At 46.7% G+C, this 65,000-nt stretch overlaps 2 protein-coding genes across 2 annotated transcripts in view; one reads left to right on the top strand and one right to left on the bottom strand.

Annotated features, from left to right (window-relative positions):
• drosha (drosha ribonuclease III) overlaps nucleotides 1–22,591 on the top strand; it is a 74,614-nt gene extending 52,023 nt beyond the window's left edge. Inside the window, exons 25-32 of the mRNA XM_034560204.1 lie at nucleotides 2,156–2,313; nucleotides 7,031–7,136; nucleotides 8,442–8,583; nucleotides 10,641–10,723; nucleotides 12,248–12,351; nucleotides 16,578–16,670; nucleotides 17,656–17,702; nucleotides 21,911–22,591. Coding sequence (XP_034416095.1) covers nucleotides 2,156–2,313; nucleotides 7,031–7,136; nucleotides 8,442–8,583; nucleotides 10,641–10,723; nucleotides 12,248–12,351; nucleotides 16,578–16,670; nucleotides 17,656–17,702; nucleotides 21,911–22,041 — 864 coding nt within the window. The 3' untranslated portion in view covers nucleotides 22,042–22,591. The remainder of the gene's footprint in view (nucleotides 1–2,155; nucleotides 2,314–7,030; nucleotides 7,137–8,441; nucleotides 8,584–10,640; nucleotides 10,724–12,247; nucleotides 12,352–16,577; nucleotides 16,671–17,655; nucleotides 17,703–21,910) is intronic.
• A 3,029-nt stretch (nucleotides 22,592–25,620) lies between these two features.
• On the bottom strand, nucleotides 25,621–52,647 carry LOC117749424 (cadherin-6-like). The gene is made up of 11 exons (XM_034559951.1): nucleotides 52,411–52,647; nucleotides 43,759–44,053; nucleotides 41,554–41,673; nucleotides 38,103–38,270; nucleotides 36,290–36,477; nucleotides 33,620–33,873; nucleotides 30,372–30,508; nucleotides 29,313–29,434; nucleotides 28,496–28,613; nucleotides 27,514–27,765; nucleotides 25,621–26,126 (listed from the first exon to the last, which is right to left on the bottom strand). Exons 1-11 carry the CDS (start codon nucleotides 52,645–52,647, stop codon nucleotides 25,621–25,623), a joined length of 2,397 nt encoding a protein of 798 aa, XP_034415842.1.
• Between the last annotated feature and the right edge of the window lie 12,353 nt (nucleotides 52,648–65,000).

Genomic DNA, 65,000 nt, shown 5'->3' with positions numbered 1-65,000 from the left:
TATATATATATATATATATATATATATTTTTAGTCCACGTGAATCTGTGGGTCGATGTCTCTGTTTCATGTCTTTTGGTCCAGCTTACAGTTGTTCCACGCAGAGGTCAATTAGCTGCGTCTAGCAGTTTTTAATTAATGCGCCCATAAGGAATATCTCTTGATTCAACAAAACACGCGCATGCACATATTCTAACGGCGTCTCATTTCTTTGGCTAATGAGCGCAGACGTGAGCGAGCGCGGGAGCATTCAAAGGCGAGCGTCATTTTATTTTATGTATTTTCTTTTTCTTTTGCCGAAGCCGTCTACCTCCTTAACTCGCCGAGCCGTGACGCTAACGTTAAAGACGTGACCTAAAGGGGGGTAAAAAAAACAACAACAACAACCAGATTCTTTCAAGACTCATCATCGTCACGTGGGGGCCTCCGGGAGTCTGCGATGCGGCCGGCTTTACACCAAACCCGGCTTACAGTACGACTGAGTCACCAGAGATATTAATTGACCGTTTGAATCATCAGATTTCGAGGGGAAGGGGGGGGGGGGGAAGCGAGCTGTTTGACTTACAACTTAATGACTAAGAGATTCCATCTGCCGCGCATCATTCTGAGGTTGTTTTTCTTAGGCGGAGTAAAAACATGCACTCTAAACAGGCCCTGGAGCGGCATGCGCTGCAGTCCAGGTTCATCCCATTGAAGGGATTCGTGCAGTATGTGCACAGCTTCTTATTCAAGGGTCCCTGAAGTGGTCACGCTGGTTTTCTGCTGGATACATATTTGCTCGGTTTCTTCTTTTGTTTGTCGTGGATTAATACATATACTTGCAAAAATATAGAAACAGCTCCTTCAGTAAAGTATCAGACATTGAGACTACGAGTGTTATATTACAGACTTAACTGCATTCATATGTATATATTTATATATATATATTTATTTATTTATATATATATATATAAATATGTTTTTATATATATATTTATACACACACATGTATAAATATATATAAAAATAAATATATATAAATAAATATATATATATATTTGAATTTTTATGTATTTATATATATATCACAAATAATGCATAAAAAAACAAACTATTATCTCATCTCTCCACAATATATTTATGAGCTCCCTCAACAGTCATGATCTAGAACTGCAAATGTATGCAGATGATGCTGTTTTCTACACGCATTAAAAAACAGCCAATGTTGCTCACGATATATATATATATATATATATATATATATATATATATATATAAAACATAAAACATATGCAGGTGGACCTCATGATTACCTCATTTAAGATCGTTTGACTGATTTTCACTACAAATAATGTTTTCTTAAAAGAGATGCGATAGACATGATTTATTTTCATGATATTTAGATGATTATCAGGGTATTATAACGGTATAATGGTTGTCGACATTTTAAGTTTGGATTATGTTCTCACTGCACCGTGCTTGCGAAGACGTGCTGAGAAACATGAAGAGAAGAAGAAGAAAAAACACACGAAAAAAAAAAGGTCGAAACAATAATTCACAAGTTGGCAAATATTTTTAAAAAAAACGTCTTTCTCTGGCCAATATAGTCCTCCATGCCCGGCTCCTTTCCCCGTGTGTCTCACCGCGTTACATGTCATAACAGCTGTGAGACCTCTTGCAAACAAACTCTGGGCAAAAAATAAATAAATCATTTAAATTGCTGTAAGGTCCTGGAGAAATACAATTGTCTGACCTTTTTTGAGAATTTTTTAGCCGAGTGTATACTCGCTCAGTAAGTTATTTTATAACCTTATGAATATCATTTTGACGCGCAGCATTCAGGCGATCGGCTTTCTTTTTACGCCTGTTCGTCGTACACACACGGTCCATTCTCGTGAACGCAATATACATCAGGAAGGACCTGAGATTTAAGTGGTTCAAGGGTCACTGTCACTGATGTCTCAGGAAGGCCTTTTTCAAGGACTTTCTTCCATTATGGCGCAAACGTCCACCTGGATTCAAGGATGAACCAATCAGATTTAAGTGGTCCAAAGATCTCTGTGACCTCCTAACCCCAGGATCCAAATGCTAATATCTTGAACGTCTAAGAGGACGAAGTGATCGTAAACCGGTCGGTGGAGGCGCTAATCCGACCTCACTTGTCTCCTCGTCCAAAGGTCCAGGAGCCTCAGACGGACCGGCAGCTCATCGAGACGTCTCCCGTCCTCCAGAAGCTGACCGGCTTCGAGGACTCCATCGGGACTCTGTTCACACATGTGCGTCTTCTGGCCAGAGCCTTCACCTTGAGGACCGTGGGCTTCAACCACCTCACCCTGTGAGTACGCTCGCTGTTTTATATATGTGTGTGTGTGTGTGTGTGTAATGGAGTTACGGCCAATTAAAATGCAAAGTGAGGCACAGAGAGTCGGGCCGGATTTAATTTGCGAGGGTGCTGCAGAAGTAGCCCCCGACTCTGTTTGTTCCCTTCAGAAGCTGATGAGGCATGATGCATTATAATATATAATGCGATCGGAGATGCGGGGAGCTTCATCATACGTCGAGCATTTTAAAATTTGAAGTCTGTCGCGAACGCGGCGGCCTCCACCTCCTCCTCCTCCTCCTCCTACATCATCATCATCATTATATTTGCCCCCCTGCCGCGCGCACATCTCCTTGCAGTCGCCCGCGGACCGCCCGTATAATAAAAGCGATGTCTTGAACGTCACGTTCAAAGCACCTCGGTGAAAGACGGGCCTCAGTTCCTAATCCGAGGGCTTCACGGGAGAGGAAGGAGGTGGGGAGGGGGGGTGGTATCGGTGGTCTGCTTCTACCTGGGAGGCCGTGACCTCAGTGCATCATGGGAAATGGGGTTTAGAAGTTAAAAAAAGGAAAACTAAAATGTCTCTTTCTCATTCATTGCAGCCACATTTTACACTTTTTAAAGCTTCAGTCCACCTTGTGGATTACTGGACTCTCACTCCAATTATTTAAATGTACTTCACATGTACTACTGCAGTAAACTTGTATGTTATTTTTTATTTGGAGGCTCGGGAGGGGGGGGGGTTGTTTTTCTCTGTTAATTGCAACGTTTCACCGAGATGCCGCACACCGACATTGGAAATGTTTTTTCTTCTTCTGCTGCTTCCCTTCTCAACCTTGACATTTGTTCAATAGCCAGCGAAGTTAAGAGACGTCTTGAAATTGATTGGACGACCCGGCCCGGCTCGTTACAAAACACGTCGTCATTGTGTAGCCGCCGCGGCTGAAATACTGCAAAAAAAATAAATAATTGTATTTAATGAGACCTCTCACTCCAATCCGAGGTGTTTCAGATTGTGAGTAAGCGACGGAAGCCGGCCTCCCCTCCGCGCTTTACAACGCAGCACAATGGGGAGTTTGACAGCTGAAGTAAATCAGCCTCGGCAAGCACACCTCTGATGTCTCATTGGCCGGCCGCGCTCTGCAATTGCTTGCCTAGGTTTCACCACAAAGACATCACACACACACACACACACACACACACACACACATCCCACGCGTACAGCACACTGCCGTTCTAATCCATCACTTAGATGTCAAATCTCTCCGCGCTCACGGTCAGCAAAGTCGATTTGAGGTCCAGAAGTCCGTCTCCCGCCGAGCTTTTCCCCGTTGACGACTTTCCAACTCGCGGTTGATGTTTTCATTCTGACTCGTAACCTTTTTTTTTTTTTACTCACAAGATGGGAAAATAAAATAAAAATCTTTTACCTTTTTTTTTTCTTCCTGGAGCCAAAAAAACCCCGAAATAATTAGTATATTTTCAGTCGCCCCATGTTCATTAGCTCGTTTTGTGCCCCGGCCAAAGGCAGGTCGACCTAAATAGAGCCGAGCAACGAAACGCTGAACCGAAACTAGGTCGCGTGCGGACGGGAGAACGAGGTCACGTAGCGGGGGGGGGGGGGGGGGGGCAGGTCAAGGCAACAAGGTAGGCAGCAGATTGAGGGAGACAGGACCCGGGGTTGGCCTTCCCCTTCATGCGCAAATATAGAGGACGGAGCGACCCGGAAGGAAAGCGAGGGCAGCGTGTTGACCCTGTTTAGAGGCGGTGGAGACCGGAGGCGACCATCAGACTGCAGGAATGGAGAGCCGGGGGCCCCGGGGGGTGCTGAGCTTCCTATCTCCTCTCACAGCGGAGGAGCAGGGTGTTGCAAGAATTTCACCAGTGGTAGAGGAGGGGGGGGGGGGGAGATCCATCCCATTTCAAGTTGGCTATCTGTGAAATGAAAGTGTGTGTTGCTGTGCAGCTTTGAGAGTCGCTCTTTGAAACATGTGCACACGTGTTGATATATTTTGCCCATAAACTGAATATAAGAAGAGGACGCAGTCGTCTGGAGGTCACAACTGTTGGTTTGTGAACCGATGGTTCGAACTTGGATTACGGCCGTTGCCATGTTGTTGTTGTTGTTTCGGTTTTTTTTGCAACCAATGGACATATGGTGCCATATTTTGGATGCGGAGGAGCGACCTAGAGACGCCGTATAGGGCTCTGGTGTCGATCTGTCAATCACCTTGTAGCCCCGCCCTAAAGATACCCATGGTTGAAACTAGAGATCGATGTTTACTGAGGGAATAAATCAAGAGAAGTAGAGTCATTTATATAGACTTCTATACAACCAGAGGAGTCGCCCCCTGGTGGTCAGGAGAGAGAATGCAGCTTTAACACATGAAGCATAGACTTCTATACAACCAGAGGAGTCGCCCCCTGGTGGTCAGGAGAGAGAATGCAGCTTTAACACATGAAGCATAGACTTCTATACAACCAGAGGAGTCGCCCCCTGGTGGTCAGGAGAGAGAATGCAGCTTTAACACATGAAGCATAGACTTCTATACAAGCAGAGGAGTCGACCCCCTGGTGGTCAGGAGAGAGAATGCAGCTTTAACACATGAAGCATAGACTTCTATACAACCAGAGGAGTCGCCCTCTGGTGGTCAGGAGAGAGAATGCAGCTTTAACACATGAAGCATGGACTTCTATACAACCAGAGGCTTCACTCGGCAGAACCGTTTCTGGTATATTGTGTTTTTTCTCCCACAATTACATAAAGATTGTTGCTGCTTTATTATCAAACATGATTGCAGACCGTTTCACATTATCTGCGACCAGTTTCAGGTGGAAAATAATGTTTGATGGTGATGATGAATTCCCGTTGGGTAGATGGATCGTTTTACTTTACAGTATTTAAACAAGAAAGCTTCTACGAAGCCTTCTCAATTGACAGTTGTGCTATTACAATGAAAAACGATGTGAACACATTTCATCTAATTTGAAAGAAAAGATTTGACCTTAAGATTTCGTGAGTCCGTTAAATGGCTTGTCTTTAAAAATGTGTCTCCCATCGGTGCCGTGACTTTAGAGCCGAGGAGACGTCGGTCCTCTGCAGAGAAAACACACCGTTTATTTTTTTTTGGTCAAAAGAGGCTCGTGAGATTTCATTACATTGAAGTGCCATTTTGAAGTTGATCTTTCGATGTATTTTATCTCTTTTCTTTCCCCTGTTGCCTTTTTTTGTTTTTTTTAAGCCCCAATAGAATGACCCCGAATGTCCCACAGTTGCTGCAGATTACACATTTGAACCTTCCACAAGCGTATGAAACAAAACAAAAAAAAACACCCTCGTTTCCCTCAGAGCCGAGAGAAGAGAGAGAGGGGGGGGGGGAATAGTTAAAAAGGTGGAGTGAGGCCCGCCGCCCTCTCAGAGCGACCGTTAAAGGTATTTTAGATCAAAGTCAAAGGCGAATAAAGACCTCGGCTGCACACTTTACTTCAATTTCCCCCGCCTTACTGGAGCATTGTGCCTCCGCTGTTGAAGTGAATAAGGGATGGCTCTTTGTGCCGCCTCACACTGCGACGCATTCCTCTTTGACCCCCCCCCCAAATCTATCTCTTCTCCTCTCCTTACCTTTCGTCTCTCCACTATTCCCCCTCCTGCTATGGATCTTGAGAGGAAGAGAAAGAACCTGTTGCCACACATGTACAGTACTGAAGAGCAGCAGGAATGGGGAGATCTCTCTGCCTCCAGCTGGCCACCACCCCTCCTCCTCCTCCTCATCATCATCATCATCATGCCAGCTCAAAAACACACTTTCCTATTACGCAACCGGCCGGCTCTCTCCCCTCCCCCTTTTCGAGACGCCACGGTCCATCGAGAGTTAAAAAAAAAAAAGTTTTCTTTGCGTAAACAATAAGATAATATACATACAGTTACAGTTGCAGCGCTGCTAAAGGTGCTGCTGTTTCAGGCCTTCGGCTCAGATCTCTGTGCCTCAGAAATCGGACAATAAACTTTGACCTTTTATTCCTCTTTGATGTCGGCCTCCTCCTCCTCGTCTTCTACCTCTGCATCTTTCTCTCTCATCTTCCAACATTCCCCTCCTGCGAGGAGCTCATATATATATATATATATAGATGGATATGTGTGCTGAGAGATATATATATATATATATATATATATATACCACCCTGCTTGTAGGGAGGTAAATATACTCTCCCCCCCCCGCCCCCCACCCAATGCTTCCTGCCTGCCTGGCACAGCACCAGCCCCACATCTGCAATGCTAATCTATGCTTCTGTTTAATTAATGAGCTGCCTCTCAGTGATGGGTAGAAAGGCAGAGAGCTGATGTACAGTATCACAGCGCTCGCGCCTTTTTTTTAACTTTATTTTTTTACGTGGAATAGTTAGAAGGCTGAAAGTTGTGTGCACAATTGCTGCTTTTATGACAGGCACAACTCCTGCAGGTGTACCAGAGGCGGCGGCTGCTTCTTCTTCTTCTTCTTCTTCTTCTTCTTCTTCTTCTTCATAGCCGACTTCACCGCTAAGAAAGTCAAAAAGCCCGGTAGAGCCTTTTCATGCCACACTGAGTGGCTGTATAACGCCACATAAGAGGGGTGAGCAGGGAGGGCAGGGCGAGCGCCACGTATCACTCCCCCAATATCCCTTTTCTAACCGATGTGTTTATTTGTCTCCTTCCCTCGCTCCCTCCATCCTCGCTCCCTCTCGTCTCGTCCAGGGGCCACAACCAGAGGATGGAGTTCCTGGGAGACTCGATCATGCAGCTGGTGGCCACAGAGTACCTCTTCATCCACTTCCCCGACCACCACGAAGGACATCTAACGGTAAGCGTGGCACATCGCTTCAAACACACACACACACACACACACACGGTACAAGCTCCTCTCCCATCTACATCTGCATCTTTACACCTGCGTTCTGTGTGAAGCGGCTCAAAAAAAACCTTCTTCTTACACCTCCGTTACCTGGAATGAAGTCACAGCTGTGCTTTTGTTCTTCCCTTCCTTCCTTCCTTCCTTCCTTCCTTCCTTCCCTCCTTCCTGTCAATCTTTTGAATCTCCGAGTGCCAGCCAGGTACTCGCCCCCTTTCCTCCCTCGTCTGTTTTCCACAAAATAACTCCCTTCCCCTCCTCGCCCCCACACTGCGCCTGCATGTTCGCTGTACTCCTTCTGATGGGTATTTCCATGAGACAAAATTGCTCGGTGGTTTTCAGTAGCGCGTCTTTGTCGACGTCGAGCTGTCAAGAAAATAAATAAATAAATAAATGTGTGTGTGTGTGTGTGTGTGAACCCTTCCACGGCTTGTAACACAGGTACAAAGCAGAACGATCACACTTTGAACATGCAAGTCCTTTTTCTGACAGCGTCAGACGGCATTACAGCTCCCCCTTTTCATCCCGACATCAGCACTTCTCTTCAGAAGACGGAGCACTCGAGGCGGGGGGGGGGGGGGGAGAGGGATTGAACTGGGCTAAACCAGAACGAGAACCCTCCTCTGGTTAGGCATCTGTTCGCCTTTCACTCCTTCTAGACGGAGAGGCCCGTGACGTCATTTTGTTTAAAAGCTTCCAGTGGAAGAAAAAAAAAAAAAAAAAAAAAGACTGAAAGCTGAAGCGACGCCTATATGCCCAGGAGTCAAGATGGGGTACGACTGAAATGGATTTCAAATCGGGGAGAAAAGTGCTTATTCAACTAGTGTGTGTGTGTGTGTGTGTGTGTGTGTGTGTGTGTGTATCTACTGTTAAGAAGGGCACATCGCAGCAGGACAGATCCAGACAGTCATATTGCATTCTTTTTGCTTTCTCCCACATCGTGCCGGCTATATTTAACGTGTTTTTTCTTGTTTCCTTTTAGAAACTGTAAATGTACCTCAGCCAAGTCGTAACATGTCGAATGCAATATTCAAAAGGGCGACGGGCGATCTCCCTGAAACATTTACTTCCGCATTTTACCGTTTTTTTTTTTTTTTTTTCTTCTGTCACCGATGAATTATTCCATGTGTGTTTTTTTTTTTTGCCGTACTTACCGTTTTATTTCCGCGTGCGGTTGTTTTTGAGAGTACCTCCAGGGTAAACATGGAAATATTTTGTTTATTTTTTATTTATTTTTTTTACCTTCTCGTCCCGCAGCTCCTGCGCAGCTCGCTGGTGAACAACCGCACGCAGGCCAAAGTGGCGGAGGAGTTGGGCATGCAGGATTTCGCCATCACCAACGACAAAACCAAGCGGCCCGTCGCCCTGCGCACCAAGACGCTCGCCGACCTGCTGGAGTGTATGTTCACGTCTCTTTTTAAATTCGGTTTTGCAGAGAGAAAAATCCGTACGGACCCTTATCAAACCCCCCCTTCCCTAGTCAACCTTTTTTTTTATTTATTATTTGTGTCTCTCTGCGCAGTTTAAAATGGCAGCACGAAGTACCGTTTATTGATTTCTTTGTTCCCTTTGTGTTAGATGTCAAATCCCTTCTCTCGGCTGAAGCCTCTGGAAGATGCTCCCGATGTGCTTTAGTATGACTGGAGCAGTTAGTGATGATTTTGTCTTCCTTTCTATCTATTTTTTATTTATTTTGTATTCCCCCCTCGGCTAAAGCTGCCACAACTAATACTGCTGCTCCTGGTGCTCGACCACCTTGAAATATTTTCTGAGCAGAATGAGCCATAAACTGAAATATGCTTTAGTAAAATAAATGGCCTGGGAAAGACATTTGGCAGGTGGAGGAGACAAAAAAAACCGTTTGGTGTTGTCCGGTGGTCGTTTCATCCGGCCTGGCTTCGGGAGATTTAGCGTCTGGCTTTCAAGATGTTACACCAATTTAGAGCGTCAGAGAGTGTCATAGCTAATGCGTGGGGGAGTAAAAATTAAACCGAAAGACACAGTAGGTTCATCACCGGCCTCACTCCTCTTTATATGCTAAGTGGCGGGAGAGGAAAAAAAGGAAATTAATAACAATAAAATCAAGACTTGAGTGCGCTGCAGGGCAATGGCAGTGAGTAGGTAGCACTCGATGCTCATATTTCAAATACTATCGTACGTTATAATGAGTGTTAGACGTGTTTTTAAACTGGGAGCCGTGGTCCTAGCTGCACAGAGGCAATTTCCTATTTTGGCGGAATGAAAGGTAGAAAGTCAAAGCAGTGTTTATTTACATCACTCATTGCAATAACATTGCATTATTGTCATGTGTACTTATAATAACATGCAGGTGAGCCACACATTCAGGAGGGGATGAAAAGATTGGACAGATACCTGCTTATTCTCTTTTATATAAATTTATATATTTATTTATATTTATTTATATATATATTTATTTTTATTAATAAAAATCAAACAAACGTAATTGGAGACAAAATTATATAATTTTTTTTCATTTAATCTATTGGGGGGGGGGGGGAGGGGTTAAACTTTTAAAACCACAATGCTAAAGGGAGTTTTTTGGGCGGATGGGATTGAGACACACTGCAGTCCTCATTAGGCCAACAAAGAGCGCTAGCAGCGACAGGGACTGCAATACATCCAAGATAGGTGTGTGTGTGTGTGTGTGTGTGTGTGTGTGTGTGTGTGTGTGTGTGTGTGTGTGTGTGTGTGTGTGTGTGTGTGTGTGTGTGTGTGTGTGTGTGTGTGTGTGTGTGTGTGTGTGTGTGTGTGAGGGGGCCCCTTGATATGCAGGCTTGAAGTGCTTCATATCATTTGCCTTTCAAATGATCTTTTTCAAAGTTGGAGTCCTGGGCAGACTTGATGACACGGGGATACGGGGTGGTGGCGGCGCGGGGGGTCAGCGGTGGGAAATGAGTGCATATGAAGAGTCGTCCCCTGCAGCTACGGCGGACCCTCGCTGGCCTCCCGGAATATTACCTATTATTCTTCTCGGAGATGAGTTGGACGGCGCCGGCAGCCAATGGAGGAGGAAAACAAAGACGACACCCGGCCACCCACTGCTTACATTTCCAATCTTTTTTTTTTCTTCTTCTTCTTCTTTTCTTTCCCAGTTCACTTTGTCAGCCGGTTGCTCTCAATTCAGCCGGACATGCAGTTTTATCTTATATATATATATATATATTGTGTAGATGTTTCTGTGAACTCTGTGTGGCCTTCGCTGTAGCAATTTCCTGGAGAAATGGAGAAAAAAGCAGGAAAACTCGAGAGCCATCTTTTCAAAATTGTTTACATTAACATCCCATGCACCTGGACGGCCACCGCTGAGCCTCTGGTCTTTGTTATAGTTTCAACTTGTTAAGCAGAGCAGAAGAAAACGCCACGCATCAACCCATCCTTCATTGCTTCTTTTTTGTTTCTAATTGCTGTCTTTATTCCCCCCCCCCCCGTCTGCAGCTTTCATCGCCGCTCTCTACATTGACAAAGACCTGGAGTACGTGCACACCTTCATGAACGTCTGCTTTTTTCCCCGGCTGAAGGTGAGGCCCCTATTGATAGTTCGCTCGCCGCTCGCACCCGATCAATGAGCCGCCCAGTCGGGCACCCTTCGGAGAGAGAGAGAGAGAGAGAGAAAAGAAACCGGGGGAAGATGATTAGGAGGGAGCTAATGGCTGCGCCCTAATGGCGGCGGCATCGACGCGAGGCCCCCGCGGGCTGTTGAATGGCTCTCGCCGACGGCGCCTTTGATCGCTATTTTAGTGACCTCCTAATGGGAATCGCGAGAGCTGTCGTCAGCCTCTCGCTATTGGTGTCGAGAATCGGCGATGGCCGAGGGTTCTCAGGCGTCGGATAAATGGAGCAAAACTTCTCCCGCGGCACGGATGTGAGTGACGGACGAAAAAAAAAGGGGAGGGGAATCGCTTTGTTCTCGAATCGTCCGAATATAGATAGAGTAGCTCTAAGAAAGAAGGCACAAACCATCACACAGTATGCCATAACTGAACTGGGCATGCGCGCTGGCGTGCGAGTACCCAACACACAGCGCGGACCTCTTCCCTGTGAAGCCGCTGCATTGGTCTGATACGCCATGCTAATTGCTGTCTTGGTGTGCCTCTCCGGGGAGAAATCCCCGTCTCTGGAAGGAGCTGAGCTTTGCGTCACGGTCGCTGCGAAAGAGAGAGAGAGAGAGCACCTCATTTCCACTTCCAAGAGAAAAGTTGCACCAAAAAAAAAAACAGCCAGCGTGTCTCCTTACACAAGCCTTCTGGAAAACCACGGCGCCGCTTCATCCAATTTGGATGGGAATATAGGGGCGAGAAAAAAAAAAAAAACCCGGGGACGTAAATGCTGCTTTCCTTGTGTTTCGTTCCCTGTTTTGTCCTCGCGAAATAAAAACGGCGTAGCGCATAGCTAGCTCTTTTTTAAAAAAAAACAGTCTAATGCCTTCTGCTTTAGGCTAAAGGGGTAGTAGAAGCCCAACCCCCCCCCCCCCCCCCCCCCCAGAGAGAGGAAAAGTGGGAAGGAGGGAAAGCGAAAGAGTGGGAGAGCGCAAGCAGCAGAAGCAGAAGCACTCTTTGTAGAAAATTAATAGGAGCAGACAGTTCTGGATTCAAAGTCTGCCATTTTTATGACGAGACGGGCCCTCCCCGTTAATGGAAGGGCTTTTAGAAGTCCCCCTTGGATAAGAGAAATGTATCAGGGCTGCACACCTGGGAGAATCCCAGACGCTCTTTTATCTCTGGCCGGGGATTGGCTTTTGTCTTAAGTAGCCTTTGATTTGTGCTCACCGCGAAGACACAGATGGAGAGCCAGTCAGGGAGAGAGAGAGAGCAAATAAGTGAGTGCAAAAGGAGGGGAGGGAGGGGAGGGGGGGGGGGGAGGTCATGGCAAAAATGAAATAAAAGCATGAGCGGCCGAGAGAGAGAGCTGGGGCTGATTTATTTTTATTTTTGTTGTTGTTATTTCTTGCGTTTGTGATTCTTTGACAGAAGTTTTGCACAAAAAGAATAAAGAATAAGTTTGGTGACGTGTGCGTGTTCTGTTTTTGGTCTCCGCGTCGTTAGGAGTTCATCCTGAACCAGGACTGGAACGACCCCAAGTCTCAGCTGCAGCAGTGCTGTTTGACCCTGAGGACGGAGGGCAAGGAGCCCGACATCCCGCTGTACAAGTAAGAGCTATTTGAAGCTGGCGCTGACAACAACACTTTTATCTGCCGAGTCTTATACTGCGAGTTCTGTTTAGAGTTACAGTATATCTTCCTTTCTGGAAGTGAGGTTTTTATTTGATGATCTTGCTTGGTGGATGGATCTAGAAGTACTTAATATATGAAGTAGACAATATGGATAATTAAGTGGTTTCAAACCTTTTTGTTCCCCCACTTCCTTGTTGGATAAATTCAAATTGTGTACTTGAATTTCTGAAATCCTTTATCAACGCCATTAATCAATTAATCATAGCTAACTATGAATCCTTTACTTGTAAAAACTATTTCAACTATTGAACCTTTACTTTTAGCTAACTATTTAACCTTTACTTTTAGCTAACTATTTAACCTTTACTTTTAGCTAACTATTTAACCTTTACTTTTAGCTAACTATTTAACCTTTACTTTTAGCTAACTATTTAAACTATTCAACCTTTACTTTTAGCTAACTATTTAACCTTTACTTTTAGCTAACTATTTCAACTATTGAACCTATTGAACCTTTACTTTTAGCTAACTATTTCAACTATTGAACCTTTACTTTTAGCTAACTATTTCAACTATTGAACCTTTACTTTTAGCTAACTATTGAACCTTTACTTTTAGCTAACTATTGAACCTTTACTTTTAGCTAACTATTTCAACTATTGAACCTTTACTTTTAACTAACTATTGCACCTTTACTTTTAGCTAACTATTTAAACTATTCAACCTTTACTTTTAGCTAACTATTTCAACTATTGAACCTTTACTTTTAGCTAACTATTGAACCTTTACTTTTAGCTAACTATTTAACCTTTACTTTTAGCTAACTATTTAAACTATTGAACCTTTACTTTTAGCTAACTATTTAAACTATTCAACCTTTACTTTTAGCTAACTATTGAACCTTTACTTTTAGCTAACTATTTAAACTATTGAACCTTTACTTTTAGCTAACTATTTAAACTATTCAACCTTTACTTTTAGCTAACTATTTAACCTTTACTTTTAGCTAACTATTTCAACTATTGAACCTTTACTTTTAGCTAACTATTTCAACTATTCAACCTTTACTTTTAGCTAACTATTTCAACTATTGAACCTTTACTTTTAGCTAACTATTTCAACTATTCAACCTTTACTTTTAGCTAACTATTGAACCTTTACTTTTAGCTAACTATTTCAACTATTCAACCTTTACTTTTAGCTAACTATTGAACCTTTACTTTTAGCTAACTATTTCAACTATTCAACCTTTACTTTTAGCTAACTATTTAAACTATTGAACCTTTACTTTTAGCTAACTATTTAACCTTTACTTTTAGCTAACTATTCAACCTTTACTTTTAGCTAACTATTTAAACTATTGAACCTTTACTTTTAGCTAACTATTCAACCTTTACTTTTAGCTAACTATTTAAACTATTGAACCTTTACTTTTAGCTAACTATTTAACCTTTACTTTTAGCTAACTATTTCAACTATTGAACCTATTGAACCTTTACTTTTAGCTAACTATTTCAACTATTGAACCTTTACTTTTAGCTAACTATTTCAACTATTCAACCTTTACTTTTAGCTAGCTATCCAACCTTTACTTTCAACTAACTATTTCCTCAGTTAATCCTTTACTTGTCACTACCTATTTTACTATTTACAGTTAATCCATTACTTGTATCTACTGTAACTTTTATCCGTGACTTTAAGCTCGTAATTTGAACGGTTTCACTATTTCATCTTTTCATGCACTCTCAACATGAGGTGTTCAGGTACAGCTGACTCGATATGTAGACATATATATTTAAATTAGAAAAAAATATATTTTGTTATGGGGGTAATCATTGGTCTGTTACACCCATAGACATTAAAGACAGTTCACAAATGAATATTGTCTAACAGTACACATTGTCATATCTCCCAATCCTACATGTTATTTGAATTAAAAAATACATATGTTTGAAAAACATGCACGTGTGCGCCATTGAAAGCGTCTAAAAGGCCTTCTCCCTCCCTTCGAATGACCCAGTCGGGCGTCACATGGGCCTCGATGCACATTCAGAGAAAATGGGCAGGGACATAATTTACAGGACTGTTCTCTCCGCCGGTCCACAGACGTTGTGAATGGCCGTGTAAAGGTCTCTGTTGTCGTGATGTATAAACATGCCCGGAGAGACCTCTTATTTGACAAAAGGTCAAGGACCAAGTGTCATTTGACAGAATGCTTTCTGAGAGCTGTCGTGAAGGGTTGCGTTTGTCGCCATGGAAACTGACAAACAGTGTTTTCTCTGACAGAAGAGAGAAAGGAAAAAAAAAAAAATGAGGGTCAAGCCGGACGCGCAAGGGTGGTTATAGACGGAGCGTTTTTTTTTGTGTGTGTGTACCGCGAATTCCACAATCTGACATTGAAGCATCTTCCACGTCTTTTTCAGAGCTCCTCTGTTTTATTATTCCATCGACAGAATTCGAAAGGCTTTTTGCCTCGAGTGCAATTTACTTGCCGGGGTTTGTCGTGTTCGACTTATGGCGCTGCCGAATGACTCTTGAGCAACCCCCTGAAGAGATGACCCGACGGTCGATAAGCCAGAGTCATGGACCTTTTTATAGCCTTTAAAGGCGTCAAGTCTTTAAATGGACTGCGTTGTGCCTCTTTTTTTAACCTTTTTAGCGGACAGAGCACTTTAATTTTACTCTCCTTCTCTCACACACACATTCGTACACCTGCTCAAGGACACTTCGACTATGCGTACGGGGGAGCGAGTGAGAGAGAGCGAGGGATGGAACCGCCAACCTTGTGGTCAAAAGGACGAAAAACCGCTGAATCTCCCGAGTCCCAGACGCCCACTGACAGACGGACTCTGTCTCACTTCTGTTGCACAAGGAGCAGAGAAACGGAGGGTGAGACGAGAGAGTGAGTCAGAGAGAGAGAGAGAGAGAGGCTAAATGACCGAGGGAAGGTGGGGAAGGACACATAGAGAGGGGGGGGGGGGGGGGGGGTGGAGTTAATGCATTGAGCCCCTTTGCTCAATGTTCCTAGGTGAGTGTGTCTGCTTGATGACAGATTTGCACCTCAACCCCAGCACCATCGCTTTACTTTACATCTCGTCTGGGCAGGACACACACACACACACACACACACACACACACACACACACACACACACACACACACACACACTCTTACATTGTGCAGAGAGATCGGCCTGCAACTATCTGCACAGACCCTCTGAGGTGCCTCTCCTCCCTCGCGCCCTTCGGTCCCTGTGCATCCTTGACAACTTTCCTTTTCTTTTTTTTTCCCGTCCTATTTATTCTTTTGGGGGGTGTTGTTTTAATTTCCGGGGGTCAACGCATTTACCCCCCCCCCGTTTGAGATCTGTCCGTAAAAACGTCGCGCAGATGCTCTTCCTTTTCGGTTTGTAAGCGAGAAAATGGCCGCTGAATTATTGATAAAAGCGTCATAAGTGACCACATTGCATTAAAAATGGATCGCTCTCCTGAAATAAGTAAATTGTCCGTGAATAATTTAGGTGTACTCGCGAAAGCTCGGGCCATGAGATGTTTATACTAATGTTAACATTTTCAAACGTCGCCCCAAGTTTTTGTCTGGTGTCTCGTCCTCGCTGTTCCCCGCAGAACCAACTTGACAGCTCCGTTTATTTATTTATTTCCCCCGTCCCCGTCGTAAATGAAGTACATCTGTAAATGAGGAGTCGGGCGACGCGTCGGTCCCTCTTTAGCTCCGTCATTGTTCATCCTCCCAGCGCTGCGAAGGCCCCCCCCCCCCCCCCATCCTCAAAGACTATTGTTCAATCTTTGATTTCAATCCCTCTCCCGACGTGACATTCCTTTAACCAAACAGAGATCTCGGCATCTGAAGATGATGGGCGTTGGGAGCTGAGGAGGCTTTAAAAAAAAAAAAAAAAAAAGTTGTTTTTCTATGTCCCTCGGATGCTCTCAAAGCACGCCACTGATTCCCGTCCCCTCAGCCCGCCGCTTGAGAGGAATTATATTTGTTCCAATTGAAAACTTTTTCTCTCTCTCCCTCACCTCTTTTTTGTTGTTGTGTTATTTCTCCGAAGGACGAGTGTCCTTGTGCCTCTCTTTCTCTCCCCCGGGTGTTGTTGTTGTTATTATTGCTCAACTCGACCCCTCCCTCCTCCTCCTCCTCCCCTGCGTCATCCCAATAACATCTCCGTTTGAAATTCGCAGGACCCTGCAGACCGTCGGGCCCTCGCACGCCCGCACCTACACCGTGGCCGTGTACTTCAAAGGGGAGCGAATCGGCTGTGGCAAAGGCCCAAGGTGAGTGAGAGGGTGGGGTTTAATGTGCCTGCTTAAATGGGCTCAAGAATAATGGATGTGCCTTGTTGTTTTATTTATATTGATGGTGTTTATTACAGCAATTAAGCTCTCGCTAGCCTATTCTATCGGAGGGGAGGGGGGGGGGGGGGGGGGGGGGGGGGGGGGGGGACGTTATGCAGAATGAAAACCGATCGATTCGCTATCGATTTCCCGTAAATTGCGCGGTGAAATATCACTTCTGTGGCCAGGTGACACTGTATGCGTGCAACAACAACAATAACAACAACAATAATAGGCCAGCGTTGTGTTTGCCCGTGTGTGTGTGTGTGTTTGTGTCTTTCTGTTTGACTGCACACCTTTTGTGTGCGCTCGCACACTGGCGCTTTTGTAAAGCAAAGAAAGTGAATCTCCGCGCCAAGGCCCTTTTTCAGGGTTGGAGGGGTTGACAATAAAGCTGCAGCTGAGCCTGCGAGAAATGAAACGTAAATCCATCACACACACACACACACACACACACACACACACACACGCTCCACATGTGAAAGCGCTCCCTCTTGCTTTAAGCTGGCGATAACTTTGTCCCTTCCACAGGATCTTTGACAGCTTACTGTTTTTGTATTTACATGACTTAAGCTCCCAGCCACCTCCGCTGCCGGGCTATGATCACGCAGCCCATAATATACATACAGATATATGTATATGTATGTGTGTGTGTGGAGGGGACGGTGAGATGCCGGCGTAAACAGTGTGCCCGGCGCCGAGCCGCCAACAGGCTTACCTTTTGGAAATGTGTGCACCGTGCTACCTGGGATTGTTCGGCAAAAAGGGCTCTTTCAAAACAAATATAAAGCACTCCTGATAATCCTCTCAATAGTGTGTGTGTGTGTGTGTGTTTTGACAAAAAATCAAAAAAGGGACATTTTGAATATGCTAAAGACCTTTTCTCCCTCTTCCTCTGTCTCCCTCTCCGTCTCCTCTAATCTAGCATCCAACAGGCGGAAATGGGAGCTGCGATGGATGCGCTCGAGAAATGTGAGTTGTTTGGCAACGCGAACCTCTTCCGCGCGCACACACACACACACACACACACACACATTCACACTTTAAGCCTTTCACACGCTTTGCCTCAGCGTTGAATATTAGCCTTGGCTGTACAGTATGCAAGATGGCTGGCAGAGAGCTGTGGCCTGACCAGCCGGTTGGCTGCGACATGTAGGACATTAGGCTGTTTGAAGTGCTCGCCCAGAGCACAGGCAGGGGACCCAGCCAGGGATGGAGAGAACCAGTGAAAGGAGAGCGGGGGTGGGTGGGGGGGCTGAGCATCCTCAACCATGTCGATCATCCCGAGAGAGCGCGGGAAGTAAAGTGTGTGTGTGTGTGTGTGTGTGTGTGTGTGTGTGTGGGGCCCGTTTCGCCCGGCGCTCCTCTTCAGATTTAAAGTGTGTGTGCGTGCTGCTTCGCTCCTCGGCTGTTTTTCATCTCGTCATCAACCGCCTCTTAAAGGAAAAATAGACAGTGGCTTTTTTTAGGCATTTTCAAAGTCTCATTAGCTGCCAAGTCCCCCCCCCCCCCCCCCCCCCCACACACACACACACACACACACACACACACAAATACAATTATAGGGCTCTGGGAAACACATCCGCGAGGCCGTTTCCATCTTCTCCCAATTCGTATATCCAGTATACTCCATGCATATGCATGCGGATGCATAATATCGTGCATTACAGTGCTGCTTTTTTGGGACCCCCCCTCCCACCCCCCCCGTGACCGCGCCATTAATCAAATGTCCGATTTGTTCTTTACTGAACTAATTAGCTTGGGGGCGAGCTCAGCGGGAACGAGCCCGTAGAGGGCGCGAGGGTCAAAACGTTGATTTCGAGTTTTTTGTTTTTATGAAACATTAGCATTGCGGCGGCATCACGTAAAGCCCCCCCTCCCTCCCTCCCTCCTTATCAGGGGGCGTAGTTCAGTGCACACTCTCTCTCTCGTGTCTTCCCCACTCCCTTAATTCGTCCCATTTCCTCTCCCCAGTGTACACCTCTGTCACCATGATTGATAGATGCTCATTGCTAGTAAATGACCCCCCCCCCCCCCCCTCATAAATTGCTGTTTCGTGTGGCTAGATTAGCGCTGCTTTTTCTTTTTCTTTTTTTTTAAAGGTCAGTTAATTTAAAAATCAGCTTCTTTAAAGTCTTCTTTCCTTTCGGCGCTAAAATGGGCTTTTAGTTTGACTTTTCTATTTGTTAAAGCTCGGCGCACTCGTTCCCCCCCCCCCCCCCCCGAAGTGACCCTGTCAATTACGCCCAGTTAATTAATTGTCGGCGGAGGAGGCTGCGCACTTTCTTTTTTTTTTTTTTTTTTAAAGATCACCAATATTGTGATATGAGAGACTAAAATGGGAACAAAGTTCGCTGCAAACTCCTCCGCGAGTGAGTTGAGTTTCCAGGTAGCTTCTCTCAATAGAGGGTGACCTTTCAGGTCAGTCAGCGGGGTTTCCAACGCGCCTCTGCAGGGCTTTTTTTCTTTTTACATTTCATTACCTGACGGGCCCATTAAACGTTAACCAAGGGGACCGGGGAGAGGAAGATGAGTGCAAACAAATGGAGCTGAGAGCGGCCAGGTAGGTGGGTTCCTCGGGTTCCTCGGGTTCCTCGGGTTCCTCGGTCTCTTGTTTTTAAAGACTCCACACACTCCCCTTCACACAGTTTTTTAATAGCTTGTTTTCTCAAACAATGCAATAGCTGTTGAATGAGAATAAGGAGCGGCGGTCTGGATAGTCGCTGGAAGGCGGGGTGCAGGGGGGGGACTCCTTTTTTCTTCTCCCCTCAGCTTTCACTAAACCCCTTAATCTCCGGATAAAACCACTGGGTGGATATAGGCAAAGTAAAGTACAGTGTGCGGGGGATCTCCATTCACGACTTGAGCTTTTTGTGTGGCCTTTGGCACGGCGCGGAAAATCCCCTCATCAACGCCACCGCCGGCTCGCTGGCCGGTCGGGTTGTTCCCGAGCTCCAGGGGGTTGTGGGGCTGATCCGTCGTTACAGAGTCCACCATCCAGCTGCTGAGTGGGCGAGGCCGAGGCCCCTCCCACCCGAAGGCCTGACACCCCCCCGGGGGGGGTGATCGGGTGGGGTGCTTCTCTCCACATCGCCCAACTCAGCCTGAAGGGTAAAAAGCCTTGCGTATTCTTTAGCGGCCATGTTTTACTGGGCGCCTGCTCCCTTTTGTGACGCATGTTAAACAATGTAAATGGCCGAAGCCTTTTTTATATATATATATATATATATATATATATATATATATATATATATATATATATATATATTTATTTTTTTCTCCACGCCTCCTCGACTGCGTTGTTCTCAAGTCATCTTCCGGGGGAAAAAGACGGTAGTTTCCATATTTTAACTGCAATATGTAGTTTTCTCTCCAAAACGCTCACCGAAAGCATATTGAAATATAGGGTTTGTGTACACGTGTGTGTGTTTGTTTGTGTGTGTGTTTGTTCGTGTGTGTGTGTGTGTGTGTGTGTGTGTGTGTGTGTGCGCGTTCTTTCTCCAGGATTTCTTTCCCTTCTTTCATTCCTTTTTGGATAGCGTATTGCCGTTCTCTTGCACTTTTCCTCCCCGTTGCCATAATGACGATGAATCAGCATTGCAAGAAGAAGAAGAAGAAGAGCATCCTCCTCTTCTATTGAGCAGACCGGCTTATTATTTGTCGAGGTTTGCACGGTGATGGTCAGCGACCGGAAAAACTGCACAGTCAGCGGGTTTGACACGAACCCGCCGGTTTTTAAATTAAAGTGTGCTCTGGAAAAGGGACCCAGTGATGTAAACACTTAATGGGGAATTACCTGAGCTCTAAATAACAAAAACACTCGGCCGGTGGGTTGAAATCGTGCTGCCGTGTCTCTGAATGAGATGGTTTAAATGGTATCGCTGACACCGAAGGATTAAAATGTGGCTTTTTATTGGTTGTGGGAAGTATCCGACGTTCTGTAACTCGAGCTGAAACCCATTGATTGATTAGTTGATGAATTATTCTGGTCATCATTTCAAGCGAAACCAGTGGAAAAGCCCCAAATTCTCTGCTTTTCCCCGTTTGATATCATCGCAAATTGGATATCTGATAGATAAGAAGAAGAACTTGTTACAGGCACTTTATATATATATATATATATATATATATATATATATATATATATATATATATATATATATATATATATATATATATATCGCAGAGAATAAACGATGAACGGATCAATCAAAGAACTTATCAGAAGATGAATTGGTCATTAGAGAGAAAAACACTAATTTGATTCATTGATTTATAAAAATTAATTGGCATCAATTTGGATTAAAAGAATAATTGTCTGATTCCAGTTTCTCAAACGTGTATTTTGATGGTTTTCTTCCTCCTTTGTTTTGGACTCGTCGGCGTTTTAATGGGCTCGTTTCACATTTAGGAGCAAATTATTGTTTGACAGCCTTTAGATGCAGTACCAACCATGACCACCAGGGCTGTCTTTATATAGAAAGTATTGCGGCGACTCCGTTAAAGACATAGCACCTCTCTCTAGAAACACTTCTATGGCCTCGATCACTCGTTTGAGAGTTCAAAAGAGGTTTCGAGCACCTTTTTTCCCGGTTGACGGCCCTCACCTGCCAGATTCACTCGTTACCGTGGATACCTTCCTGCATCCACTTTTTGTGTTGGCCCAGAACTTGAGTTTTTGTGGCCAAGTTGGCATTTAAAATGGAGACTTCAGAACTCCCCGCCCCCCCTCCCTTTTTGGAAACTAACGGCCGATGTCGCCAACGTTCATTCTCGCCGACGGTCGTCAACAAGTCGGCGCATTCGGCATCCCTAAATGAGGCCTGGCAACCGGCGGGTTTTCTATTTAGAGCTTTTTTTCGAAAAGCAGCGCTTTCAGTGGCCGTCTTGCTTATCCGACTGCGACGGCGAACATCTCGCCGAGAAGCGCTCGCTCGTAATCTCGGATCTCTCGCCGGCCGCCGTGCCCCGAAAACCAAAACGAGGCGACCGTGTCGGTTCCTCGTCGTTATGGATGTGGTCGCAACGCGAGGAGTTCAATCGTTGGACCTCGCGGATCGACGCTCGTCCGTGCGGTTCGAGGCCCTAAATATGGAGCCCAGTTGGAGACTGACCTTGTTTCTTCACACCCTCTTTGTCTCTCTCTCTCTCTCTCTCTCTCTCTCTCTCTCCCCCCCCAGATAACTTCCCGCAGATGGCTCATCAGAAGCGCTTCATCGAGCGGAAATACAGGCAGGAGCTGAAGGAGATGAGACGAGAGCGCGAGCGGCAGGAGAAGGAGACCGACGAGCCGGATGAATCCAGGAAGTGACAGCGCCCAATTTTCAGTTGTTTTTTTTTGGGTGGTCGGCCCAATCGCGAGCCACGCATCTCACACCCCCCACCCCCGCCACCCCCCTCCTCCTGCAGATGTGGCAGCTGTCCATGCTCGATTGCAGACGTCGGGTCGTGGAGCTGTAATAGTTTACTAACTCTCCTCAAAGTTCTACAGCTGAGGGTTTTAGTCAAGTCGAGATTAGTTTGTTTTTTTCTTTGTCCTCGATTCTCCAATTCGAGAGTGCGTCAGAAGGCAGAAGTCAGAAGTGGAGCGAGAGGCCGTCGTGTTTTTATGCCGTTTAGCACTGCGGCGCCGTCAAAGGGGGCCTCGTGCCGTCTTATGTTTATGTTTGTTATGCCTCGTCTTTAAATAATGAGTTTGCCTTTTAAATCCAAAACCACAGCGGGAAGTTCACGACGTTACGCCCCAAAAATAAATAAATACAGACATGGTTTTTTTAAATTTTTTTTAAACGAAGTACGAAATGCTAATAAATAAACCATCTGATCTCATACTGTAAATAAAGTTTCACATCAACAGTCTGAAAATCCGTTTGTTTTTTTATGGGGGGGGGGGGGGGGGGGGGGGGGGGGGAGGATTTATTGTAATCTGCTCCCGCTAAGAGGCCTAAAAAAAAAAAAATGAAGGGTTGAGTCAATTATATTCAATTGCTACAATGTCACCATCTGTCTCACATCTGCCACTCATCCTCTAATAATCAAAATGTGATTTTTCTCCTCTTTTTTTAAACCTCTCTCCAAATCCGATTGGCTGTCTGACAGATCCTAATTATAGATTGTCTAATTAACAATTTCCTCAGCTCGGTAGCCTCTGGATCCAGATATTTTAACGACGGCCGGCGTATGAATTACTATCTCGACGCGTACAGTTGAGTCTTTTATCGTAGCTGACGCATAAAATACCTGTGGCTGCGCTCACCTTCCAGATATTAAAGTAACATTATCCTCCCTCCATGAAGAACAGCCCACAAAGAAGATTTTTAAAGATATTTAATTGTGTCATATAAATATTCAGTACAAAATATCACGTTTTACAAAGCAGATCGATGGGCGGCCGATGATGCGGGGTGGGGGGGGCCCCCCGTTACACTACCACAACCTCTCGGAGGGGGGGGGGGGTTCTATACGTTGACAAAACGCCACTGCTTCAATCACATTGTCACCAACATAATATACCGTAGTAGAAGTGGCGGCGAGCCCCCGAGGACGACCGCGTCTACACATCAACAACCACAGATCTACTGCATCTGGAGAACGGAGCACATCGGCGTCACCATCGAGAAGAAGAAAAAGAAGAGAGAAAGAAAAGTGAGCGTCGGTGGGCGCCGTCTTCTTCCTTCTTCACGGCGGCCATCGGCCCTCTCCACGCGGCGAGGAACTGGAGGAGGAAGTGAGTACCTTCCCCCCCCGAGGAGGGGGAAGTGAAGGGTTCCTAAAAAGCCAGTTGAACAGTCTGAAAAACGTCTGATAAACAAAACGCTCTCTCGTTGTTACCGTTTTCCCCCAAATGTCCGATAAAGGTCAAGTCTTTGAGCCTCAAACGCGCCGCCATCTTTGTTTTAAAAAGTGTGTTTTCCCAGTCGGGGGGCGGAGTCATTTGATTTCTTTCCTTCTTCCTCTCGCATTAATAAAAACTAAAAGGCGCCGTGTGTTCTTGCTGCAGGACTTGATGTGTTTGACCTTCTCTCGCAGCCGAGGACACACCTCTGGGTTTCTAAGAGCCTTATTCGACACAACGCTCAAAAAGGTCAGGTGCCCCTTGATAAGCCCCCACCCCCCCCCTCCTCCTCGTCCCTCAGGAAATCAGTTCTGTGAACACGCCGTGTTCCAACACTACGTACGGCACCAGTAATGAAGGGCAGCAGTGGACAGAAGGAAAATACTGGTGTTCTTTGCCTCTTTTTTTTTTTTTGGGCACATTTCCACCGACTGCTGTTACATTATTATACATTCGAGTGTGCAGGCCAGAGCCCAGCCCCCCCCCCCCCCCCCCCCCTCGGGACACACAGTCTCTTCATCCAACAAGTGTAAGAAAAACTTATATATTTATTTTCTTAATGCCGTGTGTAATGTGATACATTTAAATGGTTATTTAGACTTTTTTTAATTTATTTTTTCCTTTTTGTGAGAAGAATCTGCCCCCCCCCCCAAAAAAAAAATTACATTAAAATAGATCTCAAGACGTCCGGCCTTTTTTTTTTTTTTTTCTCACTGTGTAATTTGTTTGTTTTTATGATTTAAGGCAACTTTCTTTTTAATTCATACCGTAGATTTTGTCCATTTAAGCTTTTATGCGTACACGCTTACACACACACACACACACACACACACACGCGTGTAAACTCAACCGTTAACGGATCAAATTCATTTAAAAAAAAAAAATAATAAAAAAAATAGAAATTGCACAATTTTAATTTTGATGGTGATGTTTCATCCGACTCTTAATTTTGATACCAGTCGTTTTCAAGCTCCGTGGCACCGGGAGTTAATGTGAGCATCGTTTACACAGAGAAAATAATAATAATAATACATTTAAAAAAAGTCCCAACAAGACCAGTATTTTCCTCTCACTGAGCCTGGTGCACATTAGATTGGAGGATGTGTGTGTGCTTCATTGTGTGAGAAAAAATAACACTCTTTTCCTGTGTGTGTACTTAATTTTTCAGCCAGAGAGAGAGAAGAAGAAAAAAATAATAATAATAATTCTGAAGACATTCGGGCTCAACAAGGAAATATTTGGTATTTGGTGATGAAAATCAGATACAACAACATAAAATGACTAACTGGTGTGTTTTTTCCTTTTTTCCCGGCCAACGAATATTCCATATTTCTCTCCCGTGGCGTTACGTAAAGCCGCGGTTCGATATCGTCCTTAGACGACGACGTTTTCCTGGCTTCACTTCTCGACTGTGGAAGAAACGAGGGGATCATTTCGGACGATAGAAATCCCTAGAAAAAGAAAGGAAAAGGACCCCCCTCCCCCCCCCACCACCCCACTGTACAGCGTATTGTATCATGTTACCGTACGTACACAAGCAAAGATAGAAGTCACGATATGCAGCATGTTTTTTTTGTTTTTTTTGTTCCCGGAAAACACTGAAAGATACACATGTTTACAAAGCTGCTTGAACGTGTCCACCGCACGCAGCTTTGGAGAAAAACAAACCCCCCCCAAAAAAGAAAAAGAAAGATACCGGCATAGATATATTTGGGCTTCATGTACACCCCCCAAATACACACACACAAAAAAAAGAAGTCTTGACAAAAAAACGCAACTAACACTGACTGGACACACGAAGCTCTACGTCTGGTCCCCGGAGGGACGGCGTGGTGGTGAGCGTTGGCGGTGAAGGAGCACGTTGATAAGCGTGGATTGAAAGTGTTTTCAGTCCTTTTTTTTTTTTTGTTGCCCCCCCACTGCCACACGACATGCACCACAATTTCCCCCCCCCCCCCCCCCCCCCTCGAAAAAAAAATAAGTGTCTTTTCTTTTTTTTTTTTACGTGTTTCCGTTTCACTTTTTCTTCCCTGTCTGTGTGCAACCAGGCGCTCGTTAGGAGTCGCTGTCGCCGTCGTCGCCCCCGTACATGTCCGCCAGCTTCTTGAACCGCGGCCCCCACTCGCTCAGGTAGTTGTAGTCCTGCTCGCCCTCGGTGGTCGCCGACTCCAGCGAGCTGAGGGACTCGGCCGCGGAGCCGCTGCCCTCGTAGGCGTACGTGGCCAGGGAGTCGTACGGCGGCGCCGTCGGGTCGCCGTCGTTGTCCTGGAGCCGCTGGTTGATGAAGTCCCTCACGTCCCCGTTGTGGTCCCGGATCGGGGGCGGCGCGGGCCGCCGGACCGCGGCCGGGTAGAAGGCCTCGGGCACGATGTCCCGCCGCTGCTTGCTCTCCTCGATGGCCTCCGGGTTGCGCAGCGTGCCGATGTCGAAGGCCTGAGTGTCCTCCTCGCCGCCCCCCTCGTCGTTGTAGCTGACGACGTTGTCTCTGACGTCCTCTTTGGAGATGATCAGAGGCTCCTTCTTCCTCTGCCTCCTCAGGGCGGCGAACAGCACCACGATCACTGCGCACAAAACCAAATAAACAAGAAGAATAAGTCAACAAACTTTTGCTTTTGCGCCCTCTCTCCCTTTTTCTTTTTCTTTCCAGAAGGCCAGTGAGCGCCCGGCGGGGGATTTGTTGATGTGCTGACTGATGTTCAGGGACTTTGTAGAAACCGGGCTCGGCTACCACGAGGATGCATTATGGATGTTCTCTCCTCAGGGCCACCGCGGCTCACAAAGGAACGCAGTTTAAGAGAAGAAACGCCGTGCGCCAGAAACACGACTTTGTGTGCTATCGTGAAGCATGATATAAAGTTTGGGTATTCTAAAGTTATAGATAATGGATTGATTTCTACAACTGTAGTGCTCCTATAATGTGAATACTAGTCAGATTGAAGAGTTAACATCAAACCCATTGACTGCTTGAGAAGGAAGAAATATCTCCAAAAAGTCACGGTGTATTTAGTATGTTAAAAAATATCATAATTCATAGAGTTACTGTCATCATCATAGTCAAAATGTAGTATATTGAAAGAAAGTTGCAATATGATGTCGAAAACACAAAGTATTTTGAAAAAATACCCCAAAAAAGTTCAAATGTAGTGTCAAAGAAAGTGACAAGAAATCAATGCCATGTTGGAGAAGAACAAAAGTCATAATATATACATATATATGTCAAAAATGGATATTAAAAAGTTATAGTACGTCAAAAAAAAGAAGTAATTGGACAGTATGTCGAAAAGAAAAGTCATAAAATACCACGAAAAGTGTCGGAGAGTCATAAAAATGTCATAAACAAGATGTCGGAGAAAAAAAAGTCAATGGTATATCGAAAAGTGTCAAAGTATAGTTAAACAAACAAAGTCACGGAACTCTCCTGCAGTATTTTGGACGTTCATCAAGATGCAAAAAGCTTTGAAAGCATTGAAAAGACGAATAAATGGGAACGCTTTAAAAACTCTCCGGCCCTGAAGCCACTTTGGGAACGCGTTTCTTACAGGTTTTATTTTTTTATTCATCCGTAATTGAATTTAAGCCTTTACTCACAGTAGATATAAATTCCTCATAAGTGCTATTTCCATCGTGATGAGGAATCACTGAAACGTTTGAGTCTGGTTCGGGCTGAGCGACCGCAGATTTTTGAGTAAAGTGCGCACTCCTCTTCCTTTTTCCTCCTTAAGTCAAGAGCTTGGGGCCAAAAAAAGCCCAACGTGGGGGTCAATAAAGGATTTTAAGGAAGGAAACCTTAAAACGTCTTCTTTGTCAACTTTTAAAAAAGTAAGAAGCTCTCGAGTGGAGCTTTTAGGAAAAGGTCAAATCAAAAATATTGGTTTTCAAATGAAGCTCAGTTGGCCGGCCGGTCGGTTCCCCCCCCCCCCAACCCCCCCGACACGTCCCCGTACTCACTGAGCAGGATGACGACGCAGAGCAAAATGGCCACCAGGGCCCCCGTGCTGAGGCCCGCCCTCGCCGTGAGGGCCTCGGCGTTGCACAGCTTCATGTTGCCCTCGCGGTCGCAGGTGCACACCCGCACGGTGAGCGTGTTGGTGCTGCTCTGCATCGGGTACTCCCCGTCGGAGATGACCACGGGCACGTGGTACACGCTCTTCTGCAGGCTGTTGTAGCTGTTCCTGCGCGTCAGGATCCAGGCCGTGTTGTCTGGAAGGAAACGCGCACACACACACACACACACACACACACGCACACACACACACACGCACACACACACACACACGCACACGCAGCGGGGCGTCCGGTTACCACGCAAGCAATCGATAACCCACAATTCACATTTCAATAAACTCCTGTGAATGTGCTTTTAGTGCTGCGGGATGGGGGAGAAAAAAATCTAATCATGTGCATCATGAGATGTGGTTCAGTTCAACAACAGGTATAATAAATAATACATATATATATAATAATATAATATAAAATCCAATCATGTGCAGTGCATCACCAGATGTATAATAAAGAATATATATATATATATATATATAAATAATATATAGATATTATTTTATGGTGATGCACTGCACATGATTTGATTTTATATTATATTTTTATAAATATTTATATAGATATAAATATATATATAGAGAGATATAAATACATATATATATATATACATAATAAAATCTAATAATATAATATAACATCAAATCATGTGCAGTGCATCATGCATATATATATATATGTGCATACTGTTTATTATTATGTTATGTATATATATATACATACATATATATTTATTTATGTATAGATATATACATATTTATAAATATATATATATTATATATATATATATATATATATATATATATATAAATATAAGTGCCTCGTGGGAACAATCGCTACAAAAGATGGAAGTAAAGGGAATGACGGCGAGCACCTTTGTTGTCGCGGACAGAGAAGTTGGCCTTCCCAGCAGCCTCCTGTGCGAGGCTGAAGAAGAACCGGTGACCCCCGAGCGGAGTGTCGGGGTCCGTGGCGCTCACGGTTTGTATCCTCTGGAAAGAGGAGAAGCACTTCAGTACAATTCTGAGGGTCTTTTATGCCCCTTTACACGTTCACTCATTAGCTTTAGCTGCTAGCCTTTAGCTGCTAGCCTTTAGCTGCTAGCTACTTGCCGGGTTCAGATTATGGTACGTAAAGGGCTTTGGGCTTAGCAGCTGCCACTTTAAGGGGGACGCTTACATTAATGCATCGCTAGTTATAATCCGATCGTGTACAAATACATTAATACTCTGCATGATGTGTACTTTCACTTTCAGTGCTTTGAGTGTAATCTAATGCTAAAACGTGCTGCTTTTACTCCAGTCAATACAAAAGGAGTGCTCTAATATCCAAGATGTCGTTCTCTGGCTTTGAATATAACATTCATAGTCAAGAGTCTGGATCATCACACTCCCCGTGAGCACAGACAAACCTTCTGAGTCTGAGTGTGTGTGGTGCAATTTCAAACTGAAGCCTCTATAAAGTGTGTGTGTGTGTGTGTGTGTGTGTCCTGCCTTGCAGCATTGTGCGTTTCCAACTCTGAAAGGATTGGCAGCAGAACAAGTGAAACGCATCGGGATGTGTGAGCGTCTGCGGGAGCAGCTGCTTCCTCTTGAACCACGACGGGCAGATGTTGTTCGTGAAGTTTTACTCATCCGCCCGACGTGTTTGGTGAGCGTGTTGCGTAACGTGTTCGTTGCCGTGGCACCGACCTGATTGGCCTTGGCGTTCTCGCACACGAACGTCTCGTAGCCGGTGGCGAACGCCGGCGCGTTGTCGTTGACGTCCAGCACTCTGACGTAGACGGGCGCGCGGCTGATCTGGCGCGGGTTGTCTGGGAAACACAAGGGGGGGAGGGGGGGGGGGGGGGTTACACAGGTAAATATTCACCCAAACAAAGTAGCACTTAGTGTGTGTGTGTGCAACGTCAATGTCGGTGTAATTGCGATATTCTTACCATAAAATTCCAACGATATGTGACAAGTGAAGGACTATATGAGCATAAATCCCATGAAGCAGCTCAGTTATGGTGTAAACAACTCGTTCAGGCGCTACTTACGAAGCAATTTGGGAATACTGTAAACTCTAATTATGATAAAAAGCCGGTTGCTATAGAAAGTGAGCACGTAAACACCGTTGAGGCTGCGTTGACTACAGTAGAGAAGCAGCATAATGAAGCATATTCTGATTTCATCATTCAATACGCATTCAGACGCATCTCGTATTCCTATAGTTGCACATTTGTTTTTGCATAGTTGCGTTCAAGTTGTGAGGAATGTTAAATGCACTTTTATTGTGAAACTTTCCTTAACGTTGACACGTAATCTAATTCTTATTATTACGATATTAATTATTTATTTTTTTTGCACGCTGGCTTTATTGCTACTGGAAACTTAATGTCATACATGTTCCTGTGCAACAAGTGTGTCGTTGAACACAGCAATGACACTCGACACTTCCTGTACGCCTTTCACATTAAAGGTCTTCCCCAGCGGCGCAAAGGGCATAGTCCCGCCCCTAACAGGAAGTGCTGCTTAATTGATCGTGACGGTCAAGTCAAGGCAAGCGGGATTAATTAGTGACGGAGGTCAGCTGTTCTCTTAAAGGGCCGGTGATTACAACACGAGTAAAAAAAATTCAATTAGTCCCGACGCGGTGCCAGGAAACGGTGCACGCACGCACGCCACGCACGCACGCCACGCACGCCACGCACGCCACGCACGCCACGCACGCCGCCACCATGCATGCGGCCACGCCCGCGCTGCACTTACTGAACTCGGTGGCGATGACGGAGATGTTGTGCCAGGCGTTCTCCTCTCTGTCCAGCTCCCGGAGGAGGAACACGGACCCGTTGCCCGCATGCACGTTGAACATCCGGTCCATGTCCGTGCGCCGATCGATGGAGTACCTGCTCGAAAAACACACACACACACACACACACACACACACACAGATTGGCTTAAACTCGAGCACTCAGGACACAGGGTGCAGTCATATTTAGAGAGTTTCTTAAGCGTGAAGCGGAGAGAAAATAGTCCCGTTGGCCGCCTCGCTCACGTGGACGTTTTAGTGTTTTCAGACTCGAAACAAGTCTCACTAATCGTGATGGACTTGTTCCACTCGGCCATTATACCCTTTTATTTTGCTATTCACGCCACACAAGAAACTTATTAAGGGAAAAAGATTAATTTTTTTTGTATCACTCCGAGCAGCGGTTTGCCCTTTGTTGAAGAGAACAAAATTGCTTTTTTGTGTGTTTTTTTTTTAATGTTCAGACTGCTGTGGGAAGGGTCACTCTACACAAATCAGGAGAAACCTACACCGTATTTTCTCAATTACCCTTTTTGTGTTATCTAACCAGGCAGATAGTCCCAGCTTTGGACGTCTGATACGTCTGCTGCCACGCAAACCGTTATTTAGTATTTAACCGGCGCAATACGGCGAGGTTTTGAAATACGTCCGTTAAAGTTTCTCACGTAAAAACACAAATAACAACGTTAAAAAAATAAATAAAAAGAGACAGCAGACTTAAAGCCAACAGCAAATTGTGTCAACTGAAGAAGTGTCCGTCAGGGGCAGAAAAAGTACATTCAGGGCTCAAATAATCCATAAAAAAACTATTATAAATATATATATATATATATACGTATATGCATCCTGCATCCACACCTCCTGCAAGCCGCCTCTTCCCAGGTTTCCTCGAGCCTCGGATGAAGACTGACTCACTTTGTCCCACAATCGGATGCATTGTATCTTGATTCACGTGCAGGAGAAACACATGTCTTGAAACCCACGTGAAACATCTGCACGAGGAGGCGTGTGATGGATGTGTGTGTGAGAGCGTCTGCAGTCACACGAACACACACGCCGGCCAACAGGTTATCCAGTCGGGTTGTTTTTCCCCTCCGCCTCCCGTACTACTGCCATACATCAGTGTGATTAATGGGAGTATGCGGGCATCAGGAGGGCTGGCGTAAGAGGGAGGAGACCCCCGAGGGGAGACTGTGAACCCCGGCTCTCCCTCCTCCTCCTCCTCCTCCTCCCTCCTCCTCCTCCTCCCGTCCCTGCTGATCCTCCTGCATCGACCATGTTTAGTGTTTTTATCTAAACACTACCTCCTCGCCTGCCTCTTCCTCCCACCCCGACAGTAACTCTAACCTCGTTAAAGCTGCGTCGGCCGCGGGCTTTACTAATTGCTTTTCTAATATCCCCAATAATTCAGCCGGCCCGGGCCCCTCACCTTTCTTCCTCCCCGATTAACGACGGAGAGATGGCGGTCCCGATCGGGCACCCAAAGTGCTGCTCTCAGCAGGAGGGCAGGCAGAAGGACACGGAGGGTGCCAGGAATGTTAGTGATCAACGGGTTGGGACATATATACTATATATATATATATATATATATATATATATATATATATATATATATATATATATACTATATATATATATATATATATATATATATACTATATATATATATATATATATATATATATATATATATACTATATATATATATATATAGTATATATGTCCCAATATATATAAATATATATATATATATATATACTATAAATATATATATATATATATATATATATATTTATATATATGTATTTATTTATATATATATATATATTTATTTATATATATATATAAATGAATATATATATATATATATTTATATATATATAATCATGCATTTATATATATATATATTTATATAAATACATATATATAATATATATATATATATTTATTTATATAATATATATATACATATATTTTTATTTATATAATATATTCTTCATCAGTATGAACCCAGCAGAAGTAGTGATTCGGGGGGTTTGCAGGTTAAAAAGAGTTCCAGCAATATGTGTGTGTGTGTGTGTGTGTGTGTGTGTGTGTGTGTGTGTGTGTGTGTGTGTGTGTAGAACCCCAAGGACGGAGCCACACTTTGAATGAACATTCAATCGCCGCATTGTGCAATTTTCATGCCAAACTAATCAAAACTTCTCTGCCCTTGGTAAGCCGAAGACATTTAGAGGAGCGCTTCATTCATTCAAAACCCCGGGCGAATAAAATAGTAAGCGGCTTTTTATTTTATTTATTATAACTGTGTTATCTTTTCCAATTGTGCATACTATTAAAAAAATATATATATTCTTTTATTTCCGGGTTTTTTAATAAAAAAATGTAAAAAAAACCTTTTGAATGGCGTTTGTGCTCCAGGGGCTCGATCGTCACTGGCGTGTTTTCCACCGCGCTTGGCTTTTGGGACGACGCTAACATCCCATAATAAACAGCACCACGAGATCACATAATACTGCTCATGCATGCACTGAGGGATGCACCCGGTTTTACATGCAGCCTAAACGTGTTCACAAAGATAGAACCGTCTCAGTGACTTCCTCATGCCAGGCAGCCCCCAGGCTCCATGGCCCTCTTCCTCCTCCTCTTCCTCCTCCTCCTCCTCCTCCTCCTCCTCTAAATGCCACAGGGTAGCTACCTCCTTGATGATGGGGGGCGATAAAAAAAGAGAATGATATCACATTTGACACCTGCAATAAAGTGGTGGAACTTCAACCTTGAGAGCCAGCTCCCTCAGTGCGTCGTAAAGAAGAAGTCCTGGAGACCCCCGATGCCATTACTCCCCTTTTTACTAGAACACGGGCATCGCTTTTTGGAGTCGTTAGCTTCTCATTTTTATTTATTTTTTTAGCATTTTTATCCAGTGTTCAGCCTCTTGGTATGTGCGAGAGGAACCTCGCGTCCCTCTACCGAGGACGCATTATGGATATGAATGCTGTTTATTATTATAATCAAAGCACAAACGCATCCCCTCTGGTGACCTTTTCACGGGCGGCCGGATCACAAACGACCTTTTCTTCAAGCCGGGCTTCAGGCTTCAGGTCCAAAAAAAGAATTGAGACGCCAGACTAAAAATATTCCTCAGATTTAATAATTGTGGGGCGGGCCGCTAAATTAAAAACATGCTAAAAACACCCCCGCGTGGTACCTGACGAGGCTGTTTTTGTCGTCCGGGTCGGAGGCGCTGACGGAGCCGATGGCGGTGTTCCTGGCCGTGTCCTCTTTGACCTCCATGACGTAGCTGGCGCGCTCGAACACCGGCGGCTCGTCCACGTCCTCCACGGTGACCTTGACGGTGGCCTCGTCCCTGAAGGGGCCGGCGGAGAAGAAGCGTGAGTTGGCGTGGGCGTTCTCCACCTGGATGCGGAGGCTGTACTGACGCTTCTTCTCAAAGTCCAGAGGCTGCGGAAACAACGGAGAGATAGATGTATGTATGTGTAATTATTGTCAAAATGTTCGTCTTTCTGACTCCCCTTGAACGCATCATGTGCGACGAATGTTTTTGTCAGAATTTATATATACAGTATATATATATTTTATATATATTTTTATATATATATTTTATATATATTTTAATATATTTATAAAAATATATATAAATATAATAATATAAAAATAATAAAATATAAAAATATAAAATAAAATCATGTGTAGTGCATCACCAGATGTATAATAAAGAATATATATAAATAATATATACATATATATATATATAAATCCATATATATAATTTATATATATATACTGTATATATATTAATTAATTAATTAATTCTGGATTTATATATATATATTAAAAAATTCTGTATATTTACATATATATATATGTGTGTGTGTATATATACATATGCATATATATGTATATATACACTTCCAGAATGTATTTATTTATTTATATATATATATATATATATATATATATATATATGTGTGTATATATATATATATATATATATATATATATATATATATATATATATATTGCAGTGTAACATTGGCTTCCCTCTTGGTTCCCCCGTCACTAAAGATTGTGCTTTGTGTTTTGACAACCCGGTCGGTTCCAGCGCTGCAACGCGCCACTTAATGGGAACCTGGAAAATGATGTCGCGCAGCTGTACTCGCTTTCACACGACACGCCGATGGGAACGCGGCGGCGCCCGAGCACCGGACCCGGGGAACAGGAGTCCCGGACAACATCAAACCTTGTGAAGTGTTTACTTAATGTAAGCTGACAGCATGTTGAACGCGGGGGGGGGGGGTGGGGGGGGTGGGGGGGGGGGGTCACGCAGACCTCGAAACACAGACCTCGAAACACACGCTACTTCTGTTCTGTTTCTTTTTCTCCCCCCACCTTGAGTTAAAAATAAGTTTCCACAAGGACTTTAATTGTTCGCCCCTTAATATTTACGTTTGAGTCTATTAATAAAGGCAAAAGAATAAAAAGAAAAAAAAACTGAAATGTACACAACTAAATATTATGACTGGTATATATTACGCTGAAGGATACATCTGTTCTAAATCTAAATGATGTGGACCGAACACCTAATAATAATAATAATAATAATAACGCATTCTGTGGAATCACCTTGAGAAACTTTGTGTGTTTGTTGTTGTTGTTATTTACTGATAAAATGTACATTTACTCACAACCTTTTCCCCATCAGACATTTGTTTGCTCTCTATGTCATTTATGATTTAGTAGATTCGCGCTAATGTTTCCCGTCTTTATCTTGTTATCTCTTCTTATTTTTTAATAAGCTTTTCTTTCTTGAAGTTGTAGGCCCCCCCCCCCCCCCCCCCCCCCCCCCCCCCAGTGATGGGAATAATTAGGTATCATTTTAATGAAGGTGTACCTCCGACAGCTGGATCAGAGGCTCCCTGAGTATGAAAGGAAGCCGGTCGGCCGTCGTTTGGGGGGAAGACGGCCGACGAAGGGGTGAAAGAATCCAGATGGAACGAGTCTGAACTTATGAATAACGACGCGAGGGCGGTTTGGAGCGGGCGCGTCACACACACACTGCCACTCGACAAACCCATTTAATTAGAAGGGCATGCTCGGTCCCCACACACAGACACACACAGACACACACTCTCTGCCCGCACGCCAATGGGCTTTTCTTGTTGAGCGCGTCAGGAAACACCGCGATCCAAACCGAGCGTCCGGGTCCCTGCTGTGGTTTCTACACGTGTACGTGGAGGCGAGGAGTGGAAGTGGAAATCGAGAAGCGTGACGCTCGTTAGGCGGCGTCGGGCAGGTTTGGTGGGAGGAAGTCGAGCGGTTAAAATAAAAACGAGCATTACAAATAAAAGTGGGAAGAAAAAAAGAAAATGCTATTTCTTGCACTCGGTTACATCATTCTAGCAAACTGTGTACGATAATATGACGACGGTGTCGTTGTTATGCTCAAAAGAACCTGAAATGCATGCTGTGAATCTGGCTGCATGAGAAACACTTAAAAACCCTCGTTAGTTTCATTCCTACAGACTTGATATAATTACAGATAAAGTTTTTTATGAAATCAAAACCCGTCTGTGGGGATTATTTTCTCTAATTACCTCTCCGTAGAGTCGTACACTTAAAGGTTTTCAAACTGGCAAACACACAGGACGCCTATACTGGGAACGTTTATCTAAAAAAATATGTCTCCAAAACAAAGACGGAGCTGCAACTCCTCCAAAAAAAAAAAACCCTCTTGGATATAGTGTCGTCTACCCCGAGGCTAGCTCGTCGCCATGTTGAGAGCCGCGCGGAGTCAATCCCTCGATCGGAGAAATGTGATTTAATTATTATCACAACCACAAACGAGGGAGCCGCTGACCTTCCTCAGCACCACGACGCCCTCCTGCGTGCTCCTGTTGGTGGTCACGTCAAACATGCCGGGGCCGTCGCTGCCGATGATCCGGTAGTCCATCTCCGCGTTCTCGCCGATGTCGGCGTCCACGGCCCGGATCAGTCCCACGGCGGACCCGAGCTCGATGGACTCGGGCACCCTGAAGTCGTAGAGGGCTGGAGGGGGAGGGGGTAGATGAACAGGAAAAAAGATAACGTTTTGAGAAGGAATGTATGTGAAAGGATCTGAGAAATAGCAAGGGGGCGTGGCCTCGGTTGCAATGGCCCCGCCCCCTTGCTATTTCTCAGATCCTTTTCACGATTTCTTTCACCACAATTCAATATTTCACTTCCAAAAACAGACGTTTTGGCCTTTCAGGTTAAGTTCTTCTTCTTCTTCTTCTTCTTCTTCTTCTTCTTCGTTTTCTTTTGTCTCTTATTTTTATTTTGCCAGATGATATTCCGGGTTTGAGGCGGGCATATTGATGGCTGCCTGTCGGGCTGCAGCTGCATCTCGTATGTTTAAATAAATAGCTGTGGGGTCGTGATATATACACAGCCTGCAGAGACAAACAGCACTGACACACTAATAAAACATGCTGACAGTGTTTTGGCAACGCCTGAGTCGGCAGGTCTCGGTGACGCTGACACTTTGCCTCCACGCGCACACACACACACACACACACACACACACACACACACACACACACACACAGAAAGTGGCGCACTACCAGAAGGTTTCCGTAGGCTAACAGGTATTTAGCGATGGGTGGAAAAGAAGAGGCATCACTCCGGCAGACAACAATGATATCGCTTCCTGACACTCTGCCTCCTCTGGGTGTCCCATTACAATATCTCTTCCTCCTTCTCCTTCTTTCAAGCTTCCCCTCTCTCTCTCTCTCTCTCTCTCTCTCTCTCTCTCTCCACCCCCACACTCCCTCCATCACAGGCTGTCTTTCTGTCGCCTGCATCACTCTTCTTTCTTCCTCTATCTCCCCCTCCTGTCACCTCCTCCATCCCTGTCGTATCCGTCTCCCCCTCCCCTCCTCGCGCCGTTCATTCATTGGTGGAGGGGTTGAGATGACAGCGTCTGACCCCCTTCTCTCTCTCTCTCTTTCTCCTCCCAAGCTAGCGGGAGGAGGGAGAGATAAATGGGGGAGGGGGGGTGGGGGGGGGTCACGCGTCGCCCACTGTACTGCCGCCGCTCGCCGTCACCGAGGGGGGGGGGAGGGCGGGGGACACGACGACGCCAGTAATCTGTCAATCCGATCTGGCTGCTGCCGTTTGCCAGATGTGCGAGAGAAGAGGTGGGGGCTGGGGGGGGGGTGGGGGGGGGAGTAAGGGAGACGATGTGTGAGACTGAAAGTGAGTTTAGAAGAGGAGGATTGATGATTGACGAGCGAGAGGGGCAACACAAAAGAAAGAAAAACGCACCGAGGAGACAGTCGGAGCACTAAATTGAGAACATCGTTTTTTTTATGGAGTAAAAGAAGAAAGACTTAATGTCATCGGATAGACAAAGAGAAAGGGAGAGAGAGGGAGAGAGCGGGGGAGATAAAATAAACCAGTGAATGTACTCTCTTTATTTAATAGGGATTACGGGGCTGATCTGATGCACTTTGCAGGACCCTTCGCTCCGTCATATGGCTCTATATTTAATTATCCCCTGCCTTTAAGAGGCCCGCCGTGGTCGCACGAAACCCGGAGCACGCCGCAATAATCCAAATTCATTTTAGAAACCGACACCAGATGGGGGGTGGGTGTATCGGTCAGTGTGTGTGTGTGTGTGTGTGTGTACTCACTCTTGGTGAAGCGCGGCGGGTTGTCGTTGACGTCGGAGAGGGCGATGTTGACCGTGGCGGTGCCGGAGAGACCGCCGTTCTGTCCGGCCATGTCTTTGGCCTGGATCACCACCTGGTAGTTCTCTTTGACCTCCCGGTCCATGCCGGGCAGGGCGGTCTTGATCAGGCCTGGAGGGAGGGGAGGGAGGGGAGGGGGGGGGGAAACGCACTGATTTAAGGGGGTGGGAGTTTAAAATAAAATAAAATAAAGAAAGCCCATCTGGTGGTTTCACCGCCCAGACGAGTGTGTTCATACAGCCAGAAAACCACACGGGCTCTTGTACTCAGAGGGTTTTACAAGCTGTAGACTCACAAGGAAATCTTAATTTTCTGTATTTTAAGTGTGTTCTTTTCTTCTTAAGATGAAGTCAATTGAGATAAAAAAATGAATCGGCTGATATTTTAGTATTCAATGGATCTATTAAGTCATAAATCCTCTTGTTCCAGCTCTCAGCATGCTGCATGTGACAGTGGACCGAATGTCTCCGAGCTGAAGGTCAGACGCAACCTCAGGCTCTGCGGTTATTCTGACTTTTTTTTTTACGGATAAAATGATTAATCGACCTAATCTAGAAGACTGATCGACGATAAAAAAATAATAATAATAATCATGAGCTTGAGGTCCTAAAAGAAAAACTCAACTGCAGCCGAAAAAATAAACAATAAAAAAGTTTGGGTGTGCAGAAACAAGAGATTAGTTTAAACTACTCTGGTTATTTTTTTAATATTTTTATTTATGGTAAAAAATAAATATATATATATATATATATATATATATATATATATATATTTTGGGTGCGCAGGAACAAGAGATTAGTTTAAACTACTCTGAAAAATATCTGGTTATTTTTTTAATATTTTTATTTATGGTAAAAAATAAATATATATATATATATATATATATATATATATTTTGGGTGTGCAGGAACAAGAGATTAGTTTAAACTACTCTGAAATATATCTGGTTATTTTTTTAATATTTTTATTTATGGTAAAAAAAAAAATATATATATATATTCTGGGTGCGCAGGAGCATAAGATTAGTTTAAACTACTCTAAAAAATATCTAGTTATATTTTAAATATTTTTATTTATGGTAAAAAAAAGAAATATATATATATATATATATATATATATATATATATATATATAACTGCCAATCTTAAGATATGCAGTTTATCAGTTATTTTTACGAAATTATAAATAGGATATTAGATCTAAATCACATTCAATTACATTGCAGTTGAGCAACAGTTCACAATCCGGCCACAAGGGGCAAACGGCAGCAAAGTGCATCCAGATGTGCTGTAAGCAGAACGCATGTTCAATAAGCACATTCGGAGGGCATCTGGGCGTGCGTTCACATATCGGGGGGGTTCCCCGAGACATTTCCAGAACAGAGGCGCTCGCTGCCATTTGGGGAAAAAAAAGAAGAAAAAAAAGTGCAAATCTTGCAGAAAATCTCCAAATGTCGAAAGTGTTTTGATTCCAAAATCGCAGCGTTGCTTAATCTGGTTTTTTTTTGGAGGTATTTCTTAAATTTGCAGCAACATCTGAGCCAGAAGAGCGCACGGGAACGACCATCACACTACTTTCATGATGTTATGAGCCCTTGAAAACGTTCCCGTCGTGACTAGAAACACGGAGCGACGAACCAATCAGCATGCTCGGTGTGAATGTAACACGGAGCGACGAACCAATCAGCATGCTCGGTGTGAATGTAACACGGAGCGACGAACCAATCAGCATGCTCGGTGTGAATGTGACGCGCAGGTGGTCTGGCAGGTGTGCCAACGACCTTTTCTCAGAGATCCAGCCCCCGACCAGACGACATAACCTTCTCCTGCAGGTGGATCTAAAGACCGCTGTGCTCACCTGAAATTGTTCTTTAAAAAAAATAAAAAAATAAATGAGCCCGCGTCGAATTAATGATATTTCTTTTTTTAGACTCGCGCGCATCGACAGGGCAGATAATTAAACCAGCAAGAATATTATACATCGCCTGAAAGGTCAGCTCTCCAGCTGAGAGCGGGCGGGCGGCGGCCGACATCGTGGACGTCTGCGTCCCCGTGATTTAAATGGCAGGTGGACCAAAGGGCCCAATCAAACCAAACACCCCCCCCCCCCCCCCCTTTTAAATAGCAGCGTTCAGCCTCCAGATGCATTCGGCATCATTTATCTCCTCTCATGGAATTAAGACTCCGGGTGATGCTCCGCTCGCTCCTCCTCGTCAGATCTCGGAGTCGGGACGGCGAGAGAGAGAGAGAGAGAGAGAGAGAGAGAGGTAATTGGCAGCGCGTTCCCCCCCCCCCCCAAAAAAAAAAGAAAGAAAGAAAGAAGGTGCGCTCCGTCTCCCATCAGAGCCGGGTCTTTAAATCCCATCTCCACCGCGCGATTTAATTTGAAGAGAGTCGACGAGCGAGCGAGAGAATAAAAGATGAAAAACACAATATTTCACCCTAAATAAACTGCTTTGACAAACATCGGCGCTCCCGGTGTGAATAGATGATTCATTGCACATCAAACAATGGGGGAAGAAGAAGAAGAAGAAGGAGGAGGAGGAGGAGGAGGAGGAGGAGGAGGAGAGGCTGACGTCGGCGCATCACTCAGGCTCGGATCAGACGGGCCGGGCCCTCCGGCTCGCTCCTTCCTGCCGCATGCGACGGCGTGCAGCCGGAAAAAAGGAAAACGCAGGCAACTTTTCTTTCCTTTTTTCTTTTTCGGCTTTACGGCGGCGTTGGCGCTCGCTCTCTGAATCCCCGTCTTCCCTTTTGTTATTGCTTAATGACGACAATGCACACACGAGGAGGAGGAGGAGGAGGAGGAGGAGGAGGAGGAGGAGGAGGAGGAGGAGGAGGAGGAGGAGGAGGAGGAGGAGGAGGAGAGGGGAACAACACAATCCTGCTTATAATGCGATGTCCAGGCATGTCTTTGTGAAAGGGGGAGGGAGGGGGGGGATGTCAGCTTACATTCCACATGTGGGATAAACCATATTACTGTTAATCCCTGCGCTAATCTGCAAATGGCATTTTTTTTTATTTATTTTTTTTGGGGTTGTCGTTTCTCTTTTGTTTAAGCTAAAAAAAAAAAAAAAAGACCCGAGCGGGACGTGTTCCAAAGCGCACGTTAATGATTAAAACTAGCAAGCGGATAGTTGAGTGTCTCCCAGAATGGCCACCTACAGACAACAGAGGCTGTAAACCTGCTCCATGTGTAGGCGGAGTCAGGGGGGCACGCTTCCTTTCGTGGCTGCAATGCATGCTGGTCTACCGAGGCGAGGAGGCATCACGATCGCTCCCTGTGTGATGGACTTTTTACGGATGCTACGTTAGAAAAACAAACCCTATTATTCTCACGCGTTTCATCACATTAACGGCGATGGCGTCCAGAGCGTTGGACCTTGAACACTGACCGGTTTCCGGGTCCACGGAGAAGTACGGCTGCCCCTCCAGGATGCTGTACACCACCCTGGCGCTGTTGCCGTACGTGGAGTCGTCCGCGTCCGTCGCCGTCACCTGGATTACAGAGGTGCCTGAGAGAGGGGGGGGGGGGGGGAGAGGGAGGAGATTCATGACAACGATTTAGATCAACTCTTCAACACTGATGAAAATGGCCATCTTGGATAATTGGTCAGGCCGATGCACCTTCTGATGGGTGCTCTTCACCACGCCGGTGCAGACAGATCATCTCTGTCCCAATCTTCATCCTCGGGCCACTTATACCCACATGCGTGATTGATTTATGCGGCTAATCGATAAGTCCTAATGTATTTCTCTCTCTCTCGGCACAAGGCTCTCCACCCAAGAAGCCTATTAGCGTATCCTCGGATCTGGAGTGTCTCGAGAAGCCAAATATCTGATACCATTTCCTCTTTTCCAGAAGAGGGCCGGAGAACCTCGTTTCAGAGGAACAAAGGGAAACGGGTAGCAAAGTGCTACCTCCCAAATGGCGCCTCGCGGGGGCCAAGTGGTGCCTCATTACATGCAGGAGGAAATTAATTGAGTAGAAATATTTAATGGCAGAGTGGTATAAATATAGAATTGTGCAACACAAGGGGGTTCGACGACCCCCCGCAGAACTACGTCGGCTACGATCTGTAAGGGCGGTGGGGTTCAATGTAGTGGGGCAAAGAAATGAGAGAGAGAGTTCACCGAACCTTGATCGCTAATACCTTTAAATAGAGAATTAGCCTCAAAAAAGGTTTTTTAGAAAACGTCTCATCGGCCGACTTTAAGCTTTTAAAAGAAAAGAATATTCTGACAAAACAAGTCAGTAATAATCTCATTTTATTCCTAGGTGTGTGTGTGCGTGCGTGTGTGTGTGTGTGCGTGTGTGTGTGTGTGTGGGGGGGGGGGGGGGGGGGGCAGAGAGAAGAATGTCAGAGCCGTGAGACGACAGTTAAAAACTCAAAAGTGTTTTGTCACATTTAAAGGGCCGGCGCCCGCCACGCAGTCGCTCGTGAACACATGCTCGGCCGAGCGGTGACATCACACCTCGGTTGTTGCCATGGGCACCCGTGCTGCCCTAAGATAAGTGCTGGCCTCTCTCTCTCTCTCTCTCTCTCTCTCTCTCTCTCTTGGGGGGGTTGCTGAACCGAGTGACAACTCCGTGGCTGCAGGAACCGACGTCCCCCTGGAACACGGAGTTCAAACCATGTATTGATTAGAAGCCTTCTTTTAAAAAATAAATATTGTTTATCTATATTCATGAGGCCACGATGTACTTCTTTTTATTTATTTATTTTTTTTACCCCGACTAAGAGCCGGAGCCAAAGTGCGCCGTGAATTAAAGTTTAATTTGGAGGGCGAAGGGCTGAGGAGCTGCACTCCTGCACACGTGGAGTCTGCGAGCCCATAAAAGAAAATGTACTAAATGAAATACCGTTTTTAAAAAAAAATTTATAAACACAATATACCGTATTTAAAAAAGATAATCTGCATTCCCGGTGCTGAAATCGTGAAGCAGGAGGAACGCTTGTTTATTCTCCGGTCATGAAGCTAGTCTCATTTAATTAGTCTCTTTGTTGAGTTATTATGATTGATAAACGTCCCATTGATCCAGGAAGACTGGCATTTTACAACGTCTCTACCCTATTTGAATCATAAGCCTTTTAATCCAGCCGCACACACACACACACACACACACACAAGCACCTTCAGTTGTGTAAACACTTAATTATTGTGTGCTTCGTGATCAATACACATGGTTTAACATACTAAATGCAACTCTCTCAGCCTCCCGTGCACACAAAGCCTATTATCACTGATTATTTATTTCATTTTCATTTGTGTGTGTTTATTATTGTTATGATTCAATTACAATTTTTTTTTTTTTTTGTTGTTATCTATTACCTAATAACTCTGGGATGGGAAAAAGCTGTATGTTTACATTCGGCCTAAAAAAAAAAAAAAAGAATCTCATGTCATTATTATCTCATTGATTATTTAAAAAGGGAAATCAACGCTTATGCAAACATATTAAAAGTGCCACCGAGGCTCTGCTTATTTATGAAACTCGAGGTCGACTCTCTAAATCTTCCTCTCGAGGTCTCGAGGTCTTCCTCAGCAGGAAGTGGTTTCTGCCGAGGACCCCCATCACGACCCTGCAGGGGACTCACCGATGTCGGACATCTCGGGGACCCGGGCCACGTAGGGGTCCCGGGTGAACCGGGGCTCGTTGTCGTTGATGTCGTGGATCTTGATGACGAACTCGGACTGACCCTCCAGCGCCACGTTGGTGACGCGGTTCACGGCCTTGGCGTGCAGGATGTAGTAGGCCTTCTCCTCCCGATCCAGCCTCTTGGTGGCGTGGATGTCCCCCGAGTTCTCGTCGATCTTGAAGAGGGACCCCGCCCCCTCCCCCGTGAGGACGTACTTCACGCTCCCGTCTCCGCGATCCGAGTCAGAGTGAAGCTGTGGCACAAAGACATAAATAATATATATATATATATATACTGTATATAAAATATGATAATGTGGATACCTGCAGCACCGAAACAACAATTTCGGAGCATTTTCGTTTTAATACATTTCCACTTTGGAGCTAATTATTATAGCGCTAGCTGAGATTGATGGAAGCTTTCACATTTGCTTATTAATAAGCTCTTATGAACAGCGAGTGTCAGCGCGGTTCTTTTTCCGGGGGGGAGGGGGGGAGATATTTCCGCGTCGGCATGAGCAGAAAATAGCCAGAGGAGAACGTCATCGAACACAAAGTCCAACGGAGAAGAAAAGAAACATCACAGAGCCGTTTGATTGACAGGTGATCTCTGAGAAGTGCAGAGCGAAAAAGAAGAAAACACACACACACACACACACACACACACATGCACGTCCTCGCAATAAGCACTTTGTACCAAAAGATGTCAACAGATATCAAACTTCAAAGTGGAATCACAGTTCATTTTGTGTCGGTGCGGCGTGTGAGTGATCTGACCAATCGGGGGCCTCGGCACAGAGACACCGACATCTTTTTGATACGTTTGGTGTTATTTAACAGATTCAGATCATCTTTAGTAAAGCGTCATCCCCGATACACATGCGTGGCGTTCACCTTTTCTCTGTGAAAATTCACGTTGCATTCACTGGTTCTCGTAACATGCAGGTCGTCGTCGTCTTCGTCGTCTTCGTCGTCTTCGTCGTCGTCGTCGTCTTCGTTGTCGTCGTCTTCGTTGTCGTGCTTTTTTAAAAATGAGTTATTCTTTCCTTCTTGGCAGCGCAGGCCCACGGTGGCATTCTGCTGTAGAAAACACAGACTGCCGGTGGGTCTGTGAAGTAGCAGCAATCCCCGAATGGGTCTAGCAACAAGACCACAACGAGACCACCACACGCCAGAGGACCACCAGAGCCCACTAGTCTGTGGAGCTTCTCATTATGATTTGCTCTCTCTCTCTCTTTGCTGTTTAATTTGTTTTCTTCTGCATGAACAGCAGCTTAGCATGCGCTGACATTTTAATTCCACCACCAAATCCCCAACACATCTATCTCAGAGAACTCATCAAAAGCTCGTCCAGTCGTTTGCCCACTTCCTCTTTATGCCCTCTTTTAATAACCGAGGACATAATAATAACAATAATTGCAGGCGGTGAGGAGGCAAAGGGCAATAAAGAAAAGAGAGAGGTCACGCCAACGCCATTTGAATGTTTGGCCAGCACGCGGTTCCCGCGGTCGACATCTCGTTAACGCGCGTTTGATCCCGACAGCCTGAATGCAGATCCGTCCTCCTCGTGTGTCTTGGCGGCGCCGGTGGACAGACTGAAGGGGGTGGGGGAGGGGGGGGGGGGGGGGGGGGGTCACGTGGGAGCACGCTGCTAAAGTCTCCCTGCTCATCACATATTAAAAAGCTTTTCATCCCAGGTGCTCGGGGAGCTTTACTAATTCATGCTGTTATATCAGGGCAAAGCTGGCGCGCGCGAGACGGACAGCTTTGTGGATTAGCATCTTTAACACTATTTTGTTTCGCCTGCTTGAAATGCCGGTTTAAAAAAAAAAAAAGAAAGAAGAAGAAGAAGAAGAAAAATAAATAAAAGACTGTTTTCATTCTGTGGAAAACCAAAGTGTGCGTTGCAGAATTTCAGCGTCTTTCGGGATCAGGATGGAGAGCGCGGCGCCGTTTTTCGTTAAAACCCCACTTGAAGTCCGGTATTTATTTATTTATTTGTTCCGTCTCACCGAGCCAGGAGAACATTCCTGCAGAATAGTATTTGTTTTCTATTCCGCTTTACGGCGCGTGCCTCCTACAGAGACTCGGGTTGGATGAAAACAATCCACTTCAACATTATTATCTTTCTCCCCGCTGTTATAGCCGGCAATGTCCTTTCCTATGATTGTCTATCAAGCCGCCTATCTCTGCCCGGCGCGACAATTCAGTTAATAACCGTCGAGTCCTCTCCTTTTTTTCCGGGGGGGGGGGGGCCGAGATAGACGGTGTGACATGTTGCTGCGTCGGCTGTCATTTCTATGGAAACGGAGAGATCTCGCGCTTCTGAAGAGTTCCTCCTCCACTCCCCCCTGAAGGATATTTCAAGGCGGCCTCAGTAGCATCGAACTCCCGGCGCCCGCCGCGGTGACCCCACCGTCGCCCCCACCGTCGCCCCCACCGAGCTGGAGAGGAGAATTTACTGCAGCCCTTCAACTCAAATTAAGAGTGAAAAAAAAAAAAAAAAAACCTCTCCCGGAAATCAATGTGGCAGCCCGACGTGCATTCACAATGGCCCTTTGATCAATTTATATCGAAAATACAATTAAACTGTCACGGGGGGGCCGAAGAAAGCCACATGTGCCTTCTGTACATGTGCCCCCCCCACCCCCCACCCCGGCGCGTCGATAGCTCGCCTTAGCTCCTTTGCCCTCTACGGTTACCGAATCGTAAAAAATAACATGGCGCCGTGTTCATTAATGCTGAGAGGACCAAGTCCATCTTACCAGGTCCTTGTGGCTGGAATAGTGGCCCGAAGTCCTCAGGTTCTCACAGAGAGATGCTTGTAAGAGTAAATGGTTCCCACTGACATGACATAAGGCCACAGCCGGCAGCTAGTTAGCTTAGCATAGCGCGTTTGTTTGGATGAAATAAATAAGATACAACATGGTAATCTTAAAAAAATAACAGTGCTAATTGGAACCATGGAGGGTTCTTTTGGCTTTTTTTTCTCATAGGAGAACCCTTTTTGGTTCCTGCTAGAACCTTTTTGAAGGTTCCTCAAAGAAACCCTTTTTAGGGAACCGACAGGACTGGTTTGACATGTTGGGATGGATGCTTGTAAGAGTAAATGGATATAGCATTTCTAAATATAAGGCCACAGCCGGCAGCTAGTTAGCTTAGCATAGCGCACATACGTTTGTTTGGATGAAATAAATAAGATACAACATGCTAATCTTAAAAGATAACTGTACTAATTAGAACCATGTCGGGTTCTTTTGCCTTTTCCTCATAGGAGAACCCTTTTTGGTTCCTGCTAGAACCTTTTTTGAAGGTTCCTGAAGGCGGAAACATTTTTATATTCCAAGGGTTTCAAAGAAGAACCTTAAAAAACTCTTTCTTTAGAAAAGGGGGTTCTTCAGAAGCAGATGGTTCTGGGGAGAACATCAGCCCTTTTTTCTTCTAGTGTGTGAAGGTGCCGGTAGTCTGATTCTGTGACCTCTAGAGACGGTTACACTGTCTTTGCTAAGCTAAGCTAACGGGCAGCCTCATATTTACTGTACAGTAGAGCGACATCCATCCTTTCAACTCCCTAAAGAGTATTTCCCAAAATGTCAAAGTATTCCCGTTCCTCCTTCAAAACAAGTGAAACAGCATTCAAACTGTTTCTTCTACAAAAAGAGAACATTCTGTGTCGTTATCTTGAGCGGCACAACTTCGAGGGAAGTTGTCGCACTCAATCTCAGATTTTTATTGCCGAAATTGGGGAAATAATTCTCGCAAGAAAAATACGACTCGGAAAGATTTTTTTCTTTTTCTCCGCGAAGCAAACTACGGAGCACTTGAACCATTACGCCATCAATGACGTGACATATATATATATATTTAATAACCTTCCACTCAATTAGCCTTCTCCACTGAGCAATACCATAAACATTGCCCCCCCCCCCCCCCCCCCCCCCCCCCCCCCCCCCCCCCACCCCACCACCACTTCATCTTCCAGTCTGAAGTGGGCTGAGAAGTGAAGTGGTGCTCATCAGACATCTGCGTGTGAGAACTTAGAGGCGAGCTGTCTTTGTTTGTGGAATTAATTAATCGGCTTCGAGTGCAGCAAACGTTAACGCGGATCCGGCCCCCCCCCCGACCGTTTTGGGCGCGTCGCTCCGGCTCTGGAAACGGCGCCGCTCGGGGCGATCAGCCAATCAGCCTTTAAGGCCTCGTGTCCCGGCCCGTGGAGAACTGGCTGCCTCACACGGAGCCAGATGGTCGCCTCAGACCGTGCACAGAAATAGCCCGTCGAATGTCTGTCGATGTGGAAACTTGTGTGGTCGGGACGCTTTAAAGGTGGAAATGTGTCGGTTTAAACGTATAGTTCTCTCTCGTGGACATCTGACATCTTTTTGTTGTTGTTGTTGTTTTGTTGTTGTTGTTGTTTTTCCGTGTCCCATGCATAATTTGCAGCATGTTGTCTTTCGTGTGTTCACTTTGCTGCGGGGGCCTGAAGCCGAGGTCGAGTCCTCGGTGTGGTGGGTTCTGGGTATTTGTGTGGTTGTTTACAGGGTACAGTGATGCACAAACTGTAAATGGTGACCTTTTAATGCTGATACTGGTATTTATGTCGGACTCACAACTTATTTTGACATTATAACTCAAATTTGTCTTCTTTTTTTTTACTGAAAGAATATTTCAACTAGTTTCAAATAAAAAAAAATAATGCAACAACCTGAGTTACTCATTATCTTTGGATATGTAGATATTCTAAAAACTATCTATTTTGTATATGCATATATATATATATATATAGATATTTCTTTTTTATATGCATATATATATATATATATATATATATATATATAATGTTCCAAAAACTATCTATTTTATATATGCATATATATATATTATTATTTTTTATATGCATATATATATATATGTTTTGTATATGTATGTATATATATACATATAATAAATAGATCGTTTTTGGAAAATTTTACAAAAGGCTTCAAAAAAAGTTTTAGACCACTGTGTAGTCTTGTAAAAAAAAAATACAGAAAATATAATTAAATGACAGAAAAATGACTTTACATATATTGAAATAAATGTATAATAATTGAAGAAATATTCAGGTCTTGTGGATCTAAAATCCACAATCTTCTTTGCGCCTCGATCGAATGAAACCTGGTCAGCTGACGACCCGCAAAATCAATTAATCTCCCCCTGACAGAAGCAACAGGTGTGTGAACCGGCAGCAGGAGGGCGATAGCGCGGAAACAATTGCGACGTCGGCGTATCTCGCTCAGACATCGCCCCCCCCCCCCGTCCCCGCGACATTGTCAGACAGATGTTTGCCGGGCCTCGACGCCACATGACCCTCATCACACCGCGAAAAGGAGAGAGGGCATAATTGAAGTCGCCCCCCTCCCCCTTTCCCGGTCGCACAGAGGGGAACTTATCGGCCAATCAACAAACACACGACCGACGGGCTCCGGGTCGGCGCTGGAGACCGCCACGGCGCGGGTAACGCCAGGCCGCCATATTGCAAGCTCCTTGCCTCTATGCCAAGGTGAGCAGCTGGTAATAGGGGGGTGGGGGCTCCCTCCAACCCCCCTCCACCACACACACACACACACACACACACAAACAAAAATATCCCTGCACCTTTCCACTCGGCTGCCACAAGACGCTGGAGTCCTTTCCTCCGGTCGCCTCCACCGCTGAGTCAGGACTAGAATATTATGTCCGTGTTCATCTGCCTTTTTCTCTGATTTCCAGCCCATTACTGGAGGCTAGTGTTGCAGACGTGTGTGTGTGTGTGTGTGTGTGTGTGGGTGTGTGTGTGCAGAGAGCATTGCTCACTTGCCAGGGACCGTGTTGAGGAGTCTACCCAGCAGACCCAGAACCACTGGGGCCTATCAGGGGCTGTAAATACTTTATGAGATATGATAGTACAGCACAAACACTCCTAAACCACAGGCCATTAACCGTTTCCAGTGGATGTGTGCCCTTTGGTAAAGCACGAAATAATGAAATAAACAAACATTCTCTTTCCCCAGCGACAGCCCGGGCCCTGCGAGGCCGGCATGCGGCTCGCCTGCTAATGAGAGGCAATGTGCAATTCCCCCTCCTGCAGGAAGGAGAAGAAGTAAAAAAAAAAGAGAAAAGAAATCATCGGCCAATACGGCGAGATTAGGCGAGATCATCAGCCAAGCAGCCCCCCCCCCCCCCCCCCCCCCCCCCCCCCTTCATCTCCATCTCTTCCCTTAATTCCTTCCTGTTCCTGACTTGCTTTTGTTACACTTGTTCAAGAAAAGATTAAACTTTCATTTGTTTGCACAAGCGGAAAAAAAAATTAAAAAACTGGAGACGAGGGGGGGGATGTTGTAATTCAAGTGTAGTTTCATCATTCTATCTTTTACTGTGTGTCAAGAGCTGCTCCCTTGTTTATAATAATCTGCCATTGTGTTATTTCCAATTCATTTCTTTTTTATCCGCCGCTAACAAAAAAAAGTGCTTCTTTTTATTTATTGTTTTTGTGTGCTCCACGCTGTGTTTTCTCCGGGTTGCTCGCGATGACAAAAAAAAAGAAAAAGTTTAAAAAAAAGAAGCCGTTTCCCTTTTTGTGGATCTTTTTTCTTTTCTTTATTATCTTTCTTCCTCTCCGCTCTTTTCTTTTTGAAACAGCGCATTGTGAGCGCGCGGCCTCCACCTGACGACACAGATGGCTGCTCTCTGAGGGCTTTAAGCCACGTGCTCGAGTAAAAAAAAAAAAAAAAAGAAATAAGACAGAAGAGCCATCCGTTCCGTTCGGGGGCGTCATTCACGGCGTGCACTTTATCAAGCAATTAACAAAACAGTAATTGCAATCAGATAAAGCTCCACAGCGCACCGCGATCCTCTGTGACAACCGGCTAGCGAGCCGACGCTCCCAGCTGCATGTACTTGGTGGGGGTGGGGGGACGGGGGGGGACAACAAGCGCATGATTAAGCGCGGCGCTGGAAGGGTTGACGCCTTAATGGCGTCTTCAGGAGACGGGCTCTCGGGCCGCAGCCTTTGGCTCTCTAAGTGTACCACACTCAGATAATCCATTCTTCTGCTGCCATTAGTCATTTCACAAGCTGAGAGGACGACCGGCACATCAATCCACCCGCTCTGTGGAGCCAAAGTGGTTTGATCACGCTCGGTGCTTACTTACTTCTGATGTGTGTGTGTGTGTGTGTGTGTGTTTTTAACTTATATTTTTGGCCTCTCTCTGTCTCTTATTCGCTGGCGTCGTAATCCTTTCAGCTTGGAAGTCGCCCGCCTCCCTTCGGGGTCGGACGTATAGGTCGGTGCAGCGTCTCACCGGGGTCGGACGACTCCGTCCTCCGCGGCAGGAATGCAAAGTCGCCGGGTGGCCATTCAGCCGCTCGCACAGGACCGCCTTTCTTCCTCCCCCCCCCCCCCCCCCACTCGGCCGTCCTGACCTTGTCCACGCTTCACAATCTCCTCAATTACAGTTGGCTGCACGAGGAGGGAAAGAGAGAGGGAGAAAGAGAGAAAGAGAAAGAGACCGGTATCTCGACTTCCGCCGCGCTGCATGTAAAGCAAGCACGTTATTCGGCCCCGTCTCCCCCCCCCCCCCCCACCCCTTATCTGGGCCGACGCCATGTTTTTCATTTTGCTGAACAAATAATACCTTTTCGGAGGACGCGGCGTTTTTTTGACCGGAGGGGCGAGGCCGGGCCGGCTTGACGTTGAGGGGAATGGACGCCGTGTGCAAGCGGACCGCAGAGCCGACAGCACAAAGTGTATCGGACACAAAGGGAGTCCCGTATGTGAGCAGCCCGTCTTTGAGTTGACAGATATGATATAGAAACAGACATTTTTACTAAATAGTTGCTTTTGTGTGCAAATAAAAACGATATCTGGTAAAAATGTGCATTCATTGATGGATGGGGGGACGATTCAAAGGGAAAAGATCTGTCTTCATAAATATGTATTGAGAAGAAAGTCCATAATGAGCACCCAAAAAAAAAAGAAAAAAGAAAGCAACTTTTTTGAAAAGTGAAAAGTTCAGGTTGTTTTGTGGCTCCGGGGGAAAACGCATCCCAGAACATTGAGGAACACACAGAGGATGAGGGAAGCTGTGGGTTTGATGCAGGAGACGGACCCCGGTCTTGAAACAGGGGGGTCCAGACGTTCGCCGGGCATCCCTCGAGACACCCGAACCCTGCTGAACACCTCTTTGCGTGCTAACGTCAGACTAACGTGAGTTAAAGGAGAAACAGTCGTAAAGCTCTTCGTCCAGACGTCACGGCTCAACTGTCGAATTCGGAAAAAAAACACATCAAATCTACGTGAATTAACGTGTCACAAAAAAAGCCAGACGACGGAAAAAGAGTCAAAGCTCTCCGACGTTAAGTGCTCGTCTCGAGACGTTTTATTTGCCTAAAATGACAAAATTCAGTCTGGGAAAAGTGATTCGATCAAAGAATAAACAAACGAGATTACCGATCTGCAGACGTCGGAGCGTCTGTGGCTAACGGACGGCGGTCGCTTGAGGACAACCAGCACACTAGCTAACTGATCAGTGCGTTCATGTATTGATTGATTATTGATTTGGTTTCCAGCTGGACTCTGTTTGGTGGCCTTTACCTTGCCGACGTACTGCATGTCCGTCCCGGTGTACTCCTCGAGCAGGAAGAACTGGTTCCACATCCAGCCGCGCTTGGAGCGCCGGAGCGGCACTCCGTTGGCGTCCTGCCCCGTCAGCCCCGCGGACCCCCTACGCCCCCCCGTAGTCCTCCGCAGGGCCCTGAGCCCGTGGACCGGAGAGCCGAGGTGGGCAACGGCCCACAGCGCCATCAGCACGCAGACTTTCCTTCTGTCCATGGCCGCCTCGCCGCCACCCCCTTCTGTCTTCTTCCCCCAGCGCCCCCCCCCCACCACCACCACCACCACCACTCAGTGGGCCGTGTCCCGGTGGTTTCTGGTCAGAGCGTCGGATCGGTCCACATGCTGTAGTCTACCGAAGCTGGGAAGGGCTCCTCGGGCTCACATGGGGCGGGATCTCAGCACCTGAAAGATTCACAGAGAAGAGCGGAGCGTCAATACCGGGAGGGGAGGCGGAGATGAGAGACCCCACACCGGGGTAAAGCGCGAACAAACACCGTCAACAAGGGATGGAAACAACAAAAGGCAAAGCTCGGAGCGGCGACGCCGGTTCAATGTGATCGACCGAGCCGAGTTTTATCAACCAAAGTTCATGTCTCTCTCTCTCACGCGGTTGCAACGGGAGATTTGACCTTTGACATTACGTCATCGCTCGATGAAGCCCGCAGCGATAAGCCCAGAAAGCAAACATTAAATGGAGACGTGCGTACGATTCGTGGCTTCCATCGATTATGACAAACGAAACAATCACTTGTGTGTTCATTTGTCTCTAAAGCGGTGCATTTATTTTTTTTTAAATGCGGGCTACAAAGTGCTCTTACTAAAAGTCAGTCACGTTGAATAAATCGAGACATTATTGACTAAAAATAATCCTGATTATCTTCCTTTTTTGGTCCAAATCAAGCAGCTCTGTTTGGAGTGATCTCAGAAAACCAGACATGCAGACACACACACACACACACACTCTCCTGTCCTCACAAAGCCCTGATATACATTAATGTGCACGGGGGGCACGGATGTATATGTTGACTGTCAGTCACCTGATTGATTGGCGGGCCGAGTGCCATCCCGACCTGATAAACACTGGATTAGGTTAATATTACCCAGCAGGGTGTTCGTACTTTATGTGCATTAAAGCCCCCGAATCAACATCTAATGGAGTACCGGGCTCAACACACTTTGTTATCAGACCCAGCAGAATGCCAACGGAGACCCCCGGGCAATGTCAACCCCGGTTTATTACCTCAAGATCAGAGTCAAGATACACGGCAAAATGACTGTTTGCAGACCGACGTGGGCACTGAGGATATCTCCGCTCTCCGCCTCGCAATCGTTCCTCCCACGCCGTCTCTCTCTCTTTTTTTTCCCCCTCCTTTTCTCCTCCGCCGCCCTCTCAAAAGGCCGATGCAGAATGCGCCCGGCGAATGTGTGAAGGGAACGGAACAAGAGGAACAGAGGAGGAGGAGGAGGAGGAGGTGGGGTGGAAGAAAGAATGAGAAAGAAGGCCATGTATTCTGCTTTTGTTCCCATTATTCCTCCCCGGCTGGCCGATATCCAGGTTCCTCGACTGGGGTTTTGGTGGGAGGGGGTTATCAGCGGGGTCCGCTGGGGGAGCGTCTGCAACGCTGCTCCGTATCGCACGTTCTCAGAAGGCTGGTGGGGTGGGGGGGGTGGGGGGGGGGGGGCTGTAGTCTAGTCCCCAATGCATGGCAGGTCTGGTCGGCCCCTTCCCCGGCACAGTGTGTTGGGGGAATGAGGAAAAAAAACGATGTCTCGTGGAACATGAATTAAGTACCCTGACCTGCATGCCGGAGAGGCTGAATGGAGGGGGGGGGGGGGGGGGGGGGGTGGAGGAAGTGAGAGGAAGTGAGAGGAGGAAGAGGATGCCGTCTTCCCCCGCTTCCACTAGTTTAGATTAGTTTACAGAACAACCGCTGAGCGTTATACAGACAGATGTCTCACCACATCGACTTTTTGTTGTTGTTGTTCGGGGGGGGGGGGGGGGATTGATCTCTGCTGGGTGTCTTTGTACAGTAGTTGCATACTTCCCTCCATGCGCCAGTCTGTCGAGCTGTTTGCGGTTCAAGAACACGACGCGGTGGCGTTTGATACGGTTGGTACTGTTTGTGTGTCTGTCTGGTTCTGGAGCTCAGGCTGTTTTCACTTAAAGCCCGTCACCCATAAGTCACGTGAACGGAAGTTTTCTTTTATTATTGTTTATTAACAATGCCGTGGAACATAGAACAGGGCTAGTGGTGTTAGTAGCGTGCTAGCTCGTCCACTAGCCAGTTGGCATACTAGCTCTCTTTTAGGGTGTGTACATTGTTTTCATTGTTTTGTCTGACAGTTTACAATTATAAAATAATAAAGCTGTAAATAGAGTGTTAGTAGCGTGCTTGCTCGTTATGCTAACTAGCCAGTTAGCATACTGGCTCTCTTTTAAGGTGTGTACATTGTTTTCAGGGCTGCGACTAATGCTTTTTAAAATTGTATTTGTTGCCTTGTTTTGTCTCAGTTTACAATTACATAAAAAACATTCTTGTTTCTGAGAAGCTGTAAATAGAGTGTTAGTAGCGTGCTCGCTCGTTATGCTAACTAGTCAGTTAGCATACTAGCTCTCTTTTAAGGTGTGTACATTGTTTTCAGGACTGCGACTAATGCTTTTTTAAATTTTATTTGTCTCACAGTTTACACTTATAAAACAATAAAGCTGTAAAGCTGCCATATTTGATAGACTACATTAACATGTGTGCAATTTTTGAGCCGACCGCCGCTAACCTTGCACACAGCTCGTCTGTTGTCCCTTTTGTACGGTGGCCCGACGGGGTCAAGCCTGAAGCATTTCCATGAGGGAGCGCCTCACAGCTTCAGCTTCAGAAAACGGGGGGGGGGGGGGGGGGGAGGACAGAGTGTGTTTGTTCCCCACGCGGGAGGGAAAAGTGGGCTAAAGAGGCAACATGAAACGGCGCGGTTGGCCTTCGTCTTTTGGAATACCAAACGAGAGAGCAACAAATCAAGCTGTTCCACTTTCTGCAGCGCAAATGAATATATATATTTTTTTTTTTGTAACCATTTTTTTCGCTTTTTTTGACATCGTTTCATCATGTTTGTTTTTTTTTACTCCCTCGAGATGTGATTTTTTTTTAGCATTCTCCCCCCCCCCCCCGTCACTCTTCTTTTTTTTTTTGGAAAATCAGATGTAGTTACCGTGACGACACTAAGGGGGCAAACGGGGAGAGGCAGAAGCGTCCTGTCAGAGCGGCGTCAGCAGTCGGGAGACGGGCACCATCCATTACGCTACCTGTCTTCCAGAGGCAGCCAAGGCAGGCCCCGCTTTTCCCCTTATGAGGCACATTGAGAGCGCTGGAAGCTCGGAGGTTAGGTCTCCTCTATCTCTTTTCCCTCATGCGTTGCTGTTTATAGCACACACACACACACACACACACACACACACACACACACACACACCCTCCCCCCTGCCGCTGTGTCTACTTTGCTTGCATGGGGCCCGAGCTGATATGCATTATCGCTGGGCTTTTTTTTTTTTCGCTGAAAGCCAGTCACTTTGCATGTGTCCTCTGCCGGGGCTGTGCACGAGGAGAGGGTGGTGCGTGGTGCGTGGGTGGGGCGGGGGGGGGGGGGGGAGGAAGGTGTGCTGATGGAGGCAGGTGAAAGTGAGATGGACTGTCAGGCTTCCTAATAACGCCCGTAGAGAAATAGTCTCTCGCCCGCTCTCTACTTTCACTAAGCCGCAACTCTCACGGCGGACACTCTGTTTCCGATCCAAATACATGACTGGATGCCCCCCCCCCCCCCCCACACACACACACACACACACACACCTCCCCCCCTCTCTCTCTCTCTCTTTCCCTTTTTTATTTTTCTCCCCTCAACTCCCAACACACTCGACTTTATGAATTTACTTAATTGACGCTGGTGAGGAGCACGTGGGACTTTGAGCTATTGATTTGCTGGAGGCTTCGGCGCAGTTGGAAATACCAGTCGGTCTCTGGGGTGGACTCATGAAGCTTCCTACCTCCAGTGCCCCCCCCCCCCTCCTCATAGATTTCCTCATAATGTCACTGTGGAAAAGCTAATGCTTCCCCCCCCCCCCCCCCGCCTCCCGTATGGAGGGCTCCGCCGTCCCTTGATCACATTTGTCATCTTACCCCGGAAGTCGTATCGTACCCCCCCCCCCCCCCCCCCCCCCGACGACGTCGAGAGAGACTCCGGATCTTATTCGGGCTCCCGAAAAGTTAATTACCCAGATTAATAATGACAATAAGGACTTAGCGGCGGCGTTAAGAGGAAGCGTGATAGGTCGCGAGAACACGAGCGGAGAGACGAGCGGACGGCGTTCTCGGCTAATCCCCCCGGATCGCCCCGCTCCAACTTCGGCCTTTTCACCGCACTCGGCGGGGTGGTTGCGGGGCAACTTTTTCCAGCGTTGCCAGATCTCGGCATTTAACGCGATGAGACTAAATAGCGACAAAGCCCGGGCTGCGGTTCGCTTTGAGAGGAGCGAGGCTGCGTGACCGCGACGGGGGAAAATGCGGCGAAGACAAAAGCGAGCGCGTTCTTTTGACGGCCGCCGCCGTCCTCGGAGGTGATTTTATGATTTTTCTACAAAAAAAACCCCACAGGTCTCTGCTTTTTTTTCTCCCTGTTCCCTTTCTCAGGGAGCACCGTCGTCATAATGAAGGTGTGTAATAGAACATGACACCATAATTATATTCTCCCAGTTAAGAGGCAGTGTTTACAACAAGCACAAGGCTGCCTCTCCCTCCCTCCCTCTCTCTCTCTCTCTCTCTCTCTGTCTCGCCTGCCCCGTCGTCGCTTCCATATCATGTGCCATTTAATTGCATAGAAAAATGTTGTAAAAAAAAAAAAAAGAGCACGCTTGATGAAAAAATGATAAAAGCAAATTGCTTTAAATTGCCTGTCACAGATTGTGTGGAGTCGCCGTGGAGCAATAAGACTCTGTGCACCGGGCGCTGCTGGGTAAGCAAGATTAATGTGTCTGCACTCGTGATTCTGCGCTCAAAGAAATGCTTGGGATAACATTTTGAATCAGGACAATTAGCTATTAAATGTATCTATTGGTCGCATCGAACCACGAGGATAGAGACGGGGACACGGGGAGGCACACAAATGCATTTGTCAATACATATTGGATCTGGCCAGCTAATGGCCTTTCCATTGCACATGTGCTGCTCCACACAATGGGCCCGGGTGGCATTTCAGCCTAATCTAGACTCGGGAGTGACCTCTTAAGAGTGGGCCTACTCCCCCGTCTCCTCCGTCGTCTACCTCTCCCCCCTCCTCCCCCATTTCCTGTTTTTCTTTTTCTTTTTCCCTAACGAGGGATGTGAGCGACACGGCGAAGCACCCTATCGCGCCCGTCGAGCCAAAGACTTTCACAGCAACCTAGAAAGAGCCCCGGGGGTGCAATTAAAAAGCGAGAGAGGAGAATGTCAGCCAGGGGGACGAGCGAGGGAGAAGAGAGAGAGAGGGAGCAGAGGGAGAAGAGAGAGAGAGGGGAGGGGAGGAGGGGGGGGGGGGGTTGGTGGTTGGGTTGTGGTGTCACAGGTAACGTGGTTACAATCCACAAAGGAGACCCTTAAAGGCGGCTAATGTGCGGAGGTGTCAGCAGCAGGTTGTTCCGCCGTCTCCTCTCTTCTTTGGCCTCCTCTTCCTCCTCCTCCTCCTCCTCCTCCTCCTCCTCCTCCTCCTCTTCTCCCTCGTCTCAGTCTCAGTTTGTTAGGATGACCCAGACAACTCAAAGTAGGTGTCATTCATTTGTATTCCGCTCGCCAGGGAAACTTTTCCAGCTGAATCCCGAGCGTGATTCCAAAAAAAAAATAAAAAAAACGTGCATTCGACCCAAATTCGGTGGCTCTCCATTTGTCTTACGGCCCATGTGTGTTAGTGGTTCACAACCGAGCTCCCGGCGGCAAATTAAAAAAAAAAAAAAAACAACCCTGGGTAGCTGGGTGAACTTTTGCTCTGCAGCTGTCTAGAAACAAGCCTCGTGTGTCCCTCGTCCCTACAGCAAGATGGACGCGGATGGAAACAGAAAAAAAAGAACCCCTGTCAATACATATTGATCTTTTGTTTTGGCAGAGAAACAGCGTCCACACACACACACACACACACACACACACACACACACACACACACACACACACACAATGCCGCATTGTCTCACACCCCAACTCCAATCTGACATACACAGGAGCACACAAAATAGATAACAGATGGGGAGGGGGTGGGGTGATATTACCAGAGAAAAATCAATAAATAAATAATTGTCTAGGGATTGAGGATGGGCCAAAAAAAAATCATTGTGAAAGACGACGGCGTGTAAACAGTCAAATTGGGATGCAAAGCTGAACCGGAGTTCCCGACTGAATGTCAGCACTGTAGTGCAAAAACACCCGAGTCCTCGAGTCCAAATTAGGATTCAAACTACGACGCCGAAACTGCACCGAGATTTAGTAAGCAACCCTCCTAAGCCCCCCCCCCCCCCCTCCTCCTGCTTCTAAATAGCACATTAAGGTTTCCCTCTGGCACGTGTTGCCCAACACATCAACTTATTCCCAACGTTAAAGCCTGTTTTTTCTTTTACAAGCTTCATCAATTCCCTGATCACACGTGACAAGAGGATGTGAGGCTGCATCGTAGCATCCCTGATCGCCCCCCCCCCACCCCCCCACCCGCTCCAGAGCTCACTGCAAACACATTACCTCGCCTCGCTGCCCAAATGCATAGCAAATAACCCATATAAATCATACAATCTGGGCCAAGCCGACGAGAGCCTGTTTTCTAGTTATTTCCACCGCGCCGTCCTTTCGGGCACAGCTCGCATCACTCAGTCCGGAGTCCGAGTGGCCCAGTTTAGAAACCCACGAGGGCTCCTGAAGTAACCTTTCCTCTAGTGCACTTGATTCGATGTCTCCGCATGTCTGGGCTAAATTGTAGGCCTGCCAGCTCCCCACACACAGTGCTCGCAGTGTTTTTAAAAAAAATATAGATTTCGGCTCACTCCCCCCTTCTTTTTCTTTCTTTCGTTGTCACTTTTCACCCAAAAAGAAACAAACAAAAGATGGGATTCCCGTGAACTCGCGCCGGTTGTTTATGGCCGTGTTTGTCATTCTGCACGGCGGGTTGAAGAGGACCCTCTCAGCACGTTATTTTTTAAAGTCACTCCAGACTCTCTTAGTATATTAGGGCGCCATCGTTGCTTACGACTCCTGGTGCCCCCGAATAACGACTTTTTGACGCCGTCATCATAAACAACGCAGAGAGGCCTCACTTTCCTTTTTTTTCCAGGGCCGTGCGGTTTTTCTGATTCCACGTCTCAGGAATTAATTGACTAAATGGGAGCTTAACGTCAGTATCTCCCCCTCGCCAGCGCTCCGATTCCCGCGCCAGGGGGCTAATAAATGGAGGTTTGATTTTTCGCTAAATGTCCTCTCGCGAAGATTAATAACGCCCGGGTTACCCCGGTGGCAAACAGATGTGCTCGTTCCCTTGTTTTTCGACGGCGAGAACAAATGGGACACGAGACGTCCTCGCGCATAAAGAGGCGAAGGGAATAACGGCTTAACGGCGTTCATCCGCCGACACTTCGGCAGATGAGAGACCTCCTCGCTTGTTTGCTTTCCCTGCGCGTTGGCCGGAGCGCATGTTTTGTCACCAGCGGCCGTGTGGTCCAACACTCTTGTGAGGGATAGACAATGGGAGGGTAAGGGGAGGCGGGGGGGGGGGCTCAATGGAGGGTAGTCTGGCGGCTTCCTGCTTCCCCCCCTCACTGGGGCTTTTGTGGTGGTACGCTGGTGGTAACGGGAGCCTCTCCGCCTCTATGCAAATCTGCTGTTTGCCACCCAGGACTGGAGCGAAAGGCCAGCGCTGTATCAATGCGGAAATAATATCCACATATCCGTTAATTAATAGCTATTACTTCGACATCAGTGGCGTCGTTTACCTCCTTACAGCGTTTGCCCCCCCCCCCTCCCTCCCTCCCACGCCGCGATATGAATAGTTCGTCGTCTCCGGGAGCAGATGCATTGATTGGTTGGGTGGTGGAGGGGGAGGCGGGACAAAGGTCAAACTCGGCGCAGTTGAATTGAAAAATCAGTGAAGGAGCCGTGTTCCCACGTTCGCCTCGGCCTCGCCCCCCCCCCCCCCCCCTCCCCCCCCCGTTCGCCCCCCCCCCCCCCCCGCGACGATTACACGAGCGGGGATCGACGTGGAAGCACATTTCCATCCAGCCGCGTGTGTATCGACTGTAACAGCGGGTCAGCTAGCAACACAACACTAAATATGGCACGGAGCGACACAAAAAAAAACAAAAAAAACCCACTGAACAAAGACATCACGCACCTTAAAATACGGCCCCCGGTAAAAAGGCTGCTGCGAGCTCGTCGTAAAATAACACGGCGACACAGTTACGAGAGCCTGCTTTTACGTTGAGGCTTCTCAAATTGGACAAAATGTCTCTCAAGGCTGAACCAGTGAGGCATCGGAGGGTTAAGAAACTGTCCTGCCGGGGTGTCGGCTCGGCCTCGGGGGGGCGAGAAGAAAGATAATGCGAGTACAATTCGAGAGATTACGGCGAAGCGACGGCATCCGAATTCAAAATGCCGTTAGCAAGAAACGAAGGGTCTTTCCGCGCCGCTCACGTCGGAGGGGGATCCAGACCAAGATGTGACCTTGAACTGTGACTCGTGCTTATTTACCTTATTTACCCCCCCCCCCCCCCCCCCGGTGGGGCCGTGCCTCAACACTGAAATGAGCACCGGGACCGGCACAATTTTTTTTTTATTGCCACTCCCGGGGACGCCTGTAATGAGCAAAGAAGCCTGATTGATCCGGGGTTAGTGTTTGATTCCCGAGCGCCGCCGAGACGCACGATTCAATACGCCAGAGCGCCCCCTTGAACTTTACACAGTGCACACACACACACACACACACACACACACACACACACATCTATTAATCACACTCACCTTTTCTCACGGCTGGTGTGACTCACGGCTTATTTGTAATTACCAAGCTACCAAGATGGGGAGGCCAACAGGCCATAGGTCACGGAGAGACACTGTAGCCGGGCCATATGGGCTCCGGGCCCCCCGGGGAGGGGCAGAGTGGGCGGACGCCGTGGTTTTTTTGGCACCCCGGCAAAAGTTACCAGAATGGGTTCCCGGGAGCGGGAGATTGAATTATTTCGGAGACAGGAGACGGCCTTATCGAGCAGCGGCCACATTGCGCCCGCGTTCTCGCCCCCAGTTTCTATTTCCCATTTCACACTCGGGCTCTCCGCCAGATAGGACGTGTCCAGCACACCTCGTCTTCACCCCCAGATTCTAAATCGCACCGCCACCAATCAAAAGAGGGCGGCGTGCGTTATCTATCACCACCCCCCGCGGCAAAACCTCCTCTCTATCCCCAAACCGTGACCCCAACCCCCCCCCCCCCCCCCCCTCCCCCCGGTATCACCAGCACAGCAACGGCACGGTGTTAATACAGATAAACAATCAATACTGCATTAACGTGTCCACAGAGTCTACCTGGAGTTAAACAGGCAGACGGGGAAAATAATTCTGAATGTCATGAGCAGACTTCAAGGAACTAATCGTGCTCATATATATATATATATATATATATATATATATATATATATATATATATATATGAATGTAGGTGTTAAAGATTCATTTCTTTGCATTTGAGGTCACCAGATTCAAGTCTTTTCCTTCCTCACTGGTCACAGGATGAAACCCCCCGCTGCATTAAAGGAGTAATACTTTACTCTATGGCAAAGGTGACCACGGCCATCGGGGAGCAGGGACCCGTGCGATCGATTCCGAGCGAGGGATGGACGTTCCCAGCCAGACATTTTAACTGGGGATGGGGGGGGGGGGGCATTGGACCCGACTAACTCAAGGAAAGGGGGCCCCTGAGCCCCCGCTGTCGGCTGTGTGGTCCCCGTTTTTTTTTGCACACAAAAAAAAGCTTGTGTGCGGCGAAATTTGCACATCTACATCTAAAAGAAGGGTTCTGTTGTTCAGAGCGTCTGTGAAGAACACTGAAAACAAAGGCGTTCTTCTTGTGAGGAGTCCCTGCCCCTCCATCTCCCAGACAGGATGTAATACTCCTCATTCATTAGCCCCCCCGCACCCACAGCCAGAGCACCGTATGGGGGGGGGGGGGGGTATGAAATACTGCACACACACACCCAAAATAAAGGAGTTGGACTCGGGCTGGATGATTGCCGAGGCTGTTTACTAAAACTGCTGCTCACTCTGCTGTATTACAGAGTGCCAGGCTTTCCATTACTGCAGAAGGGAGAGGGAGGTGGGGAGAAGCAGAGGAGGAGGGAGGGAGAGAGAGAGAGAGAGAGAGAGAGAGACCGCAAGCCAATGTCAGATTAAAGGAAGAACGAGTAGAAAAAAAAAAAGAAAAAAGAATGGCTCAGTTGATTTACACCTTCATTACTCTCCCCTAACTCTGCTTATTGCAAATCATGATGCTGCTTTATGAGCTGAATCCTCTATTACGACGAGGCCCGGGAAGACGGCGCTCTAGTCCATAAAGCAACCGTACAGTAACCGCCACCCGGCGGCATGCGCTCCACTCATCCTGCCACACAGGGGGGGGGGGAAGGCCCCTCCCCCCCTGGCCTTTTGCCCACGGTCAACACACCCAGATTTCTTCCGAGCCAGATGTCAAGGAAGGAGGATTTAGTGGGCGCGCTCTGCGGAGGAACTCACAGCGAGTGTTTAGAGATGGCCGAGCGGTGCCACATTTAAATCAACCAGCATGTAAGGCACCGGCAGTGTGTGTGTGTGTGTGTGTGTGTGTGTGTGTGTGTGCATACCGCCCCCACACACACACACACACCGCCCGCGTGACGAGGTGCCACTGATGTGTTTACTCAAAGGGCTTCGTGTGTGTTTAGAAAGAGAGAACAGAATGTATTTATTTCATCTTCTATTTATTGAACCAAGGGGAGGTCTTCAGAGCACGCTTGCCCTTTTTTGATTAAACGTGTGTGTGTGTGTGTGTGTCCGAGAGGAAGCCCTCGGAGCAGGGCCTAATAAATCCTCAGCTAGGTGAGTGCACGGCGTGTCAGCGTGCCGATGTGAACAGGGTGCAGCAGACCCCCCCTCCCCCCCGGATGGAGGTTTGTTATGTGTATGTAGCGCAGCGCTCCGGCCTGTCTCGACTCCCGTCTGGAACATGCGTTGACAGAAAGGTTGACAGATGCTTCACCAGCGTCCATTATTTATGAGTCCGAGGAAGAAGTGTCTGCTCCTGCTAGTGTAGGCCGACACCGTGTGTGTCCGCGCGCACACACAACCCCACGTGGAAAGGGTCCACTTTTCATCGGAGGGGGGGGTGTGTGTGTTGTTTGGGGTTCGAAACGTGCGCGCTCGCTTATTATTTGTGTTTGCACGTTTCACTCCAGAACCCGAGTAAGCACTCCACCTAACTGAGGCTGACCCTTGACCTCTGGAGTGTCATTAAATCCCTGCTAGGCGGGGCAGCCCCGCTGGAGGACCGTAAACCAGCAAACTCCGGGCCCCTCTTAAAACCCACTTAGAGGCTTACAGCTGGGAGGCCCGACCATGGGATTGAATTAGGGCTCTGATTAATTGAATCTGGTGGTGAGTAACTTGAGTGACTGATGTCTCGCAGGACCAAAAGGTCTAGACTGGACGCGTCAGAAACAAAGGCTACAGTCGCGTTATTCATCGGCATCACAGTCGGGGTTCCGGCGCGCCTCGGGGCAAAGACGAGCCGCCTCTAATATTCTCGCTCGGAGCGCCGCTTCAAGGTACGCCACCACCGGCAGGCGCGCCCAATGTTAATAAGACACGCGGTACAATTAATGCAAGCGGAATGTTTAATGCAATTTTTCCATTTCAAAGAAATTCCCCCGGCTTTCTTTCCCAACAAACGGGATTTGAAAAAACCCTCTCGCGTCGTTCCCTCAGGGCAAAAACAATAAGTTACCTTCATTAGATCACACTCAAATTATTGCAGAGCGCTTGCCGCACCTCTGGATCACGGAGGAGGAGGTGTGTGTGTGTGTGTGTGGGGGGGGGGGGGCAGGGTTCAAAGGGTTCATCTGGCACGTCCCGCCCCCTATTTCTCTCTGACGGACACGCGGCGGTAATTGGGGAGGCCGTTTGTCACTTATTCATGTCAGAGCGGTGTTCAGCTGCCGGGGGTGTTCTCAAAGAGTGACCTTTTACTCAAAAGGAGACAGGTTGTCCTGGCTATTGTTCAAGCCCGGCACAGAGCAGGGGCGCCGTTATTACCGCGTGTCCCGCATTGTCCCCCCCCCCGGACCACCGGGATCGGGCGCGAGCTCTTTTGATTCTCCCGGAGGTGTTTATTTCCGTTTCTCTCGTTTCGCAACACGCCCGTCCTGATGTGTTTTGAGAGGTAGCAGAACAACGGTTGTTGTTGTTGTTGTTGTTGTTGCACTCCGGGGGATTGAGAGTAAATATAGGGGGGGGGGGGGGGGGGGGGGGGGGGGGGGGGGGGGGGGGGGGGGGGGG

The sequence above is a fragment of the Cyclopterus lumpus genome, chromosome 20 (assembly GCF_009769545.1).
Source record: "Cyclopterus lumpus isolate fCycLum1 chromosome 20, fCycLum1.pri, whole genome shotgun sequence".
In the NCBI taxonomy this organism is placed as follows: domain Eukaryota; kingdom Metazoa; phylum Chordata; class Actinopteri; order Perciformes; family Cyclopteridae; genus Cyclopterus; species Cyclopterus lumpus.
Note: the sequence above shows the minus strand (reverse complement) of the source record. Positions and strands in the feature narration are given on the sequence as shown.

Excerpts from the sequence above, each read along its gene's own strand:
- LOC117749424 (XM_034559951.1), bottom strand. The coding sequence starts at position 52,647 with ATGGACAGAAGGAAAGTCTGCGTGCTGATGGCGCTGTGGGCCGTTGCC. Across the intron at positions 28,614-29,312 it reads AGAACGCCAAGGCCAATCAG|AGGATACAAACCGTGAGCGC; the intron begins GTCGGTGCCACG and ends TCCTCTTTCCAG. Across the intron at positions 26,127-27,513 it reads CTGCGTCGTCATCCTGCTCA|TGATCGTGGTGCTGTTCGCC; the intron begins GTGAGTACGGGG and ends TTTTGTGCGCAG.